The sequence below is a fragment of the Dermacentor andersoni genome, chromosome 10 (genome assembly GCF_023375885.2).
Source record: "Dermacentor andersoni chromosome 10, qqDerAnde1_hic_scaffold, whole genome shotgun sequence".
NCBI classification, from domain to species: Eukaryota; Metazoa; Arthropoda; class Arachnida; order Ixodida; family Ixodidae; genus Dermacentor; species Dermacentor andersoni.
The window spans coordinates 97,641,888-97,697,676 of record NC_092823.1 but is presented as its reverse complement, the minus strand read 5'-3'; the positions used below and the strand labels follow the sequence as shown (position 1 = coordinate 97,697,676).

Sequence of the window (55,789 nt, the reverse complement as noted above, 5' to 3'; positions counted from 1 at the left end):
TTCTGAGCCGACTTGTTTAAAAAAACGAAGGCTTCACAAGCGGTACCGTTCTTCCTGGCGCACCGACGCTATCTGTTGGATCGAATTGCTTTTACCAGACATATCTGAAGACGGAATCTGATCTGCTTGAGCAACCACTATGTCGCATCCTGTCGTCAAGGTCCAAGGTAGGTTCCCCATGTACGCATTTTTGGTAGCTAACAACGCTGTGGAGGCTAGCAAGACTCTTTTCTGTAGCCGCGTTCGCACCGAAAAATAGTTCGCTGTTTTGTTTACCAGCAAGTACGTATAATCGCTCGTTACTTAGGTAAACTAAAGAATGCAAATCGCTTTACACTTTAGAAATGAACGAACTGTGTCATATGGCCGTATTAGATGATGTTGCTTTCCATTACTTTTCCGGTTTTCTCATTCGCAACAACCTGTTGCGGCGCTTCACTCGCCGGCCCTCACCGGATGCTCAAAAGGCTCGGCGCGACTGAGACGGAGACAAAGAAATACATACCACGCCACAGCGCTGACTCACAAATTGGTTTCGTTTGCACCGAAACCGGCCTATTTATTCGCAAAAGCTTGCCAGGTGACACCGCAGTTTACCCAGATATGGTCACACATGATGAACCAAAAACGTCATACCGCACACGATTCACAACATATTGCTAAATCCACAGAAACCGTGAGAACAGGATATGTTCATCGACCTTAGCTTACTTTCGCCACGTGTCTCAATGCTTAAGGCTAAGGAGAAGTCACTATGAAGAAGAAAAAGATAATAATGAAAACAACGAACATACGCGCTGAACAAGTAATCTACAGACTTTGCGCGAATATGTGCGAACACGTGGCACGACGACGAAATGCGAGGAGTTTTGCATATCGATTACCAAGCCTCTTGCGTAGCTTGCACGCTGTTGCAGGCTAGGTATGAAACGGAATACAGAAGTGAAATATCGCGTTTGGTATGAGGTGAATGCAATGTCTTTTAAACGTTCTGCAGGAAGAAGGAAAGTGGGGATGGGTTAACTCTGTAGGTCCCGACGACTTCCCAAGTTATATCTGTTTTTGCTAAAGCGCAACTTCCTTTGCTGATTTTTTTTCAGAGTGTCACTGTTGGTGTGTAGTCCCGAATAAGTTGTGTATATAGAACAGAATTTTAACCCACAAATGGTACCCAGTGACTGCATCGCTGTAATATGGCAATGCAGCAAAATGCACCGCGTAACAAAACAATGAAAGCTGTACGTTTAACGTCGCCTCCAGTATCTCTAAAGCCCACAGTCATCATATGAAATAATGCGTGGTACTCAACGGTTTCTTTTATTTCGCCCTCTTGACATTGCAGCGCATAAACACTTCATCAAGTTAGGGGTGTTACCTATCCCGAGTTAATCGAGCAATGTGTAGACGGTTGTGAGTCTAGCGTTTCTTTCCTGTTGCCATGTTCTTTTCTCTTTTCCTTGAGATTTCTATATCTACCTTGTATAGCACCTTGTATAGTTGTATAGGTAACTTACCTGGTAGACGATGCGCTTGAAAGAGGGAGAGAAACAGCGGGCAGATCCGCGCCGACATGAGTAGCATTGAAAATAGTAAAATAGAGGAAACTATGGCCGGAGCCGCAGATCTCATTTTGACCGCCGATGACCGTGCTCGTCGCTATTGTTGGGCTTGTGTGTTACTTGCTTTTCTGTATGCGCTTTATTCATGCTCGTCTCTCTTTCTCTCTACCCCCCCTTCCACTCACTTTCTCTATTTATCCCCCTTAACCCGACCCCCGTGCAGGGTAGCCAACCGGAACTACCTCGGGTTAACCTCCCTGCCTTTCTCTGTATTCTTTTCTATCTCTCTCTCTCTCTCTCTTGCTTTTCTGGGCATGAATCTAGCCAACAAATTGTTAGTTTTCCTTATTCGCAGCTGCGACTGTCTCGTTCTGCAACGTCGCAACACAATGTGACAGTATACTGAGTTAAACTGATTTAGTGTAACATTTCGGTGTTTTCTTAACATAAGCGTTTTATGCCGATTTCTCTCTGCCCATCTTGCAAGGTAACTCCAGTATCGTCAACGTCTTCAAACCCCAACAATTTCTGGGCAACAAGCGGCTTTCGAGGAACTTCAGCCGGTGGCTGCTTGACTTTTGCCAGAGGGTGTTCCGGTGCCAACCGGACGAGAGTCAGCAGTTCCTGGACGTCGGTTGCGGGATCGGAGACCTGACGCGAGACGAGCTGCTGCCCCGATGCCTGCCGTGCCGCCGCATCGTCGCCGTCGACTTGTCGACCGAGATGGTGGAGCACGCCGCTCGACATTCCCGTCACGAGAAGATTGAGTACGGGAAGCTGGACATCGTCAGTGAAGAGGACGTGGGCGGGTTCATCGACGAGCACGGTCTGTTCGACCGGGTATACTCTTTCAACACTCTCAGCTGGGTACGGGACCAAGCAGCGGCGCTGAAGAACGTGGCCAGGCTTCTGAAGCCTCGCGGCGAGTGTCTTTTGGTGTTCCCCGCATCTTTAGAGCCTCTGGATGTCAACCGAAACGTAGCTAAATTGGAGCGCTGGAGCAAGTATTCTCATGTAAGTATCGATCGTCGCTGGCATTTGAGTCCAGTGCAATCTATTCGCTTGGAGTGGCAGTGGAGCAACATTCTCGCGGGAGCGCCAGAAAATTTTTCCATGACGCCTGGCGCGATTCTTGCACCCACACTAACGGTGGAGGCTGCCTGCACAAATTTCACACTATTGGACAGTGCAGATACTACTAATCAACGGCAAACACACACACAGACACACAAGGTTATATATATATATATATATATATATATATATATATATGTGTGTGTGTGTGTGTGTGTGTGTGTGTGTGTGTGTGTGTGTGCGTGTGTGTGTGTGTGTGTTGGAGTATGTATGAACGTCTGCTAGGGAGGCCTTGGGACAATTTGAAATTGATAATGTTTCTTAGACACAAGATAAAGGTCGAGAACTGCACGGGCCAGGGCCTATGAAGAAGCCAGCGCTGGGCCGGAGAAAGCTTTTCATGGAACGCCGGGACGTCTTACCCTCAGCGCCAGGCCAAGCTGCGGCTTGTAGACCTGTGCCCCATCCGGACATCCAAACGTTCATTCATAGATCTAGCTCTGATCTTCGAGCAGACGTGGGTGTTCTGCGCAGATTAAAGGCATTTTGTGCGGAACTAATGTGACTGGTCAGAAAAACGTCTTCTTGTTCACTTTAGCAAATAAAATTTAAAAAAGCTGTTCAAATTTTCATATTCTATTGCGCTTCATGAAAAACAACCATTGTTCCCCTGAATGCAATATATAAGATAATCAAAGCCCCTTACTATTTTAGGTGCGATTATTGTGTTGTAACTGTCCTAATGAACAGCGTGTCAAGCGAAACTTTCCTTGCCTAATTTCCCACTTCTCGGATGGTGGCTGCCCTGCATGATTGACCGATGTCGGGCATAGCGCAAACAAGCTCCGGGCATAGTGCAAACCAAGTTGCCCATTTCTAGGCCGCCATCCTTTATTGTATTACGTGGAATGCGCGTTTTCGAGCGCTGAAAGTTCAACATGAGCGAGGCGTTTTCCGGTAACAACATGTCCAACTTGGTCGTGGGCTCTGTACATGCAACTGGTCGTTGAACAAGAAACGTGTTCCTTGGAAATACGAATTTCCCAGTCAAAATCAATTCCCACTGCTCGTAGGATTCGAATATTTTTTTTTCATACTTAATATGCCAATGAAGCTATTCGATTTATTTACTAGCGTTATGACAAGGACGTCTCCCCGTCTCCTAATCTTCCTTCCTTAAACCTGTCTTCCCTAAAGGAGCGGCGGGATGTAGACAACCTTAAACTGTTTTACACCACTGTTACCTCCGAACGTTGTTCAGCAACGATGACTTCTTCAACGACGACTTTCAGCTTTGCGGAGGCGCAAGGCGAAACAAAGAAACAGGGCCCACCTGCCTTGAATCACGCCAACTGTAGGTCTAACTAGGAATAGCGCAGTCAGCACCGTTCAATTTATGCCAGGGCTCGCTACCGACAACCTGATGAGACTCAACAGACAGTCTGTATCGTTGCTCCCGGCAGCGGTGACATGAAACAAAGTTACGGACGTCAGAGTCAACACACGAAAAAAACTATTCTCTTGACAATGCACATGAGACTGCGCTGACAATTTCGAGCAACCTTACGGAACTCGCTGGCATGAAGGTCGCCTCCTATATCCTTCTGAACAGTGGTTACACTACTGGTGTCGTCTACGACGCGGACGTCACCACCTTCAGCGTTGACTTGCGGATTCTATTAAAGGCAAGTGTTATTGGCGTATCCACAACCATTTTGTTTTGCTTTGGCACACCCTTTTGTGTGAAGATAATGTTCAAGGGTGAATCCCTCTTCCACGTCAAGGTAGGCCCCTTTAAGCATCTCGAACTACCGTTGATCCCAACGTCACTCCAGTGCCACATATGCATGGTGCAAGGGCACGTGGTTACCGTGTGCGAGAACACAGGAGTTTGCTCGTCTTGCGCAGAGCCGCACACTGCATTCTCCTGTGCAGCCACGGTCCTAAATGCACCAATTGGCTTGGGTCTCATGTTGCTTCCTCCAAAGGCTGCACCAAAATGAAGAAGGAAAAGGTGGTCGTGAAGCAGATGGTCAGAGACCATTTGGCTCGTCGGGAAGCAGTGCGGCCATTAGACAGCGATGTTCCCAACGCCATAAGAGTGCCACATCCGCCGACTCCTCTTCCTATGCCGCCTAGGCCTGGTGGAGTCGAGTCTCATTCTGGCAACAAGGTCATGCCGGAGAACATCAATGTAAAAGCTTGGCCCACGCTAACAAAACTGAAGCCACAGCTAAAGCCACAGCCGATGCCACAGCTGAAGCCGCAGCTGATGCCACAAATGTAAGCACAATCGGTGCCACGTTCGATACCACAACGGTTGCCACAGGCGATAACACCTATGGAGCCGCAGCGGGAGTCACAGTCACATAAAAGGATACAGCTTACCGCGGTACCGACTCCAGACATACAGCCCGAAGAAGACCAGCAAGTGGTTGTGGTGATTCGTTGCCTCATGCGCTTGTATGCTCTTGAGCAAGGTACTTACTTCGTCAGCACGAAGTGAAGCGCAAGTGCTGGATGCTCTTAATCCAATACTTGAAAGCCTCTGGTAAGCCCCACTGCTCCCTGGCAGCCACCTATTCGCCCAATGACCACTGGCCCCTGAGTCATGCCAGATAACTCCTGCGCAAATCACCCTCTATGGTACATGACTCTGGTGTCACGGCGCGTTGCTGTACACAGTGCAGCATGCACACACAGTGTTCACTCACTCCTTTTTTCCTCTTCCTATTCCCCCTTTTCCTTACTCCGTGTGTAGAGTAGCAAACTTGGCGCTCGTCTACTTGACATGCCTGCCGTTCCTCTCCTTGCTCTCTCTCTCTCTTAAGCTTTCTCTTCGTCGGACCGACTTGAGACACTAAGTATGTGACGTTGTTCTACGAACCTTTTGCACGCCAACTTGGGTGAGTGGGCATCTGCTACTGAGTACGTGCCACTTTTCAACGAGCTATTTCATGCCAACTTGGGTAAGTGGTCATTTGCCATTGGTTGTGTGCTACTAGGCAACGTTCTTACATACTATTAACGATGCTGCCATGTATGTGTCGCTGCGTATGTGCCTGACATGCGCCAAGCGCAGACTTTGCCCCGACCCACTGGATGGCCCAGCGAGTCCAAAGGGAAAAGCGAGAGAGAAGCGAGTTACAGTCAACGTCTCAGACATGGCACGTGACTTTGGTAGGAATCAGTACAGTGTGTCACTACATTGTTTCACTGTTAATCGACATTCACGTGGACATTTCCGTGTTGATGAATTATGCCAGGTTCCTTTATTTCGGGTCCGAGCCTAAAAAGGACCTTTTCCTGATTGCTAAAGTGCATTTTGCTGACAAAGGTTGGTATTCCTGCTTTAAAACACTTTTAATTTAGTGCATCGCCATGTTACGAGAGAGCACCAGTGTAGCGCAACCGGCATGCTGTCGCCCACGAAGCTTGAATTTACCTTAGGGTGTGTCTAATATTTGTCGGATGCGGCTAAACAGCATGCACATGTTAATAGTTATTGATCGGAAGTGAACCGTTAACTATACCAAGTTATTTCAGTTGTAGATAAGTTGTCTACCGAAAGACTAATTTTCAAATTACGGTATATTTATGCAAATGGGTCCGAGACCCGTCAGGCATTGTCTGCGTTTTTTTCTCGGCTTGCTTTTAGACTTTGTCTGAGAAAATAAATAATAAATAAGCAAAGCGGACAGCGGCTATCAAAGTTCTTTTTCCTGAAGCTTTATTTTTTTCTTTGTGCAGCTGGTGGAGCAAGTGGTGCCAAAGACACATGACATGAGCGATGATGAGCGTCTTGAGTACATTTCCACACTTCTGGCAGAAGCTGGGCTTTCCCCGAGCATACTGGAACTTCCGGTGTTTACAGGCTTTGATGACTACAGCTTCGAAACCTTGATTGGTAAGTTCCTAAACAGAAGCCTGCGTTCCTTTTTCAAAAATTCTAGGCATTTTATTGCGTACACACAACTGCGTTATTAGCGTTCCAAACTTTCTATAATATTGCATTTTTCCCTCCGCGCCGCAAAACACAAACGCTTCAGTCACGGTGTACACAACTTGTTTTTCCAGGCTCTATAAAGATGTGAGAACAAAGCAGACTCATAGTAAACTTCGAGTAAATTGAAGGTCTTCTGTACTCAAAGTGCCTTCATTTCAAATCAATGTGTTCAGTACTGCTTCAGATGACCACTTGCTAAAGCTTCATTGGATGCTCTACATGACTTCAGAACTGCGTGAACAACTGTTAATAGTCTTTTGTTGCGATAGCAATTATTTGGACCCTCCAGGCGCATTTTTGCCATCGCCGTCACCGTGAGGCTCCGTGTAACGTCTAAGGGCAATAACATCGTCATTGCGCGCAGTATGCTGTATGTGCGAGCGAAAGCGCGTGAGGGACGTGAGCCAGCGATCGCGACTCGATATCGCAGACGCAAGGGAGGTAAACGCGGAATAAGCGCGCCGTCTTCCGTCGGGTGAGGCTGCGGGGGAAAGTTAGGGAGGGTGGCCGCGTTCTACTCCGGGCGGCCGCACGCGCCCGCACGGGCCGCTTTGCCTTGAAAGCCTTCTGTGACTGGGACACAATCAGCCGCCTACCATGTGTCCGCAGCGTAGTTCGTGTTGATGCGAGACGCAGCACGAAGGTCACTTCTCTCGCTGCTGCGGCCGCGCTTCCTTGCTCCAGCGTTTTGACAGCGAGTTTCCGCGGTGATCGAGTGAGATGTGTTCATGTTTGCTTGTGCACGCTTGGCACTATCCTTGCTACATTAGTTAGCATGCCGACGTTCACAAGTTTGTACGGCCGATAAAGCTACTACTCTTACATCTTATAGCTGTCCACTACTTGCTATCGTAATCGATGCTTCGCCTTTCGGACGAAACTACGACTTCTTTTTTCTCATAACGCCTGTGGCAAAAAATGAAACCTAGTTAGTGATTCAAGGATTTATATGAGAAGCAACAAATTTGACTTCCAGTACATCGATGTTTATATACTCATTAATTACCAGCTCTTGAATATGCACACTGAATCATCCCACCACACTGACGTTTCGTCATGACTCACGAGTATAGGGATAATACTTGTCATAGCTACTTGTCCGGTTTGTCCTGGAAAAAAGCAAAAGAACCCCGACGTATCGGCGTAAGCTAGCTGATGCATAGATTCCTACTGGATACGCGATCAGGAGGCAACTAAAGAGAGATATATAGAGAGGTGGATAGGCACGAAGGTTAACCAGACGCACGTCCGGTTTTCTACCCTGCATGGGGGAGAGCGGATGCTGAAATAAAAGGTGGAAAAGAAGTCGAAAAGAGGTTAATTTCACTCGAACAGCAGTAGACGCAGAGTGTTTATAAGCGTCTTTCCAGCTACGTGGATATTATAAAAGTCATGAGAGGACGCGTAGCTTTCTGGGTGGATGATAGATGAGGCGAGGCATCCAGAATCGTTTCCTCTGCGAAGTAGGACCGTCCAATCGACTGATTGTGCTTCGAACAGGCTTACCCTGGATATTGAAGCAGGTGCAGTGCTAGAGGAGGCGCTCGACAGTGCTCTCACTATTGCAGTTGAGTCATATAAGAGAGTGAGCCATTCCAATAAGGAAGAAGTATGAGTTTGTAACAGCAACGACCAACCATAGCTGGCACCGCAGTGTAGTGTCACACCAGGCAAGCTTTGACGTCAATGACGTATGCAGTGATGGATCAAATATGCACAAAGGACGGTTGAAATATTCTAGAGTCTTCCAAAAAGGCCGCGTGACGTCGCGAGCATTTTGTAGAAGCTCCCTGGCTGCGTCCGTTCTTGATAGACGTATGGCCGTTGTCTGCGTGTTACGGTAGGCTGATGTAGCAGCTTCATCAGCAACGATGCCGCCGAGAATGGCACGATGACCAGGTAGGACAACATGAGAAAATAGCAAAAAATCGCTGGGGCAGGAGAAACGCTAGTGCTCCGCCAGTGATGTGCACCTGGAAACTCCCATTTCTTTTGTAGGGGCAACGAGAACGAAGCCATCAGGTGTTACAAAATGCACCTAAACCTTCAGAACAACACAACCACACATAAAAAAGCGATAGCCAGAGGAATGCTTCACGGACTTAGCAGCCACGTCGGTAACTAGAGAAATTAGTTGACTGCGTGTCGCAGGGCGCGGTTCGGGACGCCGACTCATCATTGAAATAAATAAAGCTCTCTCGCCCTCTCACCAGTTCGCACTGTAAATGTAGGCATCTGAATTTTCACTGCGAAGAACCTGTCTTGCTGGGCTACAGAGCTCAGTCGTCAGACTAAACGACTGAATCCTTCCGAGAGAGACCCCTGCCCACCGTAAAGCGATATACGACAGCAATTGGGGTCATAGCCCTCCAAGACATGGACAAGAGCGAGACAACGCCCGTCCTGTTGTCTCGCTCTTGTCCGTGTGTTCCAGCGCTATGACTCCATTGTTGTACCTAACCAACTATCCCAAACAACAATAATTCTATACTACAGCTTGTTGCTCTACCTATTAAGAAGCGAAACAAGTAACTTAATCTAGGCACTGTAGGGGTTGTAGTCGAGGCTGTAGGGAGGCCCTGGCTCTTCGCCGGGACTAGGCGTACAGAATTTATTTACATATTTACATTAAAACAAGAGATACATTCGACAGTCTAGCGTGACTTCCAAACACAGCACGCAAGATGAAGCATACAGCACACCAGCACACAGCTCCAAGCAGCAAGCACACAGCTTGTCGAGCACGAGCACCCAGCTCACTAGCACACTCTAGCAGCCGACAACAAATCCTTATAAACACTCTGTCCTCCCTAGATCCCTAGGTGATGGGAAAACGGCAGTTCACCGCCGATTCGTAGCGTCCAACGTCATCATAGTCAACCCGCCTTTTAGGGGGAGGGTTACGCACACTTCCACATAGGTTTTACTGACCACGTTGAGGATAGTGGGTTCTCGTGGTAACGGTGCTTGACCCGAGCAGGCGCCTCTTAGCCCCGAGTTGACCTCATGCAGCGGCCGCCTCGGCTGTCCATTGTCTGGCGTGTTCCTAGGCTCATGAGAGGGCACCGCAAAGCATCTCCTTCCAGGACTTCCCCCTGCTTCATTTTAACCGTGAAGGCATTGGCGATTTCACTAACAATAGTTGGTGTGCCGATCGCGTTTAGTCATAGCGGCGACGAGGGGGTGTTGACGCGGCACATGGTTGTCCCTACGAAACGAGTCACCGGGGCAGGTGGCGAAGGCTTCCATGGTCTCTTCGGGGAAGCTCACCACGCTCGCAGCTCCAGCTGGCTGAGAAAACTTTGCATGTCGGCACCTCTGCAGGCCGTTCCTAACAGCACCTCGCCGGAAAAACCACAGGGCTTGCATTTTATTATCGGCACATAGTCTTTTTGCGTTTATTAAACGTCTTTCTTTCTCTCAGTTTTCGAGGCACATTGTGCCTACTTTGATGCAATCCCCCCCACAAAAAAATGTTTTTTTTTTCCCTATTCGACTGAGAAGATCTTGCAAAATGATTTCCTTTTTTTCTTTGTCTTTTTGCATTGCAGACATGCACGTGGTGAAGAGTCCGATCTTCGCTGTCCTGCCGGAAGAGGAGAAGCATCAGTTCCAGATACACATGGCACACGAGATAGAGAAAATGCAATCACCTGACGCGGATCGTACTCGCAATCGCATTTACATCATAAAGGCGTCGAAAATGAGCGAGTAGAGCGCTCACTGGTTGCAGCCACACGCGAAAAGAGAGAAGCGCTCCAGGCCGGCATCGCGAGGAAGTATTATAGTTTCAAAATAAATGCGGCAGTCGCTTCGAGCCGTGAGGTCCTGGACAGAGGAAGAAGTATGTTACGTTTTGCAAAATTTTTGACATAGCATTTCATGACATGGCATGGTATTAAATAATAAGTGAGTAAATGGAAAAATAAAAAATACGCGAGGTAAATAATTACTTGAGCAACTGGGACAGTATTTCCGAACCATGCTCGTACTGCCGTTTCTGTACGAAAGGAGACAAAAAAACTCACAGGGTAGTTACGAGTACACAACGTGAATGCTAAGGCCTTAGCTGTGGCGTCGGCTCCGTATTTGCGGTCTAGATCTCGAGCTCGCCGAATCGCTCGAGAGTCTGGAGGTGCCCTTCATCCATGACGTATCAGTGTAAAGGGATTTATGGTAGAGTTGTTTTCTTAAACGGCTCCGCTCATATCCGATACTCGAGCACTCGCCAGCTTTTTAACGCACACCATGGCGCAGCCGCGAGGACGCTATGGAAAAAACGGCATTGCGACGACAGCGTAACAACGATTGTGTGACGACTGATTCATGGCGACCACCGTACAATGATGATGGCGGGACGAAGGCGACAACACGACGACTGTGTGATTGCGATATCGTGACGACGATGGTCGTGTGACGAGAATCCAATGACGATGATGGCGCTAGATGGCGTGACGACCACTGTATGATGATGATGATGACGTCACGACAATGGCGCAGAACCGGTGGAATGAGGACGTACCCAGTGGTACGTACGCAGTAATGCATGCCCAAGCGAACTGCAGGCAGCACCCTTTCCAGGATCGGCCCACCACTGCGGACGGTACCCAGAGGGCAACATTCGGCGATGAGCAAAGAAAAGCTAACGCTTTAGAAAATGGGGCCCAATGCAAAGTTATCTTAGTTATCTTATCTTAGCCAAGGGGACGTCGTCAGAAAGGTTGAGCTTGTTCGCATACGTAATGCATAGGGGGTAGGAATGCTCATGATTTCGAATGCAACCGAATGTTCTCCATTATTCAATTGGTCTTCACTGGGAGATTTCCCTCGTCCGAGTTGTAAAATATTTTTCTATCAAATAATGTAAGGGATTACAAGAACTGTTGGAGGAAAAACAACCGGTGCAAATGACTTCTCTTCCGAATGGCTCTCATACAGGGGAGGCATTGTTGCTACATAGTTGCAAGAGTTTCTCACCGAAGGCATGGAGAAAATTACGTTTCCGACGCAGTATCCACCTATTACGTCAGCATGCCCTAGCTCGTGCAGCCTGCAAGTTTTTTTCTTCATTTAGGCTAGTAGATTTACAATGTGGCACACATTCACCTACATTCCTCGAAAAGGATTATCCGTGCTGTACTATTGCGCTTAGCTCAATCAATCAACAAAACTCTGAGGTAAGCACACGTGGCTACGTTTATTTCAAGAATGCCGTGGTAGACCAGAATGAATTACATCTGATTTGCTTCTTATATAAATGTTTAGCTGATCTGACATTCAGTTCTTAGCGGCATTTCATGTACGATTATAACAAAGTTAAAAACCTTCTTTGTGTGTGTGTGTGTGTGTGTGTGTGTGTGTGTGTGTGTGTGTGTGATCGAAAGTCTGTACAGAACCTGAATATTTCACATTGTTTACCAGTTGGATATTTTAGTAGTTAGAGCGTAAAATTAAGTGTAATGTATGTATTCACCGTGCTAGTTTCGGGCTCTTTATAGCCAGGAGAACTAATTCTTGGGCTAGTTGTTTTTGCATAGCTGAATAAGTAAATTAGTGCTATAGAAGACATAGAAACTAGAAAGGGTGCTAATTACGCTCGTACTGTAAATTTTAACTTCTGTACACGTAATTATGGCGTCTTATCGGCACCGCCAATATAGCGTTGCAGACACGTTAACCTCGCGCCAGGCTTTATTATTCCAATCAACTGGGTCCATTTATCAATACTGGCTCCAAACAGGTGATGCTTTGTTGGATATAGCATTTGCTTTTGGTTTATCTGAAGTCGTTGGCGAATACACCAGAATGCACGACAGTTCTAAACCGATACCAGACCTTTTCTTCTTGAACGGATCTATTAGTGGTAAATGAAAATGCGAAATTGTCAAGGGAATCTCCGGTCACCAGGCCATACTCCTTACTTTATCTGATAATGCTATCTACAGAAATCGAAAACAATCTTGTTTTCCTAACTTTCCTAATCTTGTTTTCCTAACGCACATCAGTAACTGATCTGTTAAATAGGGCTGTTTGACATCTGTATACGAAGGAAATCGCGTTTCCCGACTTAAGTTCTTATAGCAATAAATCAAAGGTCATTTGACGGAGTAATATCCTTTTCTTTAGGTTACCCTACAAGAAAACGTCATAATCTCACAATCACCATTTTTCGTTAGCGTAACAACTGCTTTAAATATTCATTTTTTCCAAGAACAGTATCGGAATGGAATCGGCTTAGTAAAGGTCAAGTACTACAGCAATCCCTGACGTTATTCACCAAAAGCCTGAGTGTCCATTGACATCTATTTTCTGTTTTATTCATTCCCCTGATGCCCACATAGTTAATAATTTCTTATTGTTACCAACTTTATGTCCCTTACATTTCGTATTATTGTATTCACTCAATATTTTGTGTTCTTGAATAATTAAGATGTGCCATAAACCTTACTGTACTTCTATGTCTACTCCTATGTTGCACTTACATCATTGAACTTTTGTCTCCAATGCTGATCCATTTTGTTTGTTTACTAATAATTCGCGGCCGTTGTTCTTTCTGGATTTTTTGTAAATATTTGCTCCGTGCTTGTATCTGTACGCCCACCCTGCGAAAATCGCTTGCTGGGATTGCAGTATAAATAAATAAATAAATAAATAAATAAATAACTGTGCAGAATGGCGGTATTGCCTCACCATATCTATATCTACAGTGGAGCAAACTTTACAGGCGTTTTGAGCAACTTAGTCATGTTGGGCTATATTGGCTGTGATTATGCCAGTACTATTAACTTTGCCTTCTCGGTGAGAAATTCTAGCTTTTTTCCAGTTGAGACCCGTATTTGACCCCATTTTCAACTCACATAGATTCTCTGGAGGCGCAAAAGTGCAGTTTATTTATGAATATGGTTACAGGAGACTCACATCCCAGGTACGAGAAACTAGCGGGAAGTCAGCTAAAAAGATCGTGTCTTCAAAAAACGTTCGACGGAAGCTTTGCCTGAAATATTTGTTTCGGTCAGACCTCTCTTTCGGGATCCCTATGAGCTGCGTGAAACGACATCTAGGTCAATCGTCGAGAAATTGCCAGGCCAGTGAGTAGCTGGCCTTCTTAGAGATTACGCTGACACATAAGCGCACTCGTTTCCGAGCACCGATGTGAAACAAAAGTTTCAGGGCGTGCTTTTTTTTTAGTTGTGCAACCAGGCACACTTTATCACGGGAATTCCGATTTATTTAAGGTCAAAATCCAACATGAAATCTCCTATTTCTCAGTGCGGTACATTCTCCCAACTCGGACACCAGACAAATTTTATATTGCCTAAATTCATCATTATACCCACTAGCGGAAACAAAGACCTGACGAATATGTCCCCTTTTCTTCGGTAGGATACATTCTCACAACTCGGACAACAGACAATTTAGTGTTACCTAAATTCAGCAATATACCCACTAACATGAAGCGAAATGTAGCAAATCAACTCTCGTTCGACTAAGGAAAGAGTGAAAGCAGGCAGAAGCAACGACAAAAATGAAATTCTGGAGCTAAAAATATATTCTGGGGTTCTACGGGCCAAAAAGAACGATATGATTATGAGGCACACTGTAGTGGCACAAATGACAGTGGATGTTTTCAAGCAAAGCTTATATTGGCTCACAAGTGGCGTTGTCGTACTCACGCCAAAACCCAGTTGCTCACAGAGCAGAACAGCAGCGGGAAAGAGTGGTTTAATGAATTGCCAGATGCGCCGGCGCAGAAGCGTGAGTCATTAGCAAGAATTCCAGCTGCATATGCGCGTGCTCACCTCACGCGCGCAAACTACCAGAGACGTTTCGCTACCGCTGGGAAGCGAAAGGGCAGGAAAGGGCTTCGTTTCCGTTCAATTCATTCTCGGAAAACGGATGAGACGGCCCGGCGTCGTTCGTTCCCCCGAGGAACTAGCAGCCTTCGACGAGCGGCAGCGAGAACTCGCCCGTGAAAGGGCTCGCCATCGGCGCGTCGATCCAGCCGATAGAGCCGCCCGAGCACAGGCTATACGACAGCAACAACACGAAGATCCTGAGCTGAGTGAGCTGGAAGCCGAAGCAATCTGGCACCGTTGCCTATGGGTTACTTAAGCCTGACGGAGGTCAGGTGCAAGCAAGGCAAGCTTCGCTTACCCTCCTTTTCGTAATTCTTTGGATTTCGCCCCCATAGAAATGCGGCCGCTGCTGGCACAATTTGATACCCTGCCCTCGGCTCGAGAAACGCGAAGCGAAAGCCACAATGTCACCAGGGCGGTAAGGAAAGACTTTTAAGATATTGCGCACCCTCTTCCCTGCTGCAGTGGCTGACCTAAGAACGCTGGATCAAAAACTACAAAAAGCCCTCGTTGCCTGGGCCTACAGGGTCGCTCCTCGTGAGGGGCCATCCTAGGACTCGGGTCTGCCAGATCATAACTGAGCACAACCTCAATAAAGTTGTTGCCACCTACAAGATCTGCTTGGAAAATAAGGCATGTTCCCGCTGTCGGGGATATTTGACCTCTTCTCAGCCAGGTCACTCGGGCTGGATCTCTTGCGTTTCACGAGATAGCGATATCGAGGCCTAGAATGAACGCTCTTCACCACTTGTCTGTCGCATATGCTGTTTCAAGCTAAACAAAAACCACGTTGGTGTCAATCTACGACGATTCGTTATGCACCTCAGTAACTATTGGAACGTCCAGATAAGCACCTTTCGTGTGCAATATTGTTTTCGCGCATGCGAAAAATATTTCTGCAAGTTGGCCACTATGGAGTACATCGCCCCAAAGCAACACGTGGTCAATAAAAAACGCCGAGTTGAAACGCTCCGGAATAATTTAATAACGTACTCACGAAGGAAAAACTAGCGATTGTGTTCATAAATGGTTCCAAAATTAGCCTTATACCTAAACTGTGCATCTAATCGTTTGAGGATAAGAATTGGTATCTTGCCTGGTATTTTTAATCTCGTTTAACGTGCTGAGTCCGAGTAATTTCCAACATTAAACGAGCCTTCATGCAACAAGAAGACGGTGACTCCAATTTCCGCATTTATTATGAATTTGTCTCATTGTTTCGATGAAACAGGTGGGGCCTTGTGCTGTTTCAGGAGCGGCTGCTGAAGTCGCAGCTCTGTTTGTTACTTTTCGACGCCTTGATGACGTAAATCCGGTATCGAGTACGATCCACGTCGGGAGAGTGCATTTTCGCTGTCTCCTGTGCCAGGTCTGCCAGAAACTGCTGCTTCTCGTCTTCCAAGACGACTGCTGTCAAGGGACTCTTCGAGGCATATATCTCTGCGATACACGAAAGTGCAAAAGAATGAAAAAAATAACACCTTTCTACTCGTTTCTATAATAATATTAATGAGCGAAGTCGTTTCAATACGTGCTATAATGTTACATTAGACAAGGTGACGCAGATCCCAGCACGCCGCCTCCGAGAGTGTCGACGTGCTTAGACAGTTGCCTGATCTCAGAGTCTGTGCTGAGGTGCCGTGCAGAATCTCAATATTCCAAGTCACGCACTATTTAGGGCTAGCGATAATACCGGTGCTTTTTTTTTTTCAGGTTTAGTAGAGGAAACGTCTATTTGTCTCAGCTTTCTGTGATTCTCCTACGCATATTTGGAACGCAAAAATTTGCACTCAAGTTGATTACCAGGTGCCTTTTTATACCATATTTAACTTTTTTAATTAGTTGCAGCAGATAGCACAGTTCTAGAACTTGAGCTGCATTTCTCGAAGACGAACATAACTCTTACTAGCATGAAGAAAGGAAACGTGAAATTCACTAATTACCAAAACTTCATTATTTACCTTTTTACTTATCTTGGGACACATATTGTAATTAACAAATTTATACTGTGCTTTCTCAAATCCTATTCACCTCGAATGAATTCTGAGGAGAGCACCCATTTCGATATACGCACTGTCAGACTTGCGGAAATATCAAATGTTGTTCCGCTCATTATCTTTCACGAAGAGTCGTTTTTTTTTTCATTGACGCCCAAGAATAACAGCAACTCCGGTATATTTCATCCCACATTTAGAGGTATGAATATCTCGAAGCTGATGTCATCCTCAGAATCTGTTTCTAGTCTTGTGAATTCACCAGCTGCAGTTCATAATTTATGGTAGGTCTCAAAGATTTTAATTATTGCACAGTGCGAGAAATTTTCCTAATTAGTAGGCTATGCTGTTAGATTTCTCGAGCCAGTGATGTTCGCCTATTCTAGTCATTCAGCTCAAGAAGCAGAACTGCAGTGCTTCAAGGGTGAATTTTTCAGAAATGCATTATCATCGTCATCAACCTATTTTAGGTGCACTGCAAGACGAAGGCCTTGCCCTCCGGTCTCCATTACCCCTCTGCGGCGCCAACAGATTCCACCTGAACCCACGAATTTCTTCATTTCCTCACCCTACGTAGCCTTTTGCCGTCCTCGACTGAGTTTCCCATCTCTTGGCACCCATTCTGTAACCCCAACGGTCCACCGGCTATCAAACCTACGCATTACATGACCTGCCCAGCTGCATTTTTTTCTCTTACTGTCGAATAGAATATCATATATGCCGGTTTGTTCTCTCACCCGCACCACTTTTTTCCTCTCTCTTAACGTTAAGCCTATCATTCTTCGTTCCACCAATCTTTCTGCGGTCCTTAACTTGTTTTCGAGCTTTGTCAGTTTCCAAGTTTCTGCCCCATATGTTAGCACCGGTAGAATGCATTGATTGTGCACCTTTCTTTTTATTGATAAACGTAAGCTTTCTGTAAGGATCTGATTAAATTGGCCGTATGCGCTCCAACGCAACTTTATCCTACTGTAAGTTTACTTCTCATGATCACGGTCCCCTGTGAGTAATTGTCGTAGGTAAACGTATCCCTTCGCATACTCTAGAGGCTGACTGGCGATCCTGAACTCTTGTTCCTTTCCCAGACCATCCACCATTATCTTTCTTTTCTGCATAATAATCTTCAACCCCACTCTTACACTTTCTCTGGTAAGGTCCTCAATCATTTTTTGTACCTCGTCCCCAGTGTGGCTGAATAGGACAATGTCATCTGGAAACCGACGGTTGCTGAGATATTCGCCGTTGACCCGTACCCCTAAGCCGTCCCAATTTAGTAGCTTGAATACTTCTACCAAGGACGCAGTGAATAACATTGGAGAGATTGTGTCTCCATGTCTGACCCCTTTGTTTATAGGAATCTTCCTACTTTTCTTGTGGAGAATTAGGGTAGCTGTGGAATGTTTCTAGACATTTTCGAAGATATTTACGTAAGTCTCCTCTACTCCTTCATTACGTAGTGCCGCTATGACTGCTGATATCTCCACTGAATCAAGTGCTTTTTTGTAATCTAAGAAATCCATGTAGCGAGGTTGATTGTACTCTGCAGGTTTCTCAATTGCCTGATTGATTACATGGATTTGATCCATTGTACAGTATCCTTTTCTGAAGCCAGCCTGTTCCCTTGGTTGACTGAAGTCAAGTTTCTCCCTTATTATATTAGAAATTATCTTGTTGAATATTTGAAACAGTACAGGAAGTAAGCTAGTTGACCTATAATTTTTAAATTCTTTAACGTCTTCCTTCTTGTGGATTAGTATAATGTTGGCATTCTTCAAGTTCTCTGGGACCCTTGAAGTCGTGAGACATTTCGCATAAAGGGCCGCAAGCTTTTCAAGCATGATGTTTCCTCCATCTCTGATTAAATCGACTGTTTTTCCATTTTCACCTGCCGCCTTTCCTCATTTCATGTCTTCTAAGGCCTGTCTAACTTCATTGTAAGATAAAGAAGGAACCTATGTAACCTGTTCATTACTACTTTCAAAGGAGGTACCCTGGCTACTCCGGGTATTGTACGGGTCAGTAGAGAATCTTACCGCTGCTTTTAATATGTCTTCGCAATTGATGTTGACATTGCCCTGCTTATCTCTCGGAGCATACATCGGGGCTTGTCCTATGCAAAGTTTTCTTCGCACTGATTTCATGCTGCGTCTTATTACTGCTGCTTGCTCAGTCTTTCTTACGTTAAAATTTCGAATATCGTTTATTTTCTCCTTGTCGATCGGTTTTGACAATTCCGCGAATTCTATCTGATCGCTCGAGTTGGACTGTTTCATTGCTTGTTGCTTCTCGATTAGGTCCTTCGTTCCTTGAGAGAGCTTACCTACTAGGTGCTTTGGTGCATTGCCTCCCAAATAAAGTGCTGCTTCTGAAGCCAGCTTAGTTACGGTTTCATACATTACCTCTATGTTGTCTACATCTCGCAGTTCTAAGGCTGCATATTTATTTGCGAGTACCAGCTGCAATTGGTCCACCTTTATCCTTACTGCTTATAGGTTGGCCTGTTTCTTCTTGACGAGTTTTACTCTTTCTCTCTTCAAATTCGGGTGAATTATAGACCTCACTAAGCTATCATCACCTGCGCTTTACCTAACAGTTCTACATACAGTACTATGCTGGGATCAATTGAAACTATGAAATCGATTTCATTACTTGTTCGACCCCCAGGGCATTTCCGGGTCCACGTTTTATCGCTACGCTTTCTGAAGAAGGTGTTCACTATTCGTAGCTTGTTTCTTTCCGCGAATTCTATCAGCATCTCTCCTCTAGTGTTTCTAGAGCCGACGCCCTAGTCGCCAATTGTTTGTTCACCAGCCTACCTCTTCCCCAGTTTTGCACTGAAGCCGTCCATTACTACAGTATACTGAGTTTGCACTTTTCTCGTGGATAATTCCATGTCTTCATAAAACTGATCTGATTCATCATCATCATGTCTGGACTTGGAGCGTAGGCTTGTAGCACGTTTAATATATACCTCTTATTAAGTTTTATTACGACTACTGCTACCCTCACATTAATGCTCTAGAATTCGTCAGTGATGCTCGCCATGTCCTTATGTATTAGGTATCCTACGCCGTATAACTTTCGATCTGGGAGTCGTCTACCGCAGAGGACGTGGCCGTTAGTCAGCACTATATAGGCCTCACCAGTTCTTCTAACCTGACTAAGGTCAATGATACCCCAAACAATGCCTGATAGTTCCTCAAAGAGTCCTGCTAAGTTAGCCTCATTCGAAAGAGTTCGGGTGTTAAAAGTTGCAAGGGTGAGTTTCCATTGGCGGCCTGTCCGGGTCCAGAGATTCCTAACACCCTCTGCTCCGTTACAGGTCTGACCACCGCCTTGGTTAGATGATCCGCAGCAGCTGGGGACTGAAGGCCATGGGTTAATTGAAGGAGTCATGAGGGAGGTAGTGGTCGAATACTGCGCCAGGCAGCCCAACTGCTGTTCTGGTGAGGGAGTGACTTTGTTGAAGCTTAATGGGCCTTCCTAATTTGATTGGCAGAGCCCCGCTGGTTCTCGGCGTTTTAGCCGATGTCTGGCGCCACTCCAAGCCTGGAGATATTTCAGTACTTGTTGAAAATTTCAAAAATTCTGTACCATTAAAGGAAGAATTCCCGGTACATAAAATATCTAAAACTAGGCTTTGTACGTGGTTCACAGTTTTGTTGCAGTTCCCCTCTAAAGTGGCACTATAAAATTTCGAAGCCCATATCTACACTACAACTGCGCAAGGAATCTTGGAAATAAGTGACGTCGGGGAAAATACGGCAAACATATAACTCTTTCTTTTTTGCGAACGTACATGCTTGTAACAAACCTCCTTAAATATTGTCCGGTTGAATATTAAGATTAGTGAATAATTGACAAAGTTGTAAGAAAGATTCAATTGTTTTTGAAGATGCTTGCGGGACTCCTTAAGGTAACGCTGTCGGCTCACCCTCTTCGCCACAAATGCCTAGTACAAATTTAAATAGGTCCATTAAAATTTATTTGCCTGCCACAGCTATCTAATAAAATGTTGTTGTAGCCATTAAGTATTCGGCGAAAGCGCAATAGACTTCATTTAAGCTGTTAAACATTTCAATATTGACGTCACATCTGTTTTGGCGTCAGTGTGAAAGCGATGGCCTAGAAACATACCAGCCAAGAGATCGAGGCTGTGATTGTCGAGCATGTTGCACACTGGAAGCTCCAATATGCTCGGTGAAAGTCCAGCTTCTTTCAGAAGCCTGGAAATGTATTCAAGGCGCTCGTTGTAGCTCATGTCATGCGTCTTCGGTGCTAGCTGGTCGACCACCTGGACAGCAAGGGGGAAGGAGTCAAGAAGCGTGAGCTCATGGATATCTTTCAAATATTCATTATTTCAGTACAGCATGTACTACTATCCCAATGGGGGAATGGCACGATGATACTGTTTTACGAGAATGAGAGAGGCCCCTTCTGTAGATGATGCCTCGTCGGAGTTCAGGACACCACCGTCTAAATAAGGGCTGAAGGTTGCGTCGTCAAACAAAACTATGCGGCCTACTTTCTGATGGTGTTTTCGCTCCTGTTCATTCGCTTGAGATACTTTGACTTGACACGCAAGCTACACCTAGTACACCTGCCATTGAGCATCCTACAGAAACCTACACAAGCGCCGTGGTGTGCCGCGGCGATAAACTGAAATAAATGAACTCTAACAAGTAATAGACAGTTTTACTGGTACGCTAAGCTTAGGTCGTAGGAAAAGGCGGCTGCTCGTGTCGCTGGAGAAACATGGTCCAGATAATTTAACACTGGGACAAACGATGTGTGACGAATCCAACCAGGCTTTTCTCGAGTCGTCTCCCTGACCTCATACATTTTTACGGCGTTTTGCTCGGTTATAGGCAAACGTTGGTTAATCAGGATTTAGCAGGAATGTAAGCGATACAAATACTGAGGATAACGTGCTTCAAAACATTTTTTGCGCATAGACGGCTCATATACCAGAACAGTATGTTTAATCTATGTGACAGCGGTGTTTCAGTACAACTGCGTTGCTGTAAATTTCTACAAGGTAAAAATTTCAAGAAAGCTAATTTTTGGCCTACACTTTCTCCAGTACAAGATTTTCATCATGAAAAAAAATGAAAATACTGTTTTCAAGAAAAATGTTTCATGATGGTCCCGAGTGGGCCTAGCCAGGTGACGTGGAGCTTGCTTACGTCTATAGTGGACCGAATAAAGTTGTTTCTCTCTCTCTCTCTCACACACAAATACAAAACTATGGAGCATTGGTTTTTCTAGGCCAGTTAATGCACAGGGTCGTCCACTCATAGTAAGAACACGGCGGAGAGTGGCCGCGCTCAGCGGAGCGCCAGCGCACACGAAGCGGCCGCCAATCGAAGCTAAGAGGGCAGGCGCAGAGGAACTTGGAGGTGGGGCTTCGTGTCGTCTGCTAAAGCGTGGGAGCGTGGCGTGCTTTGCAGACGCACGGCACACGACATCGAAGCTGCGCGGCCACGCTGCGTGGTGTTCGTACTAAGAGCATACGACCCTGTACATGGGTTGTACCAATCCGCGTGAACTTGAGGAGCTAAGTGATGAGATTACATTAACGAAAGCTGGCTGGGTCTTGTCGACGGCAGCTTCAGGTTATAGCACGTTGTAAACCATAATGGCACTTTCTTTGCAGAAAGGAAAATAAAAGAAGAATATGTAGTCACCCTGCAGTGGTGTCGACTACTCGTTTTCGCATAGAAAAAACAATAGTATCAAAATATATGTACTAAGAAAACGAAAAGAAACCACGTCACTGGGCCAGAATTCCACAGCACACACCATAATGGCATATCCGTCTTGTATATTGTCTGACCTAGAGAAAGACGTCAAATGTGAAATCTTCGCTTACATTACATTTTATTACGTTGTAAAACACTCTAACCACTACCGCAGCTTGTTTAGCTGGTCCGAGGGCAAGGAAATTATCGTCACTCGTCTGCCTCCATGGTGAATATTTCGGCTGACTTAATTGAATTCTACCAGTGACCTTCGGCACTAACCTGTGAATACTTGCGCCAGCGTTCCATCTTAGCAAGGTTTCGGTTGATGTCGAAAGACCGCAGAGACGCGTGGAAAATCAGGAGGCATTCGCCGCGAGGCTTGAGAAGTCGGGCCACGTTCTTCAGCGCCTTAGTCTGGTCGCGCACCCAGGTGATAGCGTGAAACGAGTACACCCTGTCGAAGAGACCCTGCTCGTGGACGAACTCAGCCACGTCCTCGTCGCTCTCGATGTCCAACTTCCTGAACTCTAGCTTGTCGTGATGATAGTGACGTGCGGCGTGCTCCACCATCTCGGCCGACAAGTCGACGGCGACGATGCGCCCGCACGGCAGGCATCGAGGAAGCAGCTCCTCTCGCGTCAGGTCTCCGATACCGCAGCCAACGTCGAGGAACTGTTGCGTCTCGCCCGGTGCGCGCCGGAACATTTTCTGGCAAAAGTCAAGCATCCACCTGACGTGTTCCCGGGGCATCCTCTTGTCCCCTTCATATTGATGCGGCCTGAAAGTCACGACGTTGCTGGTTCCGCCTTGCGAGATGAGCCGAAAGAAGCAGATACGTGATCATTAACCGTCTCTTTGTGTCTTTCATGGTGGTCAGTATTTTTTCACATTTTTTTTCGCGTCGGCTATGCTTCTTCTGACTGTTTCTAGCCTCTTTCGTTTCCCTACCCCAGAAATGGCGCTCTCTAAACATAAGGACCCCTTTGTATGTGCCCCTGGCTATGTCCAAAGGGGACCACTGGGCATGTGACAACAATGACGACGACTATGATGACGATAATGACGACAATAATAATGATAACTGATGACAAAAAAGAGAAAAGCGATTGAACCTCTAGTCGACGTTGATGAAACTTTGACGCTCTGCCGTAGCTTTCAAATAATTTATATGCTTCATACGCCCCAATATCACTCCCGACATTGTCTTTCATCGTCTTCAAGTAGACATTGAATCAGCTTCAATTTTTTTCAATAAAGGCCCTGTGACCTGTAAGGTCACGCGACCCGGTAAGCACAGGCTCACGTGTTTTTGTTGCCCAGAATTACAGCATAGCTTACTACTACATAACTACGGCATAACTTACAGTGCAATGTGGGGCTAAAAGACGGCGAATAAGAAAGTTAGGAAATATTCATTCTGGAAGGAGACAAACCCCGACCGAACTACAAGTTCTACCGTGATCAGATTTATTTAAAGTAGGGGGAATGCTGAGTGAGAACTTAGGTGTGGAGCCAATACAGCACTTGCAAGAAAAACGTCTCAAAGAAGCGTTTTCGAAGACGTTGTGCCACCGTTATATTAACGTGTCGAAATGTTGCGAGAGAAATCTACTATACACCAAGTATATATTTCGTGGAAATGGACGGCCACGATACTCGTAATCTGTGCCGAAACTTTAATGTTCCTGACTAATGGATGAGTTGCAAATACTGACTTTGTTTTCTCTCTCGATTACATATTGCGTTGCTTTCCAGTACGTTCCTGAGATTTGACAAGATAGCAAGTTTGGCTATATACAGGTCGTCCAATTTACTTTTTATGAAATGTTTTAAAAGTCGTCTCTGGCAGATCGCACAATCGTAGTCTTTGAGCTGGCTTAATTGAAGCTGTGGACATTGCATGAACAAGAAATCGGAATGCATAGTTGTTAATTGACAGAAACATCGCTCATTCAGTTCTAAACTAACTAATTTACGGAACATTCCATTTACGAATTTGCCCTAGATGAAACCATTTGCAACGAATTTTGAGGAGGGCCCTGCTCTCGAGATACACATACCAATATCTGAGTAGGACCTTTCAGAGAGCCTCATAAGTGTCACACTTTCACACAAGCTGTAAGCCCACAGCCGAAATTTCTCTGCTTTCAATGCTCAAGCATCTGCATTCATCAGAACTGCGGTATCTTTCTTTTATGCAGAGTTGTGAGTATCGCACGTCAATGAGACCAAAGACTCCCCTTAAACGCAACTCGAGATAATTTAGAAATTTGTTGCGTTTACATATCCGAAGTTTCGTTTAAGCGTAGGACACGAAACTAAGTAACAGCCGTTTCTTTTTTAAAGCGTACGAATGTGCTCATATCACTGTTGTGAAAACAGAAGAGTTTACTACACTGTGCTTTGAATACTGCAGCTTCATTTGTGCATGACTGTGTCTCTGTGCTAAAGGAATTCCAGACATTTCTACGCAGTTCTCGCGTTGGAAATAGTGCTGCAGATTTTTGAACATGAATGTGCCAAGCGTCAAGTTTTCAAAAAGAGAAATACTAAGAGCAAGCGAAGCAGATAACAATTATTGTTTTGCGGCAAGAATTTTTTTTAAGCGGCACCAAAATGTTCTTATACCTAACTTCAACGGAAAACCTACCTTGGGCATTAGGATCATGGAGCGACATCATGCATCTAGGTGATATTCGCTCTTCATATGCGTGTCCGAGCCTATCGGCTGCAGTATGATGAAGTTCTTTTGCGCCTGCAAGAGCTCTACTGAGCTGAGCGTGAGGCGCTCGCACTTATTTACAGCTCGTATAGTGCTGGATGCCTTTGATACAGCAGTGCCATCGCTCGGTTATTTTCTCTATATTCAACTGGTGAGCAGGAAATGAATGTTCGTTCTAGTACGTCTGAGCCCTACCCAAGGTACACGAAACAGTTGCTGTAGGAATCCCAACGATGCTATCATTTAACAAACAGTTCTTTTCTGTTCTTTTATTTAGGCGAAGCTCTCTGCGCGTGCTTGAGCTACATAAAACGCACATTTGCATTGAATGTGCTCATTTTTTTTTAAACTACAAAACTTGACTTTTTTAAAGCCAGTAAAGTGCCGTTTTATGTTGCAGTTTACTCTTATGTGGATGGCATTTTATTTCTTCTTTTTTCTTCTAATGAGAAGTCAGTTAGCCACCTTCTACGAACCACTGTCCTGATGGAGTACTAATGTGATATTTAGGCTGTTTATATTTCCGCGCTAATGAGGTCCTAGAGCTCTGTATCATGGAAAATGTAGTGACGAGCTTCAGGGCACCGCAAAGAATTTATTATAAGAACTTTTCTGCAGCCAGTTCCGGTTCCGTTTCCCACAATGATATTGTGTCTTGGCGTCACGACTCAGCACGTGGTCACGTGGGACCAGGACATTGTCCATTGTTGACACTCGCTACATCTCACTCGGTCTTGCGCGGTGCTGCTACATCGGTCCTCACAATGAGAAGCAACATACGAGGCGGTCGACCGAGCCAGAACACTTGCCGAAACGTTGCACTCCCACATACCATGTCGTGAAGTCGCGACACAGTATCTTCCTGGAAATTAAACCGAAACTGGCAGTAGAAAAGGGAAGGTGTCATATTAATTCATTAAAGGCGCTCTAAGACTCGTCACTAGTTTTTTTAACTAGTGTTTAGTTCTTTATTACTTTCATTTAAAGCAAGAAATCAATTGATGAAAATATCGCTAAGTACCCCATTTAGCGCGAAGCGCGGTGCAAACAATCGTTTTTTTTTTCTTCACCCACCTCCCTTGTCGAAAAACACTCGCGTGAGGCTGAAATCTCGCCGCATAGGGCAAATAAAAACAAGACTTCGTTTTTCGAATCCTCACCATAGTGTATCGCTCTCGTATCCTTGCAGCTATGCGCTTCCCTGAAACGGATGCGCTCACCCCTGTGCTATCGGGCAACGTTTCCCTTGGGTAGCTGCTGTTGTCGCGCGCACGTGTGGCTCCTACCCACTATGTGGGGATTGTACAAGGAATGGGTGGGTTACTCTGAGATATATTGAAAAACTAAAGCTTCCCAATGGCTATGGGTTAAATGTTGTACAACGGGACATTGTGAGTTCAAGTGAAAGCAATAATAGCGGGAAGAATCAATAATAAGTTTCTGGACAGGCGATCAAATATACCTGTGGCTGAATCCCAGAGTGGAGGCCGGAAACGAAAGAATACTAGGTTCTGCGAAGACCTGGCCAAGTCTTCGGAAAGGCAGCTTACTGCTCCTTTTCTTGCCTCACTAAAAGGTGACTACATAGAAGGAAGTGATGAATTGTTTCTTCCTAGTAGAATTACAGGCAGGCAATGCGACAACATAGTTTGTGAGGAAGCCGTCAAGCATCCTTGTGTTTGAGCATTCACTGGGCCAGGGAATCATGAGATTTTCATGTTCTGGAGAATAAGTTAGTACTGTATCTGACAATGCCTTAATAACCGAATGCATCTCAAACCTTGCCTGTCAATAGTGGGACAGGAAGGACTGGGCAGCAAAGCGTCCTGCTTGCCGGTGAATCAGCAGTTTTGTTCAGAAAACTAGAACTTATTACTGGTTACCCAAAGCATAGAAGATTTGGACGTGATCACCAAGGTACGCTGCTGTGACCATAGGATGGTAAGAACTTGAATTAGCTGTGACTTGAGGAGAGAATGGAAGAATCTGGTACATAAGAATCCGATCAATGATTTAGCGGTGAGAGAGATATTCCGCTTTAACTCAGGAAGAGGACCTTAGGGTTGAAGCACTGAACTGCAATGAATCATTAGGGAGTGTGCAAAAGAAGTCGGTGGTAACTTCGTTAGACAGGATACCAATAAGCTATCGCAGAGGACAAAAGATCTGATTAAGAAACGCCAATCTATGAAAGCCTCTAACCCTACAGCTAGAATAGAACTGGCAGAACTTTCCAAGTTATTCAACAAGCGTAAGACAGGTGACATAAGGAAGTATAATATGGATAGAATTGAACATGCTCTCAGAAACGAAGGAAGCCTAAACGCAGTGAAGAAGAAACTAGGAATAGGCAAGAAACAGATGTATGCGTTAAGAGACAAAACGGGCAATATCATTAATAACATGGAGCAGATAGTTGAAGTGGCTGAGGAGTTCTATAGAAATTTATACAGTACCAGTAGCACCCACGACGATAATGGAAGAGGGAATAGTCTAGAAGAATTTGACATCCCACAAGTAACGCCGGAAGAAGTAATGAAAGCCTTGGAAGCTATGGAAACGGGAAAGACAGCTGGGCAGGATCAGGTAACAGCTGGTTTGTTGAAGGATGGTGAGAAGATTGTTCTTGAAAAACTGGCGACCCTGAATACGCAATGCCTCATGACCTCGAACGTACCGGAATCTTCAAAGAACGCCAACATAACCTTAATCCATAAGAAAAGGGACGCCAAAAATTTGAAAAATAATAGACCAATCAACATACTGTCCGTTGCCTACAAAGTGTTTACTAAGGTAATCGCAAATAGAATCGTGAACACCTTAGACTTCTGTCAACCAAGGAACCAGGCAGGATTTCGTAAAGTCTACTCAACGATAGACCATATTAACACTATCAGTCAGGTGACAGAGAAATGTGCAGAATATGACCAACCCTTATATATAGCTTTCATTGATTACGAGAAAGCGTTTGATTCAGTCGAAACCTCAGCAGTCATGGAGGCATTGCGGAATCAGGGTGTAGACGAGCCGTATGACAAAATACTTTAATATATTTATCGCGGCTCCACAGCCGCCGTAGTCCTGCATATAGAAAGCAACAAAATCCCAATAAATGAAGGCGTCGGGCAGGGAGATACGATCTCTCCAATGCTGTTCACAGCGCGTTTAGAGGAGGTATTCAGAGACCTGGATTGGAAAAAATTGGGGAGAAGAGTCAATGGAGAATACCTTAGTAACCTGCGATTCGCTCATGATATTGCCTTGCTTAGTGATTCGGGGGACAAATTGCAATGCATGCTCACTGGCCTGGAGAGGCAAAGCAGAATGGTGGGTCTAAAAATTAATCTGCAGAATACTAAATTAATGTTTAACAGTCTCTGAAGATAACAGCACATTACGATAGGTAGAGAGGCACTGGAAGCGGTAAGGGAATACTTCAACTTAGGGCAGATAGGTACCGCCGATACGGATCATGAGACCGAAATAATCAGAAGAATAGGAATGAGCTAGCGCGCGTTTGGCAGACATTCTCGGATCATGAATAGCAGGTTGCCATTATCCCTCATAAGCAATATGTGTAACAGCTGTGTCTTACGAGTACTCACCTACGGGGTAGAAAGGTGGAGGCTTACTAAACGGGTTCTGCTTAAATTGAGGATGACGCAACGAGCTATGGAAAGAATGATGGGTGTAACGTTAAGGGATAAGAAGAGAGCAGATTGGGTGAGGGAACAAGCGCGAGTCAACGGCATCTTAGGGGAAACCAAGAAAAAGAAATGCCCATGGGCAGGGCATGGTAATGAGGAAAACACATGTGACAACAATGACGACGACTATGATGACGATAATAACGACAAAAGTAATGATAACTGATGACAAAAAAGAGAAAAGTGATTGAACCTCTAGTTGACGTTGATGAAACTTTGACGCTCGGCCGTAGATTTCAAATAATTTATATGCTTCATACGCCCCAATATCACTCCCGACATCGTCTTTCATCGTCTTCAAGTAGACATTGAATCAGCTTCAATTTTTTTCAATAAAGGCCCTGTGACCTAAGGTCACGCCACCCGGTAAGCCCAGGGTCACGTGTTATTGGTGGTCAGAATTACAGGATACCTTACTACTACATAACTACGGCCTACCTTACAGTGCAGTGTGGGGCTAAAAGACGGCGAATACACAAGTTAGGAAATATTCATTGCGGAAGGAGACAAACTGCGACCGAACTACAAGTTCCACCGTGATCGGATTTATTGAAAGTAGGCGGAATGCTGAGTGAAAACTTAGGTGTGGAGCCAATACAGCACTTGCAAGAAAAACGTCTCACTGAAGCGTTTTCGAAGACGTTGTGCCACCGTTATATTAATGTTTCGAAATGTTCCGAGAGAAATATACGCTACACCAAGTTTATATTTCTTGGAAATGGACGGCCATGATACCTGTGATCTGTGCTGAAACTTTAACGTTCCTGACTAATGGATGAGTTGCAAATACTGACTTTGTTTTCTCTCTCGATTACTTTTTGCGTTGCTTTCTAGTACGTTCCTGAGAATTGACAAGATAGCAAGTTTGGCTATATACAGGTCGTCCAATTTACTTTATATGAAATGTTTTAAAAGTCGCCTCTCGCAGATAGCACAACCGTAGTCTTTGAGCTGGGTTAATTGAAGCTGCGGACATCGCATGAACAAGAAATCGGAATGCATAGTTGTTAATTCACACAAACATCGTTCATTCAGTTCTAAACTAACTAATTTACGGAATATTCCATTTACGAATTTGCCCTAGATGAAACCATTTGGAACGAATTTTGAGGAGGGCCCTGGTCTCGAGATACACATACCAATATCTGAGTAGGACCTTTCAGAGAGCCTCATAAATGTCACACTTTCACACAAGCTGTAAGCTCACAGCCGAAATTTCGCTGCTTTCAATGCTAAAGCATCTGCATTCTTCAGAACTGCGGTATCTTTTTTTATGCAGAGTTGTGAGTATCGCACGTCAATGAGACCAAAGACTCCCCTTAAACGCAACTCGAGACCATTTAGAAATTTGTTCCGTTTACATATCCGAAGTTTCGTTTAAGCGTAGGACACGAAAATAAGTAACAGCCTTTTCTTTTTTAAAGCGTACGAGTCTGCTCATATCACTGTTGTGAAAAAAGAAGTGTTTACTACACTGTGCTTTGACTACTGCAGCTTCACTTGTGTATGACTGTGTCTGTGTGCTAAAGGAATTCTAGTAATTTCTACGCAGTTCTCGCGTTCGAAATAGTACTGCAGATTTTTGAATATGAATGTACCAAGCGTCGAGTTTTCAAAAAAATAAATACTAAATCCAAGCAAAACAGATAACAGTTATTGTTTTGCAGCAACATTGTTTTTTTTTAAGTGGCAGCAAAATGTTTTTATACCTAACTTCAACGGAAAAGCTACCTTGGCCATTAGCATCAGGGTGCGACATCACACTTCTAGGTGAGATTCGCTCTTCGTATGCGTGTCGGAACCTATCGGATGCAGTATGATGAAGTTCTTTTGCGCCTGGAAGAGCTCTACTGAGCTAAGCGTGAGGCGCTCGCATTTCTCTGCAGCTCGTATAGTGCTGGATGCTTTTGATACAGCAGTGCCATCGCTCGGTTATTTTCTCTATATTCAACTGGTGAGCAGGAAATGAATGTTAGTTCTAGTACGTCTGAGCCCTAACCCAAGGTAGACAAAACAGCTGCTGTAGGAATCCCAACGATGCTATCATTTAACAAACAGTTCCTTTCTGTTTTTTTCTTTAGGTAAAGCTCTCTGTGCGTGCTTGACCTACATAAAATGCCCATTTGAATTGAATGTCCTCATTTTTTCTAAACTACGAAACTTGACTTTTATAAAGCCAGTATAGTCTCGCTTTATTTTGTAGCTTACTCTTATGTGGATGGCATTTTGTTTCTTCTTTTTTCTTCTAATGAGAAGTCAGTTAGCCACCTTCTACGAAACATTGTCCTAAGGGAGTACTAATGTGATATTTAGGCTGTTTATCTTCTAGCCCTAATGAGGTCCTAGAACTCTGTATCATAGAAAATGTAGTGACGAGATTCAGGGCACCGCAAAGAATTCATTATAAGAACTTTTCTGCAGCCAGTTCCGGTTCCGTTTCCCACAAGGATATTGTGTCTTGGCGTCACGACTCAACACGTGGTCACGTGGGAGCAGGACATTGTCCATTGTTGACACTCGCTACGTCTCACTCGGTCTTGCGCGATGCTGCTACATCGGTCCTCACAATGAGAAGCAACATACGAGGCGGTCGACCGAGCCAGAACACTTGCCGAAACGTTGCACTCCCACATACAATATCGTGAAGTCGCGACACAGTATCTTCCTGGAAATGAAACCGAACCTGGCAGTAGAAAAGGAAGGTGTTATATAAATTCATTAAAGGCACTCTGAGGCTTGTCACTACTTTTCAACTAGTGTTTAGTAGTCTATGACTTTCATTTAACACGAGAAATCACGTGTCAAAAATGTCGCTCCGTACCTCATTTAGCGCGAACTGCGGTGCAAACAATCGTTTTTTGCATTCGCCCACATCCCCTGTCAAAAGACAGCCGTGTGGGGCTGCAATCTTAGCAGATAGGGTAAACAAAAACGGCCGTGGCTTAGCTTGGTTAAGCCTGGTGATTGCGAAGCAATAGTGTGTTATCCTCGGATCAGCTGGTAGTATGGCTGGTGGTAGTCTTGGGTTATGCTAGTGTTACGGCTTACAGGGAATCATCTAAGCACCAGCACGTCCAGGTGCATCTCGGACTTGAGCACGCCGTTGGCGAACGCCCGTATCGAGCTGAAGGACGAGAGGTCCAAGTAGCGCATGACGACGTTCTCGATGCTCGACACCCACCGAACGTCGGCGGCTGCGAGGAGGCCGCTGCTGATGTCGCGACACGCGAGGATGACTCGGGCGCCGCACCGCGCCCCTGGTGAGAAGAGCGGGAGTTAGGCCGCCGTTGGTGGCTACCGCCTCGCCTCGCGATGGCGTGAGATGGGGCCCCGTTTTTACACAGCTGGGGTGACGTCACTCTAGGTCACGTGGTGTGACGTCACGCAGCGAGGTCACGCTAAAGGTCAATGGTGCCTACCACCGCCTCGCCACGGAACGGGCTGAAGTGCGACCTAAAGTAGTATTGCTTCGCAATAAAACAAGACTTCGCTTTTCGCACCCTCACCATAGCGAACCAGTCTAATACCCTTGCGGCTATGCGCACATGTGAAACGGATGCGCTCACCCCTGTGCTATCGGGCAACGTTTCCCTTGGGTAGCTGCTGTGGTCGCGCGCACAAAATGTAGCTCCAACCCACTATGTGGGGATTGTACAAGGAATGGGTGGGTTATTCTGAGATATATTGAAAAACTAATGTTTCCCAATGGCTATGGGTTAAATGTTGTACAACGGGATATTGCGAGTTCAAGTGAAAGCAATAATAGCGGGAAGAATCAATAATAAGTTTCTGGACAGGCGATCAAATATACGTGTGGCTGAATGCCACAGTGGAGGCCGGAAACGAAAGAATACTAGGTCCTGTGAAGACCTGGCCAAGTCTTCGGAAAGGCAGCTTCACTGTTCTTTTTCTTGCCGCAGTAAAAGGTGACAACATAGAAGGAAATGATGAATTGTTTCTTCCTAGTAGAATTACAAGCAGGGAATGTGATAACATAGTTTGTGAGGAAGCCATCAAGCATCCTTGTGTTGCAGCATTCACTAGGCCAGGGAATCACCAGATGGTTATGTTCTGGAGAATCAGTTAGTACTGTGTCTGACAATCCCTTAATAATCGAACGCATCTGAAATCTGTGTAGAACAGGAAGGACTGGGCCGCAAAGCGTCCAGCTTACCAGTGAATCAGCAGTTTCGTTCAAAAAACTAGAATTTATGACTGGGTACCCAAATCATCCAAGATGTGGACGTGCTCGGCAAGGTATGCTTCAGTGACCATAGGATGGTAAGAACTCGAATTAGCCCAGACTTGAGGAGGGAATGGAAGAAACTGTTACATAAGAAGCCGAATAATGGTTAGTGGTAAGATGGAAAATAGAGGAATTCCGGATCAAGCTACAGAACAGATATTAGGCTTAAACTCAGGAAGAGGACCTTAGTGTTAAAGCAATAAATGGCAATCTTTTGGGCATCATTAAGGAGGGTGCAATAGTAGTCGGCGGTAACTTCGTTAGACAGGATACCAGTAAGCTATTGCAGGCGACGAAAGATCTGATTAAGAAACGCCAATGTATGAAAGCTTCTAACCCTGCAGCTAGAATAGAACTGGCAGAACTCTCCAAGTTAATCAACAAGCGTGAGACAGCTGACATAAGGAAGTATAATATTGATAGAATTGAACATGCTCTCAGGAACGGAGGAAGCCTAAAAGCAGTGAAGAAGAAACTAGGAATAGGCAAGAATCAGATGTAGGCGTTAAGACACAATGCGGGTAATATCATTAGTAATATGGATGAGATAGTTCAAGTGGCTGAGCAGTTCTATAAAGTTTTATGCAGCACCAGTGGCACCCACGGCGATAATGGAAGAGAGAATAGTCTAGAGCAATTTGACATCCCACAAATAACGCCGGAAGAAGTAAAGAAAGCCTTGGAAGCTATGCAGAGGGGGAAGGCAGCTCGGGAGGATGAGATAACAGCAGATTTGTTGAAGGATGCTGGGCAGATTGTTCTAGAAAAAACTAGCCACCCGGTATCCTCAGTGCCTCATGACCTCGAGCATAATGGAATCTTGGAAGAACGCCAACATAATTCTAATCCATAAAAAAGGGGGCGCCAAAGACGAAAAATTATAGACCGATCAGCTTACTGTCCGTTGCCTACAAAGTATTCAGTAAGGTAATCGCAAATAGAATCAGGAACGCCTTACACTTCTGTTAACCAAAGGACCAGGCAGGATTTCGTAAGGGCTACTCAACAATGGACTATAGTCACACTATCAATCATGTAATAGAGTGAGTGAGTGAATAAACTTTATTGCAGGTCCGGCGAGGACGCGAACTCGTCGCACACCCGTCTAGTCCCTCGTCGGGACCGGCAGGTCTAGCCCACCGGCCCGGTTGCGGGCACGCCGGACGGCCATGATTTGCTTTTCTAGAGCGGGGCTACGCAGAAGCGAGTCCCACTCCTCCTTGATGAACTTGGGGTATGTCGACCCGCACTTCCATAGAATTTGAGGTAGAGTGGAGGTCTGGCAGCAGGACGGGCAGGCATCGTCGCGATACACGTCGGGGTAAGCCTCGTGGAGAGTGGACAGACACGGATATGTGCTGGTCTATAGAAGCCTAAGCGAAACGGCTTGCGCCCTATTCAATTTGGGGTGAGGGGGTGGAAAGACCCTTCTGGACATGTAGAAATATTTAATAATCTCGTTGTGAGTAGCGCGAGCGTCCCTGTGACCGTAGAGAGGAGGAGAGTCAGTGCTCCTTATAGAGGAAGCGCGGTCGGTGAGGTCACGCGCAGCCTCGTGGGCAGACTCATTGAGGTTCGTCGGAGCACCCTCGACCGATCCTACGTGATCGTGAAACCAGTGAAGTGAATGGTTTGTGAGAGCATGTGGACTCGAACCGCTAAGAAGACGAACAGCTTCCTTGGCGATGCAACCCTTCTGAAAAGCCCTAAGTGCCGTTTTCGAATCACTATAGATTTCGGACCAACGACCGTCTAGCAGGGCGAGGGCGATGGCGACTTGCTCGGCAACTCCGGGGTCTGAAGTGCGAATCAAGGCGCTATTGGAAATCTTTCCGCTCGAGTCGACCACAACGACGGCAAAGGTCTTCCCGTCACTGCACTCCGCGGCGTCGACGAAGCTTGCTCTAATGTCGTGTTGCTTGATCTGTTTTAGGATGGCTGCTGCTCTGGCCTTACGTCTGCCCTCGTTGTGGACGGGATGGACGTTTCGGGGCACAGGGGCCACTACGAACTTCTCTCGAATGCACCTTGAGATCGTGGTACTGACAATCGGGAATTCCGCAGGGCGGTAACCCAGCTTTTCGAGGATGCGTTTACCTGCCGCTGTGGTGGTCAGGCGACTGAGTTGCGCGCGTTCTTGGGCTTCGGCAATCTCCTCGGCGGTGTTATGTACCCCCAGCTTCAAAAGATCCTCGGTATGGGTCCTGATGGGTAGCCCAAGAGCCCTCTTGACTATTTTGCGGATAAGAACGTTGAGCTTGTCTCGCTCCGCTCTGAGCCAGTTGTGCATAGAAATCGTGTACGTGAAGTGGCAGAGTACGAAGGCATTGATCAGCCTGAGAAGATTGTTTTCCTTCATTCCTCGATGCCGGTTTGCGATTCTGCGAACGAGGCGGAAAGCGTTGTCCGTCTTTGCGATGATCTTGCGGATAGCAGTTCCGTTCCCACCTTGGAATTCGACAAACATGTCCAGGACCCGAATAACGTCGACCCTGGGTATCATCCCCCCGTCACAAGTGCGAAGTCTGATGCTGCTTTCGGAGACTGGCTTCCAATCTTTGGGCTCCGACTTGGCGGGGAGCATCGAAGTCCGCTGGGGCGGAGATACTCCTCGATCACGTCGATCGCCTCCTGCAAGGCTTCTTCGGCTTTGCCCTCGCAGCCGCGGGAGCACCATATGGTGATGTCATCGGCGTAGATGGTGTGCTTGACGTCCTCGACGCTCGCCAACCTCTCGGAAAGACCAATCATACAGATGCTAAACAGTGTTGGGGAGATGACGGCGCCCTGAGGAGTGCCCCGCCCTCCGAGGGGCACATCTTCTGAGTGGAAGTCTCCAATGCGAAGCTTGGCCTTCCTGTCAGTTAGAAAAGAGCTGACGTAGCTGTGGAATCTCGAACGGAGACCCAGGTCTGAAATGGTCTTGACGATGAAGGTGTGGAGCACGTTGCCGAAAGCCTTCTCGAGGTCCAGACCGAGCAGAGCCTTGACGTCTATGGAACGGCCATCCACAATCTGATGCTTGATTAGTTTCAGGGCATCCTGCGTTGAAGCCCATCATGTTGTACGTGTAATCCTCGTTGTCTTCGAGGTACCCGTTAAGCTTGTTGAGGACGACGCGCTCCATGACCTTGCCGACGCAGGAGGTCAGAGAAATCAGCCTCAAGTTTTCTATGTTCGGGGCCTTGCCGGGCTTGGGAATGAGTACCGTGCAGGCCGGCTTCCATTCTGCAGGTACACTGCCGTTCTTCCAGGACTCGTTTATATTGTCGGTCAGAAAGACAATCGACGTGTCGTCGAGGTTTCTCAGCCTTCTGTTGGTGACTCCGTCCGGACCCGGCGCAGACTTGCGGTTGAGCGCAAAGATGGTCTGTCTGACCTCGGCAATGGAGAAGTCTTTCATTTATTACGAGAAAGAGTTTCATTCAGTCGAAACATCAACCGTCATGGAGGTATTACGGAATCAGGATGCAGACGAGCCGTATCCAAATATACTGAAATATATCTATAGCGGCTCCACGCCACCGTAGTCCTCCATAAAGAAAGCAACAAAATCCCAATTTAAGAAGGGCGTCAGGTAGGGAGATACGATCTCTCCAATGCTATTCATAGCGTGTTTGCAGGATGTATTCAGAGACCTGTATAGGGAAGAATTGGGGAAAAGATGTAATGGAGAATACCATAGTAACTTGCGATTCGCTGATGATATTGCCTTGTTTAGTAACTCAGGGGACCAATTGCAATGCATGCTCACTGACCTGGACAGGCAAAACAGAAGGGTGGGTCGAAACATTAATCTGCAGAAAACTTAAGTAATGTTTAACAGTCTCGGAAGAGAACAGCACTTTACGATAGGTAGCGAGGCACGGGAAGTGGTAAGGGAATACATCTACTTAGGGCAGGTAGTGACCGCGGATCCGGATCATGAGACCGAAATAATCAGAAGAATAAGAATGGGCTGGGGTGCATTTGTCAGGCATTCTCAGATCATGAACAGCAGGTTGCAATTATCCCTTAAGAGAAAAGTGTATAACAGCTGTGTCTTACCAGTACTCACATACGGGGCAGAAACCTGAAGGCTAAGAAAAAGGGTTCTACTTAAATTGTGGACGACGCAACAAGCTATGGAAAGAAAAATGATGGGTGTAACGTTAAGGGATAAGAAAAGAGCAGATTGGGTGAGGGAACAAACGCGAGTTATTGACATCTTAGTTGAAATCAAGAAAAAGAAATAGGCATGGGCAGGACATGTAATGAGGAGGGAAGATAACCGATGGTCATTAAGGGTTACGGACTGGATTCCAAGGTAAGGAAAGCGTAGCATGGGGCTGCAGAGAGTTAGGCGGGTGGATGAGATTAGCAAGTTTACAGCGACAACATGGCCACAATTAGTGCGTGACCGGGGTAGTTGGAGAAGTATGGGAGAGGCCTTTTCCCTGCAGTGGGCATAACCAGGCTGCTGCTGCTGCTGCTGCTGCTGCTGCTGCTGCTGCTGCTGCTGCTGCTGCTGCTGATGATGATGATGATGGTGGTGGTGGTGGTGGTGATGATGATGATGATGATGATTATCCAAATCAAATAAACACATTGCAAGTGGGCAGGAACTAGGAAGTGGAAGGGTTTGAGTGGGGTCGAATTATTAGGCGCGAAAATGGAAGAGCACACATAAAGCGAGTCAGTGAGAATATCAGCTATTTTAGTTTAATGATGCAAACTGCGTAGTCCTTTTATGACTGTCATGAACTCAACCACAAGGAATTGGTACGAAAACAAGCAACCCTAATGAAAAGATGACCGCAGTGCTTAACAAAATATTCTAACGGCGGCCCTTCCCGCATCACTGCGTTGCGTCTGTCTTGATGATTATACTGGCTTGCTAGTACGTTTAGATGGTCTTGCATAAAGCCGCTTAGCATTCCCAAAATAATGGTTTTACGTGCTTTAGAAAAATGCTATGAAACTAAATTCCTGACAAATTCGAATACGCAATAACGAAAAGCACATCGCGAATTTGCACATTTAGCTGCTCGGGTAACGTTTGCAAAAATATGATTTATAGTGTATGGTGTAGAAAGAAAGTATTCTGCCTCAGAGATCAAAATTATCTGAGAGAGGCTTAAGGTTAGCAGTGATTCACATAGCCTTAAGGATGTCTGGGTGGTCAGAAGGCGAAATGAGGATAATAGGGGTGGGATTCACGTTTCCAGGTAAAATACGGCATTAGCCACATATTTTGGAAGCTCTAAACACAAACGTAGTGCCGATGGTTCTTATAGAACCAACGGCCAAAGCTTGCTTGCTGGCGCACCTAGAATTGAACACAGCGAAATTTGAATACCAGAAGAACGTGCATTTCATACACCATTAAACATGATTTTCTTCTCCCACCTGATCTACGGTTACTAAACTTGTGCAAAGTGCCGTTGCGCGTGCTCCTATTGTCGCAACGTATTCGTTACGCGCATGCAAATTAAGAGATCCGTTATCAATAACTCTAACGCACTTGAGTGACTCTGGCTGTGGAATATCATCCAGCTTATAGTTAAGCGTCCTGTGTACTGGGTCTTCAACGAAGAAAACAAGAATAGCACACTTATTCGCTTGCAGGTTCAAATGTAAGCCAACCAGCCCGCACTACAGTTTCCGTATATAGGTGCGATAGCAAAATTTGGTAAAGTGAGAAAATGTGATTCGTCATAGCAAGAAATGGCAATGTCATCAGCATAAGTGCAAGTACTCACACCTTTCGCAACTTGGATTGTGCTCGGTAAGATAATTAATACTGCTGAAAAAAAGGAAGCCAGTTTGGAAACACTAGAGTTTCCTCTCTCCTGAAATTCCGTCACATTCATATTCAAGTTTATTGTTTCATTAGTGGCAGACTCATACAGTATACGTTATACATAATGAGGTCCCACAGTTAAAAATTGCAGCGAGACTTCTTGTTCTTAGTCACATTATAATATACAACTAAAAAGGTGTCAATCACGGTTAAGAATAAACAAAACTGGTTCCATAAATACTACAATGTTACAGCAACAAAACTTACCAGGACGCAGCATAACACAACAAAATTATATAATTAGCAACAAAATACGGCGTAGAAAACACGCAGTTTACAAAGCACTAATATAAGCGCTCAGTGAACGCTGGTACAATGATAACGTAGGTAACAATTTTACAAGAGCCTCTAAATTATTCCACAGTTTCACGTTAGCAAAACCAACAGCTATTTTGATATTGTTGCTGCGGTGTTTTGGAAGTAAGGGATTATTTTTTTAATGCGAAATAGCATTAGCGTTAGCAAGAATGTTTCGGCCAATGAGAAAATGTAATTGTGAGTTTTTAAGTCGGCAGTAAATAACGATTCTGCGGTTATACCCGATAATTTTATTTATTTTGAGGAGATTTAACTCACTGAAGGTGGGGTAATATGAGCGCTATAAGGAGCCGATCTGATGATACGGACAGTGTTATTTTGGTTACGGCGCAATGGAGCTATATGACCACGATATGTAAGACCCCAAGAACTGATACAATAATTTAAATGGCTATAAAGGCATAATATAATGTCATGAGAGTGCTTTTGAAAGTAATGTTTGAAGGTTGCTGCACTAAATTTGCAGTCCTTCAAATATTGCTGACAGATAAATCATGCTCCCTTTCTTTCATCATTTCTTGTGCCTCACATATATTCTGAAAGTGGCGGCCTCTGCGCATGTGATGGAATCGCACGCCGAGCCAACGATGTGGCTGCGATTCCATTTTCTCACATATTCTTGTTGCCAGACAATTTACGATTTAGCTGCGAAACTTTGAAAAATCTAATAACACTTTTTACTGCACTTGATGCCTGTACCGCATTTAGTTGTAGCATGCGCGTGATTTCCGAAACAGAAATTACTAAAACATGGCAGCGGATGAAACTTTAGTATGAAACAAATACTACAACCTGTCAGGCTTTTATCACTGGCACTAGAATTTTTTTGTTTCAATCCAGTAGACTCGCCAGTGCATCTTAATGGGCTCCGGTAGGTTTGTGGCCACACCGTAAATATTTATAGGGTATAGTATGCTAAATCGTAATGTTATGCTGTCACACACGGTATCCTAGGCGTTTCAGAATTTGAAAATCTCAAATGTCAGTCATGGTGTGACAGATAACATGCTCCGATCGATTGATAGTAAAAGGATGATATGACATGAGAAGAACTTTATTGAGGTCCTGAGGAGCTCACGTCCGGAGGGACCCGTGATGAGCCGATGGCTTCACGCATGGTGGGACAGGCAGGCCGAGACCCACCGCAAGATCATGGGCCTTCTGGATGACCTGGAGTTGATGTTCTGGACACTTGAGGGCGGATTCCCAGGAGTCCTTCGTTTGAACAGAAGTGACCTCTAAGGCGGAGCAGAGCCAGAGCATGTGTTCAAAATTACAACATTCGTATCCGCAATTGCGGCATTCCTGTGAATTTTCCTGGTCGATTAAGTGCATTAAGCGAGGGGTAAGGTAAGATCTAGTCTGTAGTAATCTAAGCGTAGAGGCCTGGGCCCTGTCAAGCTGCGGGTATGGCACGGAGAAGGTTCTATGGCTAAGCTTATAATGAGTGGTAATCTCATGATATGTATGGAGGGGCTCGTTTACTACATCTATGGGAACTTATGAGGCACCAGGTTCGGATTCGCGGTTCCCGAGGTCACGCGCAGACCTATGGGCAGTCTCATTCGGATTAATCCCATTCGGTCCAGTGATGTCCCTCAAGTGGGCAGGGAACCAAGAAATGTGGTGATATCCCTGACCTTCACTTCTGATAGTGCACTCCTGTTCCCGAAGGATGTTGCTTCTTGCTCCCGCTACCAATCCGGACGAAAAGGGGCGAATGGTTGACCGTGAGTCCGAGTATGTAAAGGCGGTTTCTCCATAACAGTGGGTGAACGTAGAGGGAAAAATCATTAACGCAGCTTGTGTAAGCGTGAACACGTCGCACGTGGCGGTGGAGGCTGCTATCGCTTTAGCTATTAATAGTGAAAGGATAACTCCTGGATTGATGGTTATTTATCGTTTCCAGTGATACTGATATTCGTTACGATTTATTCATTCATAGCGATGAGAATGCCACAATAAGGGATGCCTGCCCTGTCTATGCATCTAGGATAAGTTTTCCTTCTCAGGAAAAATCGTTAACATCTTCATTCTTGATTACCATCTAGAGCTAGTATGTGAGCAATCAGAGGGATTGCGATTATAGGTTCTGAAAAAAAAAACAAAATTGGGGTGGGCGGTAAAATCGAGGAAACTGAATTTTTCAATTCTGACAGTGATAATGGTGGGTGCCAGCTGACAAACATCGGCGGTTTAGAATCGAGTAATTACATTATTTCGAAGGGAGAAGTACTGTAGAGCACTACACCGTTTGCATAGCAAGCAAGTTGGTTTTGGAGGAAAAATCAGTGTTCCCGCTTTGAGAGCCCCCTTCCTGTCTCACTGAAAGTGTGCGGAGCAGCAGGAATAGCTCAACTTTACATTCTTTTCTCTATTAGACAGTGAATTGACAAGGCAAAAGATTGAGACGCTCCATTTAAGTCCTTGAACTACCATACCCTAATGTATAGTGGAATTTCCTATTTATTATTTATTGCACAGTTTAAACACATATCTTACTTGCGCCCAGACCCAATACATAGCTTCAAATGCACAATAATAGCAAGTTCACTGGCATATAAAAACAGGAAACAACGAAGTCAATAACAGCTGCAAAAATTAGGCGTGGGTCACAGTGAAAATATATTACCCTCATAAAACAAGACTATCAGGAACGAAATATTTGTCATCTTTTTACAATTAGGAAAGATATAACTGCTTGGAGCCGCATAGACCACATATATAGAAGAGATAGGCAATTGTTTCATTGTGACCGTGTGTGAAATGCATTGCCGAATAACAGTTTCAGAGAACGAGGACTTCGGCTGTTGCTGATGTTACTTCGCAAGTCGGCACCGGAATTTCTGGTAAAATTCACTCGCATATCATGGCGGCCCGAACGAAGCTGCCCCTTGGGATAAAGCACACGAGCGGAAACAGATGTTCACCGCGCAGACAGCATGTTCGCAAGCACCTGGATGAGACTGTAAACACATTACAGACTCGGCGACTGAAATTTTTTTTATTGTGAGTGCGCCTAACGACCGCGATTGTACCTTCCTTGTCCAACGCCTTCCTTTCGCAGAACCTGGATTCACAACGGGTCTCTAGACGAGATCACGGTCACACGGCCCATCTGTGAATGTTTAAGGCAAAATTTGAAGGATGCTGAAGCTTCACCTTTTAAGAGTGGAACGCGATAGCATGCAAAGATCCCTGACGCCTTCTCAAGCTGTCCGGCAACTGCAGCTTATGTAACCGTCTTGTTTACCGAGAAACATTGACGGTGAACGCTATGCAAGAAGGAGAGCTTTTGTTATTATTTCGCACTTTTAATATTTCAGTCTAAGATGATTTAACATAAACGGCACGCGCTGTCGGTGTTTTGTTTCATGATATTTGTTTGTGGGTAGTCATTCTAAAATTCCGAGGAATAACTTTGCAAACAATGCAAGACAAGGTACGATCAACTTTGGTCGTAGAAGAAGAGCTTGTAACACGCAAACTTATTTTTATACCTTTATTAGTCATAAACGCCGTGCCCTTGATTCTCACTATGCAACTTCCACAAGTTTTCGTATAGGAATGTAGAGGCAATTTGATCTCAGTTGGAGAAAGAAAATGTATTATATCCAAGCTATATAGACTGGGCATCACACATCGCGGTATTAATGTTCCTATCAATGTTAAATGGTGGGAGTAGCGACACTTTCGCAGTAGCGATGCCTTCGTATGTCTTCAGCCAGCTTTCTGTGTCTTCAAACGACGATTCGTGGAAAGTTGGTGGCTCCCTGAGGCGCTGCAGCACGATCGCTGTAGGCAATATTGGAACTTCCAATGCTGGCTTGGCAATCATCTTCCTGGTCTCATCCTGTAGGAATCCCCACTCCGGGAGCAACACTTGCCGCCAACGGCCAGCTCGCTGGTCCGTGTCGACGTTGTCTTCCCGGCTAAGGCTCTGCTCGCGCCTTGCAGGGGATGTACGGTACTCAAGGAAGCGTCTACTCCCAACTTTCGCGTGGCAGTGACGGTGGAGGACCAGGCAGCACAAAAACATGGAGTCGTGAATCTGACTTTGCGTTGGACAAACTCATGCCCAGCACTCGAAGCGCAAAGTCATCAAGCGTAATGGCAGGATTGCGCACGCGACCACCAGTGCACTCTCTGGTCCTTGCATACGCTCAGAGACGTATAGCGCTACTTGCCTCGCGCACGCAGGCCGATTAGACAAGATTCACTCGCAATAAAACGGCAATCGCATTGGAGAAAGTGCGGGCAAGTGGAGGTGTGCCTTGCACCGAATGATGGCTTCGTAACAGTGGTTAGCCGGTGAAAAACCGTAACCGGAAAGAAAAAAGATAAACAAAGTAGGCGTGTGATTACCAGTGTCAATTATAATGAAAAATAGCGAACGACAAGTCACCATCAATCGACGAGGCTTCCTTATGACGATCAGTTACCTGCAGAATCTCATCAGTCGTACCCTCTACAACATTTCAGACACGGCATTTCTTAAATGCCTTGGAGGCCGTGCATTGCAGCATAACACTGGGCTTTAGCATATGTGATACCCTGTAACGATCTGACGGAGTGGTCACAAACCTACGGACCTCATTCAGCTACACTGATGAATAGACTGACTTGAATAAAAGAAAATTTTATTGGCACAGATATTAGTTTGTCACTATTGTAGGATTTGTTACGTATGCCAGCCTGATGGCCACGTCAATTTATTGTTTGTTTATTTTTGCAGGACGAGTACGCCTTACAAACAAGTAAAGACGGCACTCGTATGGAGGCTACTGCTTACAGTCCGCCTAATACGCGAAAAAAACACACGAAAACAAAGGAAACGCGCAAACTGCCAAGGATGAGCATTGCTCGATAGCACAGGTATGTGCGCACCCTGATCGCAGGTGCACATTACTCCGTAAACATAAATTCAATTCACTGGGGCGACGGTGTAATAATTATCGTTATATTTTTTTTGTCCCATGTTGTCTCTACCATTGCCCGCCGCTCGTGACCTGCGCGGCTGTATTCTGAGAAGAGATCTGGGGTAAGGGCGGTAAAGGAGGGGAAGGGGCTGAGTGCAAAAGACTCATGTGCCTTGCGCAGTGAGCATGCTTAGGCAGAAAGAAACAAAGAAAGAAATAAACGTCCTCCCCCCCCCCCCCCCCCCAACCCTAAGCTCCAAAAATAATAAATACTGCAAATGCTTCATAACTATCGCGCCTCACAGTTGAAAAAAAAAAAGGTATCGACACAACCGACACGTTGAACATGTGCTTTCGTAGTGCTTTGTATAGCAGCAGCGTTGTCTAACTTCCGTTATTGATGAAAAGCGCATGGGTATTTAGCGTTCTACGTTTCCTGTGCCCCGACAGTGCCCTCGACGTTCAGTCGAGTTCTTCCTTGCGCAAAGACTCAACCTTATCGCAGCCGATCAAATCACAGAGGCATCTCAAGAGCGGATCGCATTGTCAAGCGCAATGTCAGACCCCGACGATACTGCCCCAGGTAGGTTCTCTTTAAAAACTAGGTAGTGAGCTTCAGACGGAGTGACTGGGCCACAGGATGATTGTGAAGGGGCGGAGGGGCGGAGAAGCACTTCAAGAAGTAGTTTTTAACCAGTATACCCAGAGCGCCATCTAATATTTCTATACCTATTTTTCTTGGTGATGACATGGGTTTCCATACTTAGCCATGGCCCTAAAAAAAGAAGAAAAAACAGCGAGACCGCATACAGCCGAATTTGAATCCTCTTCCTGCGAAACCAAACAACTACGACCAGAAATGCTATCTGGTAAAGTTTGAGATTCCGCTATATCCTTTTGAGACCCTTGCACAATACATTGCGCATTACATCGCTCATGTTCAAAGTGAACATGGAAGTTATAATATATGCTTCGTTATTATGCGGAACGAAGTCATATGATTGCCGAACCGTAATAAAGTGGTTGAATTGTACTATTGTGGACCGCCAACGAGTAATTTAACATTAAGTTCAACTATAGCTTTCTTCGTCGAAAACGTTCACATTTAGCGATCCTTTTCGGAAAAGTTCCTTGTGGCTTGTGGAAGTTCCCTCAATCGCCGCGTCAAAAGTCGGAGAAGTTGTCGGGAAGGAGAAGGCTTGTTCTCGATTCATCTTGCATTTGATAGCCCAGAGAAGCTAATTAGCTGCAACGTGTGACTACAATGTGCCGAAATGTAAGCAAGCTCTCGTCGCGTGGAAAGGTAACGCGAGTACACGAAACACAAGCTGCTGTCCGCGGGCACCACCATAAGTGATATTTCAATCGGAACATATCGGGAAAGTGCATCTTGGGTTCAAATTAGAACGCTGCGCCAATAATGTAACCTTGTCACTGGTAACTTCACGAACAGGTTCGGTGTTCATATGCCTAAATGCTCCCAGCAAGGAACTCTATGCTTGGACAACCTTTTTTGCTTTAACGTGACGGATGGCGCCGATGGTTCATGTACATTGTCCTTCGCTAAAAAATCACCTGTTTTGTTTTCATGTCACCATTCTTCGATTGCAGAACGAACACAAGATCCAAATAGGCCCTGGGCCACAGATAATCTGCTCGTGGGAAGTATGCTGTGCGGCCCTGTTTCCCAAAAATTGCATGTTATACCACCTACGCTGAAGACATATTTAATGCATAGCATTATGCGGGTGTGGCGGCGAAAAAGTGCGTGTGAAGGCACGAATTCCACTTCCCAATAAGGGGCGAAAATGCTCAGTTTAATCCCTTTGTGTGCGAGGTTGATATCTGTCATCCGGAGTACGGTTACAAATGACCCATTGTCCGCGATAACAATAGACGCGCCGGTGCAAAATATTCTACAATCCTGACCGATTTCGCAGCTCTAAACACGCCATTCTTAGAAATCAGGCGCTAAACCTAAGCCAGAAATACCCAAGATTATTCTGAATGGGTGATAGCAAGCAGTGTGGGCTGGTCGGTAAACACCCTACCAGTGAGGATGGAAGCTGACTATAGAGGACCCAAAACGACAGGATGATCTGCTCTTGTAATAACTACGCATGCAAGCGCAGTCATCACTTCTCCACTGCATATGACGGCATTAAGGCGTTTGTTGTGCCAAACCGGGCACCCGGCAAACAAATTAAAGGGAACCTCCCTGAAATAGAGTTAGTTAAATGGGGATTCAATGGCGCAAAATCAACTAAGACTATGCCGAGCCAGACGCAGGGTAATAAAATCTCGCTAATACATGCAGCATGCCTTGCTCTAATTACAGCTTACTTAAAAAATGTGTTTCGTCTAAAGAATCGATCACACCACTCAGAGGTATCAGTGCATCATCTCCTAGCATCAGCATCGGGTGAAATGGGGTGTGTGGCTTGTACAATACGCGTTTCGAGATGTGGACACGGGATTAGAATGTGTAATACTGTTAACCGTTCACGGCATTTGTCCCATGTTTGTTGTTCCTCCTCTCTCAATAAGTACTTATTTGTGATTCGTGTGTGGCCAATCCAAAGTCTACAAAGAATTACTTCGATTAAGCGTTCCTGGTGGTAGCAGGTCTTCAACCTTCGCATTGGGGGATCGTTCCCCAGCTGCGGCAAGTTGTTTATTCATCCAATTTCATTTCTAATAATTTATCGTTTCTTTATTTCATGTATAAAGCACAAGTAAAATCCCTCATGCTGTCCTTGGTGTCAGTGTTTGTTGGCTTGTTATGATACATCCATAAGGCATAACACTCAGCAGTGAAAACATAAAATTGTGGTAGTCTGACTGTGTGTTCCCGTGTACCTCCAATTACGCTGCTTCCGATATAAGTGGGCATCTTCGATCCATTGGCGTAAAATTCTGTGTAAATGTCGCACATGTCTTGGACTATGCGAAATTCCTGTAGTATGTTTCCAAGAGGCGTATCTTGGTTTTGTATAGATGTGTCAATGAAAAATCTGTAAATTTTGTGAAAATGTTCCAAGGAGCTCTTCTAGTTGGCCTTTGCATGACAGACAGTGCTTCAGCAGGGATATTGTAGTCACGGCATTTCTCTTCAAATCTAAGTATGAGTAGTCTTACAGTATTTGGCTTGTTTCTGTAGTGTAGTCGTTTGTCGCAGTGCATAATGTTATGGCAATTATGGTCTGGTGATGAGTGAACTCTTACAACGTATGTCACCATGAGTTGTGCTCTTCTGTGATCTAGAAACGGCTAGTTACTCTCGCATTAAAAACTGGGAATGGGCGAGGTCTTATGGGCACCGGTTGCCAAGCGTAATCCTTTATTATGCACGGGATGTAACCACTTAAGGTATGATTGTCTGGCTGAACCATATGCTACGCGTCCATAGTCTAGTTTGCTACGTACCAGAAAGCGATAAATATATATGAGGCATTTACGGTCAGAACCACAGCGTTTTCGGGACAAGACTTTTAGGACAGTGAGTGCCTTGTTTGTTTTGACCGTTAGGTTATTAGTGTGTGTGAGAAAATTTAGTTTTTTATCAAATATGACCACTAAAAACATCTGTTCTTGTTTAATTGGAACTATCATTTCATTAAGCCTCATGACGGGGTCCGGTTGTAAGCCCCTCTTCTGAGAAAACATCACGTCTAAAGTTTTTGCCGAAGAAGAACGGAAGCCGTTTTTATTAGTCCATTGGGTCAATTTGTTTAGAGTGATTTGGACCTGCCGTTTCCATGTTACTATGTTAGAGGCGCGGAAAGCAATTTTGAGATCATCAACGTAAAGAGAATGCATAAGGGTAGATGCTATGACCTTGCTAACAGAAAATTAAATTATGGGGTTTTACGTGCCAAAACCACTTTCTGATTATGAGGCACGCCGTAATGTACGACTCCGGAAATTTTGACCACCTGGGATTCTTTAACGTGCACCTAAATCTAAGTACACGGGTGTTTTCGCATTTCGCCCCCATCGTAATGCGGCCGCCGTGGCAGGGATTCGATCTCGCGACCTCGTGCTCAGCAGCCCAACACCATAGCCACTGAGCAACCACGGCGAGTCTTGCTAACAGAGTTCAACTTAACCACAAACAATGCTGAACTTAAAACGCAGCCCTGTGGCTCTTCATTTTCTTGGCTGAATACACGTGACAGCACCCTGCCAAGACGCCCCTGAAATGTTAGATCGGACACAAGATCAGAAACGCACTCGAGCATTTTGCCCCGAATCTCCAAGTCTGCCAAGGCCCTCAATATGCCGAATCTCCATGTGGTGTCATATGCCTTCTCCAAGTCGAAAAAGATAGCTAGGTAGTGTTGTTTGTGTAAAAAGGCATTGCGTATTTCATGTTCTAATCGGACCAGGTGATCATTTGTAGAACAACCCTTTTTATAACCACATTGAAGTATGTTTAAGGACTTTTCTGTTTCGAGAATAAAGGTTGGTCTGCAATTCACAACAGATTCGGATGACTTTGCCAAACAACTGGTGAGAGCGATGGGGCGGTAACTACTGGATGATGGTGGGGGTTTTCCAGGCTTTAGGAAAGCTATATTTACGGCGTTTTCCGTGTCTTTGGCCTTTCACCAGTTTCCTAGACCTTAGTAAATATTTTAGTGACTGCTTTTATTGAGGTTCCTGACAAGTGCACAAGCATGGTATATTGGATGCGATCCATGCCAACTGCAGTTTTCCTTGCAGCAGAGAGTAGATTATTTTTCAATTTAATTTTGGACGTGTGAGCGGAGCAGCGTACGGTTGATTGGATGCACCTGTTTTGGTAATCTTTGTTTTTCAGCACAGTTTTTGTATGTTAAATATGTGGCCGTATAGTTGGCTGAACTTGATACTCTGTAGAAGTGTTCCCGCAGAACGTTTGCTTCTTCTTCGAGTGTTGTTCGTTTACGAGGACTTGAGAGTAATGGAATAGTGTTGATGAGTAATCCCCTTTAAATCTCTTTACTTGTTCCTACATGAGTTCCGCGGTGACGTAACTGTTAACTGAGGCGACATATCCTTTCCAAGAGTGTTTGTTGGCTTGTCTACGAATGTATCGTGCATGAGCTTTTTTTCTGTTTGAAGTTAAGAGGTTGTTATAAGTTTGGTATCTACGAAGATTGTCCCAGGCCTTATTCTTTTCTTATTTTGCTAAAGTAGATTCATCTGTCCACCATGGATTTAGTTTCCTTCGATCTTCTCCAGTAGATTGGGATATAGCTCTTTCAGCTACCGTCATTATGCAATTAGTAAATGTTACATTAATTTCATCCAAACCTAGATGGGCTGAAAAATGTTCTTCAAGTGTGGCTGTTTCTCTGGAAAGTGTCCAGTCTACCAGTTCGATTTTCCAACGACGTCGCCTGCAAGTGATGATGGGTAAAGTTGATGCCACTTCTATTATGGCAGGCAAGTGGTCACTACTGTCTGGATTGTCCAACACTTCCCAGTTAAAATCAACGAAAAGAGATGGTGAATAGAGAGCTAAATCAATACAGCGAAAGTTACGTGATGTAGGTAAAAATAAGTAGGTGCTTCTGAATTTAAAAGACAGATGTTAGATAGAATAAAACCTTCCACGACCTTGGTCATTTTTGTCGCTTCCTCAAAGAGTACGATGGGCGTTAAAATTACCTCCAAGCGTAAAAGGGTCCGGTAGTTCAATTAGTTTTTAAATTCTTGCACATTTACACTTTCGTTATGTGGTTTTCACAAAAAAACAGACTGTTATACTTTTGGAAGAAAGAATAGTCACGGCAACCGCTTTGAAACGAGCATTACGTTTAACTTCTCGGGTGGGAGTGCCGCCTTTAAAGACAACGGCAAGTCCTCCAGACACTGGGCTAGTCTTTTCCCGGTCTTTTCGAAAGGCTGAAAAACTTTTTAAGAAGTCCTGGTTTTGCTGCCTAGATTTCTCTTGTAAACATAAGGCAACTGGGGAGAAGTTATTTATGATGCCTTTTATGTCACATAAGTTATGTAGTATACCGCTGCAGTTCCACTGTAGGCCTCTGGAGTTCGATTGTATATTAAAAGCCATTGTGGAACAGAACCGAGAATATACAAGTCGAGATTGGTCCTTAAATACAGATTATAGGTGACATATGCTAAAAACCGACTGTGGGTAAGAACGGTAACCGCTTGGTTACCTGTCCTTTTTTGTAGCGGTTACTGGAAGTTTATCCCTCTTTGCTCGCTAGAGAAAGCGCTGGTCCTGCGGTGCCAATGACACCAGTGTTGTGGTGTCCACCTCCATTGTTCTGCCAGAAGCGTTGGAGAACCGAGTGATTGGCGCTGAGGTAGGAGCCTCAGGCCTTGATGCTCCCGTGGTCTTAAGGCCCTGCAAGAGCGTGGTCTCCGGATCCTTTCAAAGTGATAGGGCAGCACTGGCTGCCACCACCAAGGAGGCTGGAAGAGCCACCACAGGGCTACTTCTAGTAGACCCTGTAGGCCCACGGGGCCTATGTGGTGCTGCCCTCTGATGCGCCACATCGGCATAGCTTAGTTTAGGTAAGTATGCTAGGCGTTTCCTGGCTTCATAGAATTATATATTTTCTTTTACTGTCATCATCATGATTCCCTTTCCTTTTTTCCAAACTGGACACGACCATGAGTAGGCAGGGTGATCCCCTTTGCAGTTTGCGCAATGCAGAGGAGACTTTTCGGAGTCGTGATCGTTGTTTCATCATTTTGCATATGTTCCTTTGCCTCTGCAAGAAAGAGAAGCATGGCCAAACCTTCGACATTTAGAACTTCTTCTCGGATTAGGAACCTACGCCCTGACATTGACTTTGACATAGCCAGCCTCAACAGAACTGGCCAATGCGCTGGTGGCAAACGTGAGAATGACATGCTTTGTGGGAATTTCTTGATCGTTTCGTCGAAGGACGATTCTTTGGACCTTTGTGACGCCTTGCTCCTGGAAACCCTCAAGGAGTTCCTCATCACTTCGATTTATAAGATCTTCCTCGGAGATCACGCCGCTGCTAGTATTTAACGAGCGGTGGTATGACATCGTGACTGCTATATTATCTGTACTGGTGACATCTGAAAGCTTCTCAACTTGATCTTTAGCTTTCAATTCTAGTAGTAAATCTCCACTAGACATCTGTGAAGCCTTGTTGGCTGGTCCGAGTTTTTGCGTGAGGCTCTTTGCCACCAAAATTGGGTAAAGCTCCCTCGCGGAAGTGTTTCTTACACTGTGTGTGACGGGGTACTTCACATATGCTGGGGCACTGCTTCGCAAAGTAAATTGAAATGCTGCAACGGTGCGCCCCCTTTTCTGAGGGCAATCTGGTAAGGGGGGAAATGATTCTGTCATACATTTTCCTGGATATACGGCGACTATGCCAGCCACCCACCACCGAGCCCAACAAGGGGACGCTACGACCGCTGAAGGAAACGAAGACGCCAGCTTGACATAGCTACTATAGCCAATATAATAGACCCAAGGTTGGATACACTACATCAGGTTAACCCTTGTGGCCTGGCAAATTGTAATAAGACGAAGTGAAGAGAAGAGGGGATAGATGGAAAGCAAGAGAGAAACACGAAGGTTGGAGGAACAGAGAGACAGGAAAATGTAACTACCGGTTTACCCCGGGGTCTGTCAGTACGGGGGTGCCGCCTACGTGAAGCGGAGGCCAAAGTGGGGTGTTGCCACCACCGAGGGGCCGTAAAGGTCCAAACCCCCTGCAATGGCTCCACGCCCAGGATCCCCTTTTCCCCGGACGCGGCTAAGCCGTGCACGGTTAGACGAGGGAGGGTCCAACCCTCGCGTGCTCGGGTACGTGGTGTCGCAACACACCAAACGCCTGCTCACGCAGACGTCCCTGCGGGGCCTGAAATGGAGCTGCCGAATATGTGCGTAACATCATATGGCAGTCGGCGTGGCGCAGAGCGTATGTGTTCGCTAACGTAAATATATGCATATTTCTGCTAGTCCTCATCATGCATACATAAGTAAACAACGCATAATAAATCAGCATAACACCCTTCCCCCGACGCGAACAGACATCATTATCCCACACGATACATCCCACACCCCACTGATTTCCATATAATGCTACGCATATTTTCGATTGTTTCCGTTTAGGGACGTACCGACGAATTTATTTCCTATGACGTGCACAAGAGACACATGTAAACATTAATAGATAGTTAATAGATAGTTAATAGATAACATACGGGCGAAATCTTTTATCTTCACGAAGAAAATTTGATATCTAAAGAACGTAAAATAGTACAAAAGGAAAGATTAAAAATAATAGGACTAGTTTGTGCATCATATTATCGCGCATTGATTGTGCTCACGATTAATTACCTTGAGCGCTGCTCAAGCCTAGTCCTCAGCTCAAATGGCTAAGTTTCATAAAGTCGAAACAGGAGAGTGTCCTCGAAAAGACCGCTGCCTCAAGGATCTCGGCCAAACGTGTTCGCTTATTGCCAGCTTCCTAGTTTGTGCTGATATGGGAATGATTTCACGGGAAACACGGTGGGAATAGAAATGATCCGCGAGCCCTGACAGTCTTACACGCGATATGAAGTTACACCTAGTGTTTACCCTTAGACTCGTGAATTCACTTGTCTAAAGCTTCTTGCGCGTCATATACGTAATCATGCAAAAAGCGCAATAATCTGAAATAAAGTGCAAAATTGTGCGCCAGATACTCAGACAAAAAATATCCTGCTGCCGCTGACACGGAGACTGTACCAAGGCACGCAGAACTTGCGTCTCGCTACGGCAAGATGGTCAACCTGCACCTGAAGCGGTGGTTGACGATGAAGAGCAGGCGCGTCACCGGAAACTTGTGCGAGGGAGCCATGATCTTGCTTTGTCAAGACCTTTTACCCTTCAGTTATATTTTTTTTCCACTGCCAACTCTTCCTTCAGCTATCTTTTGTTCCACTGCCAACTCTTCCTTCTGAAGAAGCTGCAAGCACGTCCTTTCTAGCTTGGGGTTGATTGGACGGCAATGCCGATATCATAAACGTTCTCCCCTTCACTTCCGAATCCATCTTAAAGTTCTCGCACTGCATCCACATGACGTCACGGAGTTTGACACTACTTGTTCGAGACTGGTCATTTGCTGGTCAATATGTCTGGATTGTAATTTAATTTAAACGAACCAATAATTCAAACCATAAGGTTTCGAACAAAGAAGGCACACTAAAGCGCAAAACTACCTTAACAGTTGTGATGTAGCCCGGAACAACCGACTTGCGGTATGGGCGTAAAAATCCCGATTGCCATAATTTATTTAGCTTCAATTAACCCTCTTCCGCCAAACAGAAGTACAAGGGCATTCGAAAAAGGCTTATCGAAAGGTCTGTACAGTAGCAGGATAAATTTTTCAGAAAAAAAAACGCGATGCCCTTCCACTCTTTGAAGAAGGGTGACCAGCGAATCTGTGTCTGTGGACCTCTTAATGACAAACTGCACCTACACCGCGGGTCGGGCCGGTATTTCACTATATTCGGGATCGGCCCACGTATGGGTTTTTTGCTTACGACACGAAAATTTCCTTGGAGGGTAGAGGTATACATCTTCGCTGTAAAACGCCCAAGTGAACAATAGATCTAATTTCTTCACTGGCGCACAACTTTATTGCCTTAATCGCTATACTTATTACAGACAGAAAGCACTTCACTGCGTTCCACTATACACACGACTGACACAGCTGAAGCGGCACCTTTGGGTGACAAATGTAGCTAGTCTGCAATAAAATATTACGCTTTATTCTTACTCTCATGTACTCCTTTTCACTTTCGTGAAAACTTAATCGCGCAATGGCGTATACTTGTCATTGTATTTGAACATTACAATTTCTGTTAACTTGGATGACAAATGTATGGGCACTTTGCTGAGCTAAACTGCGATAGGCGAAAGCCTATCTATGACTGCCTCTGTTGCTGTTGTCTGAACTGTTCCGCGAATGGACTCCGCCGTGGCAGCGAAAATGGGATGCGATCACAGCCATATGGCTACAAGGATTGTCGCCGATGTGCGCGCACCCCCACCCGCATGTCCGCGCTCTCCCACGCGCCCACTTGCACAGCGCTGCTGGCATGGTGCCTCTTCTCCTTGCTCCCCTTGCCCGTGATCACTGCGTTCCTGCGTCCACCACGGACTGGGCCCGGACACTCATGAGCCAATTGACCTTAATATGGAGGGTCAATTAAATCTTTCAGCCAGCGTTAACAGGTTCAGTGTTCTCATTTAACGTGCATTTTATCTCAATTAAATAATTAATTTTAGTTTACCATCTTTAATTTGCACCGAATGCTCTCAGCGACACCGCAGGGTGCGGTAAAGGGGCTACGGGATAATCTTGATCACATGGAATTCTTCAATGAGCACATAAAGCTAATTACACTGACGCTTTTGCATTTTCCGTTCGCAATAATCCGGTCGCTGCGATATCTATATATATATAAACAAGAACTAATCATCACCCCAGGGGAGAGGACCCCTCGTTAAGCACCCCGCCTCTGCTTATTTCTTCTCATCTCACAAGGTGTCTCCCGTAACGTCGTCACCTTCAAGCCGCATCAATTCGAAGGAGACAAGCAGCTCCCGAGGCAGCAAACCAGGTGGATGCTGGGCTTTTGCCAGAGGTTGTTCCGAGAGGAACCGGGCGAGACGCAGCAGTTCCTGGACGTTGGCTGCGGGATCGGAGACCTGACGCGAGAGGAGCTGCTTCCTCGATGCCTGCCGTGCCGACGCATCGTCGCCGTCGACGTGTCGGCCGACATGGTGGAGCACGCCGCTCGTCACTATCATCACGACAGGCTTAAGTTCAGGAAGTTGGACGTAGTCAACGACGAGGACGTGGCCGAGTTCATCGACGAGCATGGTCTGTTCGACAGGGTGTACTCGTTTCACACTGTCATCTGGGTGCGAGACCAAGCGAAGGCGCTGAAGAACATGGCCAGGCTCCTGAAGCCTCACGGAGAGTGCCTCCTTATCTTCCCCTCGTCCGTGCGGTCTGTGGATGTCAACCGGAACCTCGTTAGAATGCAGCGTTGGAGCAAGTATTCTCACATGAGCGACAATTGAGCATTAGTGTTTTAAAAGGGACACTGAAGGAAAATATTAGGTCGAGGTAGTTTGAAGGATTGTGCTTCTCTAATAACGAATTGGTCATTCGTAGCGAAAACAAGTTTTCGTAAGCCAGAAAACGGCGAATATGAGAAATTGGAGTGGCGTCAACGGTTGTGGACTTAGGCACCTCTCCTGTGACGTCACCACTGGACAAATCACCGAGACCACCATAGAAGGCCAGATTTTGGCGATTTACTCAAGTTGTTTGTCTCGGCGTGTGTAGTTCAAATTGGGGACCACCAGTGAGACTTTCGGCGACAATTTTCTATACAACAAAGCGACACATTGGCCCACAGAAAACAATTACAGGCTTTCTATCCATCAATTTACCTCGACTTTTTCCTTTCGAGTTCCACACCCCGATAATTTGACATAAAAATTGCTACAGCGCAATCACATGCAACCACAAGTAAGAAGGACGGGACACAAGCGCTGTGTGTCAAGTATGCGTGTGTGTGTCAAGTTTGTGTGTCAAAATGTCAAGTATGCACCAACTCGCCCAGAAAGAAGTTTTAATGAAACACCCCGATAAGATGCCTCCACTTAAGTACGTCAGGGGTCTTAGCGATCACACCTTCATCCATGCCACGTTTCGTTGCAATGTACTCAAAAGTAAAATATCAAAGTGCTAACACCGATTATTCAAGTATTAATCGTGAACTTTCTGTCTTTCATGG

The 55,789-nt window shown here is 45.5% G+C and overlaps 1 protein-coding gene and 1 long non-coding RNA gene across 2 annotated transcripts; one reads left to right on the top strand and one right to left on the bottom strand.

Annotated features, from left to right (window-relative positions):
* Positions 1–5,916: 5,916 nt before the first annotated feature.
* Positions 5,917–10,619, top strand: LOC140213562 (uncharacterized). The gene is made up of 2 exons (XR_011890436.1): positions 5,917–6,540; positions 10,191–10,619. It is a non-coding gene; the product is annotated as an uncharacterized lncRNA (long non-coding RNA).
* A 4,802-nt stretch (positions 10,620–15,421) lies between these two features.
* On the bottom strand, positions 15,422–24,985 carry LOC126544450 (juvenile hormone acid O-methyltransferase-like). Its single transcript, XM_050191778.2, has 4 exons — positions 24,884–24,985; positions 22,513–23,039; positions 20,627–20,783; positions 15,422–15,935 (listed from the first exon to the last, which is right to left on the bottom strand). Exons 1-4 carry the CDS (start codon positions 24,912–24,914, stop codon positions 15,745–15,747), a joined length of 906 nt encoding a protein of 301 aa, XP_050047735.2. The 5' UTR covers positions 24,915–24,985; the 3' UTR covers positions 15,422–15,744.
* Between the last annotated feature and the right edge of the window lie 30,804 nt (positions 24,986–55,789).

Bases quoted from the DNA above. Each gene is read 5' to 3' on its own strand.
- LOC126544450 (XM_050191778.2), bottom strand. From the start codon at position 24,914: ATGATGTCGCTCCATGATCCTAATGCCCAAG. The intron at 23,040-24,883 runs GTAGGTTTTCCG...TCATCTCGCAAG, and splicing joins CCATGATCCTAATGCCCAAG to GCGGAACCAGCAACGTCGTG. The intron at 15,936-20,626 runs GTATGTTTCTAG...CGTGTATCGCAG, and splicing joins CAGCCTCGATCTCTTGGCTG to AGATATATGCCTCGAAGAGT.